The following is a 72089-nucleotide window of genomic DNA, read 5'->3' as shown; positions in this document are numbered from 1 at the left end:
ACCCACTCTACGCCATTACGATACAAGTGCCCCCACTGAAGTGCACACAGACGCCAGTGGCGTTGGTCTGGAAGCCATACTCGCGCAACGAAAGCCCGGTATTCCAGAGTACGTCGTCGCATATGCAAGCCGCGCATTCACGAAAGCGGAAATGAACTACTCCGTAAGTGAAAAAGAATGCCTAGCAATCGTTCGGGCATTGAGCAAGTTTCGTCCTTACTTGTACGGACAGAGTTTCGGCGCTGTGACAAACCACCACGCACTTTGTTGGTTGGCGTCGCTAAAAGATCCTTCAGGTCGTCTACCACTCAGGACGAAAACACTCTGAGCGGACGCCCTCTCACGATCACCAGTGAGATCCAGCGCAGACCTGCATTCAGACGCCAACTTTCCCATCGCTCCCATTTCCGTCTCAAGCATGTCGTCTGAACAGTGGAAAGACCCAAGGATAAAATCTCTCCTCAACATTCTTTCCGACTCCTCATCGTCTGCGTACCTACGCGCTCTTCGCCGCCAAGCCACACACTTCGAGATAGGGGATGCGCAACTATATCGCAGAAACTACTATGCGGATGGCCATAAATGGCTCTTGGTTATACCACGCCACATGCGATCTGGTATCTGTGCGTATTTTCATGCCGACCCACAACATGCTCACGCTGGTGTGTTAAACACATATCACCGGACCCGCCAGCGTTACTACTGGCGTGGTATGTACACCTTTGTACAAAAATACATTCGGTCCTGTTCACTATGCCAACGACGAAAGACAGCGGCCCATTCACCCAGAATATTACAGCATCTACCGTGTCCGGCGCGCCCTTTCGACCGCGTTGGAATTGATTTATATGTTCCCCTTTCGTACACTGCCACTGGAAATCGATGGATCACTGTCGCAGTCGACCATCTGACAAGGTATGCTGAAAAAGCTCCACTACCTACGGCTGGTGCACGTGACGTAGCCAATTTCGTCTTGCGACGCTTTGTACTGCGTCATGGGGCCCCACGTGAATTGCTGAGTGATTGAGGGCGACTCTTTTTATCCGAAGTTGTACAACAACTTCTTCGGGCATGCCGCACGGTGCACCACGCCTTTACAGCCTACCACCCGCAGACCAACAGTCTAACTGAGCGCTTCAACCGAACGCTAGGAGACATGCTCGCCATGTATGTCAATTCCGAAAAATCGAACTGGGATGTTATTCTTCCATTTGTGACTTATTCGTACAACACCGCGACGCAGTCAACCACAGGCTTCTCACCTTTCTTTCTTTTATATGGGCGTGAGCCTTGCTCCATCATTGACACCGTTTTGCCGTATCGTGCCGACTTCTCAGAGTTCAACTTTCTCTCTGAAATTGTGCACCACGCTGAAGAGTGTCGTCAGTTAGCCCGAACATTCACCTCGGACAAGCAAGCACTCGAAAAAGACCGCCACGACCGCGTCTAGCAAGTCGAGACTTTTGCTGTGGGCTCGCTCGTCTGGCTCCGACTGCCCTTCCACTCCCCAGGCCTGTCCTCTAAGTTTGGCCCTAAGTTTAACGGTCCTTATCGCGTGGTCGAACGTCGATCTCATGTAACATGCGTGATCAAGCCGGTCATGCCATCTACAGACAGGCGACGCTTTGGTCGTGAGACTGTCCACGTGAGTCGTCTCAAGCCCTATCACGACCCACTCCTACTTTCCTCACCTTGACTTGCCAGGATGGCTCGTCTTCGTCACCGGGGTATTGTAAAGAGGAAGAAGATTATGTGCCGCAGTGGGTCACGCCTTTAGCGAGAGGAGCCAAGCGCGAGCGTTTGCCCCGAGTGCTGTGATTCCAGAGTCCGTTGCTGCTGCCCGCTTTCCGCATCAATAGACGTGCTGTGCAAGTACTACTTGTGCCAATAAACCCAGTTTCATTGTAAGTAAACCCTCTGTAAGTATCTCCCAAAGAGTGCTTCTTTCTCCCTGCAAGATGGGCTAAAGAGGTACGGTGGCAGCGGCCAGCTACCCACGATGAGACCCGTCGGACCCGAGCCGCAACAACTGGCAGCAGAGGTGGCATGCTATCAGACCCCAGTCCTAACAGGCGTCGTAAGCATGTTCCCTGCCTACGAGCCCCGAGCAACCCGAAGCCCAGAAGATCTCAACGCTGCGGTGACTTAACAGAAGTGTATATGTGAGAGTACGGTGCGCTGGTTGTGAGCTGAAGTCTTTGGTTAAAATTGCGGATGGCAGTCTAAGGTTCGCTGATGATGCGGTATGCTAGGGTTAATAGGTATACTAGAGTGAGCATTCCATAGACTTTGCTCAAACGCGTTTTCATGTAGACAAAAATAGTTTACAAGCTGAAGAAATTTCCCGGATGTCCTTTTGTCACCTGCACTTCTCTCGTTCATTGTTTTGTTCATGCTGGCCATCGTTTTTTAGGGCGATAACATTCTGCTCGACTAAACCCTGAGTAGGATGCGTGTGACGAATTCACTGGATTATTTCCCTGAACAGAAGAGAGATCTTCTGGCAGCTGTTGTCTGCCCGCTTTCGACAACTCTTTATCTTCCGCTGAATCGACGGTAAAGCACCGTCTACCTGAGTTGGAACGCAAAGGCGTCAGTTTATTCATGAAAGGTAAAAATAATCCTTTGCTTCGGCAGCAGTGCGAATGGCTGAAAAAAAGCTGAAGAACTACGATATAGGAAGTGGTTAGAGTAACTAAAGTTCGATTTGAACAGAGAATAATTGAAACATTAAGAATATTTTAAGGTTGTGGAGGGTATATGATACTCACGCATAAATGGCAGTAGCGTTAAAATAGCACAAACACAATGCCTTTCGCCGTCACGTTTATTGATATATCATGTAAAGAACAATGTAAATATATTGTCTCGGTCATATTACCCTCATGTCACACGCTCAATGCGTACCCTGTACACAGCAAATCACCCGAAGTTGAGACGGGCCTACTAATAGAGGAAGCCTATAATGCATAACCAAGTTCGTCGAATGGCCACACGCCTTCGGTGAACGCACTATCTAATTTACAAGTTGATCTTCAACTTTCTGGTGCAGTTAGGCTACAACTTTACAAAGTCGTTGGGGGCAAAACGCTGTGCGAAGAAATGTAGTCAAGACATTTTTTCTGTATTGTCCTCTACGTTTCACCACACCCTGTTTTTTTTGCAATATCTTCGAAGGACACGTAATTTAAGATAAAGCTGGACATTCATTTGCCAGGAACAATGTGTTAACCGGCTTACATGTATTCGCACGCAGTTCGTCGCAGCGCGTCGAAGATACGGCAGGCTCCATCACCGAAGCGTGTGGCTGCTGTTCAACGTTCACCTTGGGGACGTCAACAGCACCTGTGGCGCCGACGCTTTTGGAATTGTCAAATGGTTCTGCAAGTACTACAGAACGACTAGAAGCTGTGGTCCCTAATCTGGCTTCTTTTCGACTGTTTTGTGCGCGGACCTTGTTTAGGTGACTGCACTGTGTACACAACTGCAGCAATTTCTTTTGTTCCTTCATCTTTGATGCGGATCTATTTCGTAAGCCGATGCCAATGCACAGAGCTGATTATTCTGAATTTGATTTCGTGCAAGACGAAATACTCAATTGTGAACGTTGTTTTAATAAAGTGTTATTATTTATTGCATGGCCTATGTTTCCGTAGTGATACATTTTTGATGTCGCTGCTTTCCTAAACACTCTGCTGCTGCATGCGGCTGTATTCCTATTAATAAAAAAGCAGGTAACTGACCAATGTCAAAACAAGTAAAGAATGATGTATCAAGATCTGTACTGATTCCTTGTGTTTCAAGGCTGCCTTTAGCGGACCAGGTAGAATTCTATTGAGCTCGGGATAAGGCCGTGTTTTATTACAGCGTAGAAAAGCCGCAGAAGTATAAGTACAAGGTACTTTACTGCAGTGTTGCTCCAGTATTTCTATGTTACTCCACATTCTTATAGAAACACAGCCAACTCGTACTTAAGTATTCAAGTTCTCTAAAACACCCGAAGCATGCGGACATTGCTTCGCATTAGACAGCTAGTTGAAAGGCGACAACTAAAAAAAACGTTGACTATCACGGCTGCTGTATTTGATGGTCAAATACAAAAGCACATTGCGCTTGTAGCTGTGATGCTGAGACATAGGGGAGTATCAAGTAACTTGCGAATGTCTTCGAGGAGGAATTCTGTTTGTCAAGGCACACTAGCCATGATATTTGGGTATTCCAGCTCTTTTCAATCACTTTATTTATCTGTGGTTGCGTTTAGAATAAAACAAAGCACCTTTGAAACAAGTGTACAAAACGCACATGGTCCGCAAAAAGTTCCCTGGTCGCACTGTCATATGGATCTATTGCCATGCTCCTTACTTCAGTTTCCTTATCGCCACATTACACGTATACGTGCTTCCTTGCGCAACCACGCCTATTCACTAAAGAATTATCGAGATAATAGTAGAAACTTCTGATGTGCCAGCACCCACAACAGGAACATTATACATCCTTCTGGATCATACGTCGCAGGCTAGCGATATCGCTGGAATATTCGATGGCACATATATAAATGCCGAGGCGCCTCACCACGGCTGACTTGCCTCACCACCGCTCACGCTCAATTCGCTGCTAGCAGTGTCAATTTGTATCACAGTAATTTCACTTTTCATTCACAGGCCAAAAGTTGGGCCGAATGAACATTTTAATCTTCGAAATACAGTCTGTTCCCTTCGTTGACATCTCGACCCCGCAACATCTGTTGGAGGTGCTTCTTGATCCATGTACCGCCCACCCTACTCCAACCTTTAGCCATGACCATGTTGGGGAGATGACACAGACGCCAAATACGGCCAGTGACTAAGCCGTAGGCAACAAGGTCTACCAGCGGAGTACGCGGCTCTACCCGATAACACTCGCAAGCCCAACGTCACCACCACTACTGCGACAACTATGACAGTCCCTGTACATACGCCCGCGATGGTCGTTATGCAGTAGCCATGAGAGCCACCGACTTTCCACGGATAATCAACTGAAGGACCGGAGATCTGGCTGCAGACGTACGATGCAGTGGCCGCCTTGAACTGGTGTGACTTAGATGAAAAGCTGCGTCGCCTCTACTTCTACCAGGAAAACGTGACAAGCTCCTCCTTTGAGAATGAGGAGTCTGCACTTCAATCTTGGGATTTCTTGCGCGGTCCATTCCTGCAAACTTTCACGAGTGCTGCTTGAAAATAAAAAGGCCACTGCTTTGCTGGAGACTCGGTTGCAGCTGCCAAACAAAAACGTCATCACTTTCCCGGAAGAGTCGACGAAACTGTTAGGGCGCACCGACCCTGCCATGGTAGACGACAAGAAGCTCCGGTTCCTAATAGGGGGTGTGAAGGGGGCACTTGTTCGCAATCCGCCCAAGGCTATTGACAAATTCTGCACCAAGGCCACGAAAATTGAGAATGTAATTGATATTCGCTCAAGACAGCGCGGTCGTCGCTCTTCCACAACCAACTACGCCGAAACTTGTGCCCTCAGAACGGACGACCTGCTTGAGACCATTAGAGCGATCGTGTGAGAGTAGCTGCGCAGGCTGTTACCTTCGCCGCAGCCTATAGTAGATTCGCTCGCCCACATTGTCCGCCAGGAATCTCTTGTACTTTCCGCCCTAGCTTCACGCCGTGAGCTACGCTGCTGCAGCCCGATGCAACAGTCTCCCTCTACGCCCTCTTCAAGAAAACGCACCTTCACAGTTTCACCGCCAGACACAACCGCCACCAACGCCATACCATCTACCCGCCGGCCAGTGCAATGCTCTGAGCAAATCCGACGTGTGGCATGCGCTGACCACAGACCTCTTTGCTACAACTGCCTTGAAGAGGGCCGCACCAATTGCTGCTGCCAGTACCCACAGATAGGTCTACGCAGTTTTTACGTCCACGCACCTAGCCCACAGCGAATTGAACGCCCGCGCAACATCGCCGACTACCTCTCAGGAGCACAATCCACACAGATGGCTTTACCGTGCACCGTCGCCAGGCCGTTACGCTTCACTGCTTCAAAGGTGGTTTGCCAGCTCTGCTCACGGCCGATCTCTCAGCCTTTACTCGGAAAAATAAGGGATCAACCAATGGAGGTGTGGTTGCTGTACTATGAACTAACGATGATTTTCTGCCACCAATGACAATGACATCGCAACAAAATCGAAAACACCCGCCGCAGAAGAAAAGGAGACTTGACGTCCAAACGCCACAGCCAAGAAAAGACCTCACGAAGCTAGGATCAAACAGCAGAATAAACCGACATGGCCACGATCCGACTACACGACTCGACCGCTATGCGCGGCGATGAATCGGGAACCTTTCCAAAATATTCGACGGCCATCGCATCACTTCTCTCGTCGACACCGGAGCTGGTCAACTATTCCCTTGTAAGTGGCACTTTCGTGACGAAGTTGAAGGAAGTGAAGACTTCATGCCAAGACCCCAAAATGCGGACCACTGCAGGTCACATAATAACTTCTACTGGATTTTGCACAGCAAGTCATCATCAACACTCAGACTACACTGCGAGCTTTGTAACCTTACATTTCTCAAGGGAAGTCATACTTGGCACGGACTTTCTAAGTCAACACGGTGCTGCGGTCTCAGCCAATAACACTAACCTCAAAGAAACACGCTGCTGACCCCCACAACGCCAATGAATCACGCATTGAATGTGCTGAAACATGAAGTCACTATTCCGCCTTGCTCAAGCATCATCGTTTTCGTCGCAACTGAAACACCCACAGTTTTTGAAAGAGCCATTGAGGGCAACAGGCATTTGTTCTTTAGCCGCCATATTTGCGTTGCAACAGGGATAGCCGAGTTGAATAATGGGAAAGGGAAGGTAATGGTGACAAAATTCAGCCATAAATACGAGCACCTCAACAAAGGTAGGATGGCTGCCTACAACGACGAAATTATGGAAGCCACTAATGCTTTCGCTCTTGCCGATTCCGCAAATCTTATTCTGGGGAATCCGAGCTCCTCACAAAGCTTTCTACGTAATCCGAACCTTCCGAAGCATAAACAAAAACAGCTCAAGGCCCTTCTCCTGCAATAGAATGGCTGTTTTTTGACGTCGGCGAAAATTCAGCAGGCCCAATCACATAACTTGACATTATAACAAAGAAGAGTGCCGGACCATTTCGCCAGAGCCCGTACAGATTTTTGACGATGGCAACGTGAGGCCGTAATATGACAGGTCGACAAAATGCTACTTTACGACATCATCCATCTGTCTAAAAGTCCGTTGGCGTCACCCGTGGTGTTAATAAAGAAAAAGGACGAAACCCTACGTTACTGTGTCACCGATAGTTTTCTAAACAAAATCACAAAATTGATGTTTATTCTCTTCCACGGATAGACGACGTCCTAGATCGACTACATTATACGAATTATCTTTCGTCAATTGACATCAAGACTACTTATTAGCATTTGACGTGAAAGACCCAAATAAGATGTCGTTTAAAACTTCAGACACCCTCTTCTGGTTCCAGATCATTCCTTTCGTTCTTTATTTGGTACCTGTGACTTTTCATCGGGTTATGAATACAGTAATGGCAGGATTGAAGTGCCAGGCTTGTCTCGTATACTTGGACGAGGTCGTCGTGTTTTCCTCAAATTTCAACAAACACCTCCCGTGCCTCGAAGCCGTACTGCAAGCAATCAAGGCCTCCGGACTCGCCTTGAAACGAGAAAAATGCCGCTTCTCAAATGAGGAGCTCTTGTTCTTGGGTCACTTTATGAGCAGATCCAGACTTCGCCCCCATCCACTAGAAACGGCTTCCATCGCCGCCTTCCCACCACCCTCTGCCAAGAAGGTCATCCGTCGATTTCTTGACCTGTTTACCTATTACAGGTGGTTCGTCATAAACTTCGCCCACAATGTCGAGCGACTCACCAATCATACAAGGACTGACGTATATTACAAAAACAAAAACGACCCCTGCAAACGCCAGTGATATTTTGCAGTTCGCCGAATACGCTGAGGGGAAAACCCACGCCGATGCAAGCAGCCTGGGGCTCGGAGCCTTTCTAGTGCAGAAGATTGACGGACTTAAATAGGTCAAACATTATGCGAACAGGTCACTATCTGACGCAGAAACCATTTACTGCCGAGGAGAAAAGAAGTGTATTATCATCATCTGGACTACATCGAAGTTTAATCCTACCTCTACGGCAGGCCTTTCAAAGTTGTGAGAGACGACCACGCCTTGTATTGACTAGCTACCTTGAAATACCCTTTGGGTCAACTCGAACGGTGTAGCCTGAGAATTGAAAATTTGACGTGACCATCGTTCACAAGTCTGGAAGAAAACACTCCGATGCTGACTGCAAGTCTCGTGCCCCCGTCGACCCATGGCCACTCAAAGACCTAGATGATGACGGCTTCTTGGGAATGACAACTGCTGAGGACTTCACTGAACGTCAGCGAGCTGACCTCGAACTGAGGAGCCTTGTAGATTAGCCTTGAGGGTAACAACCCGACCATTCCAAGTTTTGAAGAGAGGACAGGAGTCCTTCTTTTTGCGAAACAATGTTCTCTCATGTTAACTTCCAGCGTTTTTAGAGCCACCGAGGCGTTGCAGAAAGGGAAATATTTACCTAACTCTCATGAAAATACAAGCCACACACGCGAAACGGCAAGAGCGTCACGTTGTCACGTTGACGTCTTCTTCCACAACGTCTACAAAAGCGCACGTGCATTTTTAACGGTCGGCCATCCTGCAACGCTTAACGTCTTCGGTAAAGCACTCTCAGCCAAGTTCATGAGATAATTTGTGCATGCAGTCATGTGGTCACGCTCCTTTTAACTGCTCACTTATTGACTCGATAGGAACAAAATGAAAAAAAATGCAAAAAAACAATCCCGAATAATGACGTCCTTAATCAAACATTGAATAAAAGCCGTATCTCCCGGGCATCTTTACTGGCTTGTCGATGCGGAAAGTCACAAATTAACCTCTTCACTACCAGCCTAAGAAGGAATAAAGAAAACCTTATTTTTTTACAAAGCTTTATTGAACACTTCAGTCTTAGTCTATAACAAAAAAAACAATAAAAAAATTCCCGTTTTTTGATGTAATTTTAGAATGTCCACACTTGTGGACATTGGTTGTGAACAATGTCAAAAGGGTGTCCACATACGGGGACATCAGTTGCCAGCGTTGTGGACCTTGACGAAGCAATTTTTGCCTTGCAGACATAGGAAAACATTGCATTTGGTGCACTTAACTCTGGTCTTCCCTTTGCAGTTTTCGTTTCTGCACCGCATTGCATTTTTTAGGCTGCAGAATTCGGGAAAGTGATCAAAGCGGTCACGCGGTGTGTCAAGGTTTGGCAGTTGGACAGGCCTTGAGTTGTCAGTCGCAGGCGGATCGCTCCTTTCCTTGCGGTTGTGCATGGGGTTTTCCCTTATTAGTGTCTCAGCGATGTCTTGCTTGAACTGCAGCTGGCTAAGCACTTCCTTTTTTGGTATGCCCATGGCCTGGGCGTCACGCTTATACAAGATCCATGCATTGCATACGGCAAGGTCCAGAAAGTGAGTGAAAAACCTCACCGTCCACTTTCTTGTTTTGATGTTTATCCCATAGTACGACACATATCGGTCGACCAAGTCTACACCACCCATGAACTTGTTGTAATGAGCAACAATAGCTGGCTGGGGAACAGGAACCTTCTTCTTTGCTTCTTTGCACCACCGCCTGCATGTGGCGACGGGGTCGCACCCAACGGCACTTGACATCAAAAGAACACTCTTATTATCTTTCCACTTCACAACGCACACTTCTCCATCATCTCGCACAAGGCAAGCGCTGTCACCCCGCTTCATTGCTTTGTCGCTTGGCAGGTTTGCAGCCGCGCCCTCTGTACGGTTTGCATTGGCTGTCCCAGTAAGAAACACTGTTCTTTCTAGAAGGTGGTCCATGATTCGCAGGCCTGTAAAATACCTGTCAGTGAAGATGTGTGCTCGGTCATCCGTTATGGTTGTTGCTAGCTTCTTGACCACTGCTCCCCCAAGGCCATACAATTTTGAGTCATCAGCGTCTACAGTATTCTTCCCGGTGTAAATAACGAAGTCAAGGACTAGACCGTCAGGGGAGGCTAAAACGAAATTCTTGAGACCGAGTGGATTCGGTTTCGAAGGGAGGTACTGCCTGAATCCACATCTTCCTGAAAATGGGATCATCTGTTCGTCGATCGACAATTCTTTTGAGCGGGGCAGTGCTCGGCAGGCGGCTTGGAAGCAATCTACTATTGGTCGAACAAGGTGAAGCTTGTCTTCCTCTTGGCGTGCTGTAGTTGCTGAAGTGTCGTCAAAATGCAGGTGATTACGCAGCTCGTAAAACCTGTTCCTTGTCATGTGGTTCGAACCGATGGTGTCTTTGTTCCTCGAGACCAGTAGAGCTGGACTTGGGGAAGGTGCATAATCCCCATCAGCAGGTGGATCCCAGCAAGCTTTCTTACTTCAAGTGTACTGGTTTGCACAGATCGGTGGTTTCGTTTCTGAACCGAATACAAATTTGTTTGCTCAGCAACTTACTTCCAAAAGTCCAAAGGAAAATATTTCTCCAAGTACTCGTGCGGTGTCAGAAACTCCCGGAAATCATCGTCTTGGTTGTCGTTGTCAGGACAGTCCCTCTTGCAAAATCTGTAACAGCTAAACGAATATTTAATTTTAACGAACCGACAAAAAAAATGTGAGAAACACTTACGCTTGCGAGGTCCAGGAACTTTTCTTCTTTTTTTTTCGTTGGTCGCTGGGCAATATCCGGTTCAGGTTCATCTGCAGACTCGCCTGAAGACTCTACATCACTTGCAAGTGGTGACGAGGCCCATTCTTCTTCGTCTTCCGAGTCCGAGAGGCCCGCATCACTTTATTCTAGCATGGCAACGATCTCTTCATTGGTCAGGAACCTAGCTGCTGTGCGCATACCCGGAAAGCAGTACCCCCTTTTAGAACTTATGTCCACAAACGTGGCCCATCGTATAGACGCTTATCGCAAGTCAATAGTTGTGAATACCGTAGTAATAATGCTTTATTGCGCTTCCGCTGCACGTATATTCAATATGTGAGCAGAAAATATTATGTAATGTTTACAAAATATAGAATAATAGCCAAAAACGTACCTCTCCTTCGCTGCGTGTCGCTGGAGCTGGGCGCCGCCATTTCGCCTGTTTGTCACGGCGCTTTTGGTCGACTACTGGCGCCTTCTGTCTCCTAATGTGAAAACTATGAAGATGGCTTTGAAAAGCGCCAAATTTGAATTCTTGAAAAGTGCTATTGGCGCAGTACATCGCCCAAATGTAAACGTCCACAAACGTGGCCGCCGGTAGCGAAGAGGTTAATGAGAGAATGAGAATCTGTGCAAACTGGTTTGACCAAATGTCCAAAGAGCCAAATAATAATCCTAAACTATTTGAGGAATTAAAACGAGCTCCAGAAACAACACCAAATTTCCGAACTGTAGTTATCACATATTCAACATTTGGTTTATTGGTATAACAGATTACCACATAATCTGCATAAACCAATTATCTAGCATCATTGCCTGGTTTCTTGAACCCTAGAATATGATTTTGTTGTAATATTCTTAAACACAGTTGTTCGAGATAAATGGCAAACCGAAGTAACGAAAACGAGCATCTTTGCTTTACACAACAGCCAATAAAACAGGTGTAGAGAGGTAAACATTAATAATTAAACGAGAGGAAGGATGATTATAACAAAGTAAGATTTCCTTCTGCACTATGGAGTCAACGTGTACATATTCAAGAAGAGAAAAAAGAAATGAATGGTTCGCACAATCAAAAGCTTTGGCAAAATCTACCTGTAGCATCGCAAGATGTTTTTGACAACTATAGCAGTACTGAAGAAGTGTACGCACGACGTGTATATTGCGCCCTCTTATTTCGAATGTCTGATGTCTGATGAGAACCAATTAGAATCCATATCGTGAATCGCAACTAGTTTGATAAATTTCGGCAAAACTTTTGTAATAAACACACGCCAGTGATATTGGTCTATAGCTTTCCACGATATTTTTTTTCGAGCTTTTTGGCATCTGGACAGTATGGCTTTTACATGCTTGTGTCAAACCAGCCTGACGTCAAACACCGCATACCGATCATCATATCAAGTACCGGCAAGTTGCAGCTGTTAAAATTGCGAAGAATTCTACAGAGAGCTGTACAGTAGCTGGCACAACCACGACATTAATATAAGAAGTAGCAGTATCCCAAATGGCATCCCACCAGTAATAATAGAAGAAGTCAAAAAAGCCTTGGAGGGAATGCGAAAAGGCAAAGCTGCTGGTGACGTCCAGGTAACATTAGATCAGCTTAAAGACGGACCACAGATTGTGCTAGAAAAACTAGCCACCCTGTTTACGAATTGTCTCCTGTCGGGAATAGTACCAGAATCTTGGAAGAATACTAATATTATCTTTACACATAGGAAATGAGACCACAAAAAGTTGAAGAATTACAGGCCGATCAGCTTGCTCTCCGTCGTATACAAACTATGTAAAAAGGTAATCGCTAACAGAATTAGAACAACATCAGAATTCAATCAACCAGAGGAACAAGCAAGATTTCGAACAAGCTACTGAACAATCGACCACATTCACGCTATCAATCAGGTAATAGAGAGCCGCTCAGAATACAAGCAACCACTGTACACGGCCTTCATTGATAACGAGATGGCGTTTGATTCAGTAGAAATATCAGCTGTCGTGCCGACAATGAGGAATCAAGGTGTCCACGAGACATATATAAACGTCCTACAAGAAATCTACAGGGGATGAGCTGCCACTATCATGATTCATAAAAAAAGCAACCAACTACTAATCAAGAAAGGTGTAAGGCAGGGGCATAACATCTCGCCAATGCTATTTCCCGCATACTTACAGGAGGTTTTCAGATGCCTGGAGCAGGAAAAGCTAGGGATAAGAGGTAATGAAGAGTAACCTGTGCTCTGCCGATGACATTACATTACTGAGTAACTCAGGGTGCGAGTTTCAACTCATGATTACGGTATTGCACAAGAAGAGCAGAAAGGTCGTAATCAGTGGTGCAACGTGCGACCCCATGTTGCAGGTTGTGACGCCCATTGTTTCCCAAATATGCCTGCCCGTAGGGCTCTGGATTAACCGATCATACTCTGCCAGCGTGCGAGCTTCTATTAGCTCTTAAAGCATGTTATGTAGCCCTACAGCCGAGAATTTCTCTTTCGACGTACTTATCAGTAGACCTATTGCTCGTTCATGTGCTTTTCTAATGATGCAATCGATTTTGCTATGTCGAGATAAATTATCAACAGCGAAAATTCTTAAGCCGTGGGCCTTGCACCCACGATGTATGTAGTAGTAGTCGTAGTAGTAGTAGGTAGCCACCAACGCTGTCGCATAAGAGGAGCTGCACGCGCATCCTTTTTAATTGAGAAGGAAACCCGCGAAAGTTAATTATAATTAAAAAGACAATTGTTTCTAATGAAATACCCTAGGGAGACTAGTATCGAAGATTTCTTCTTCAATAAAATTGCCTCGATTTGATACTTACAAAAAACTAGCAACAAAAAGACGCACTTTGAGCACTATTTGGCAAGAAAAGGTTGCCATGTTAAACTCGATGGGCGAAACCTCCTTGGTTTTAGCAACGACTAGCGAGGGTTGGGCCGCAGTGCCGTGAACTAGCGGCGATGAAAGGTGTGAACTAGACACGAAGCGCAGGCCGTAAGACAGTGCGTGCGTGCCACTCCTCCAGTCCGGCCGTGCCACCTCTCGTATAGCCTGGGTACTGTTCGCTGGATGGCGGTACTTTTATATAATTAAGATATGATGGAAAGATGCGAGATGGCGGTACTTGGAGTGTTCACTATATGGTTAGATGGACAGACGAACGGACTGATGGATGGACGGACGGACAGACAAACGGATGCAAGGACAAATGAATGAATGCACAGACGGACGCATGGATGGACGGATGCATGGGCAGATGGACGGACGCACACATGGACAGATGCGCGCACGGATGGATGGACGCACGGACGTAATTCAGGGGCAGACGCACGGATGGACTTATGGAAGGAGTGAAGGACGTACAGACGGATTGACGCACGAATGGACGTACGGACGGACGAACAGACGCGCAGACAGACGGACGCATAGAGAGATGGATGGTCACACAGGTGGACGCGTCGACAAACGGAAGCAAGAACGATTGGAAGGACGGTAGCGCGGAAAGACTAACGACTACTTCGCCCCACTCATCATCTCGCACTTTGTGGATATGCTGTGCTTTTTCAATACAGCATCTCAACAAAGACTATCGTATTTAGCAGAACGCACTCATTAAATATCAGACGCCACCACGTGGCAGCAGACGCACAGTTGTCATTTCACGCGCCGCAGTTCAAAAAAATAAGAAAACGCCAGGCCTGTGCGGAAGGCCCAACACAGTCACAGCGAAAGCTAGAAGAGCGGCCTATCAGAGCCTTTTAAAACACTGATTGGGTAACTGCTGCAAGCCCACTTGCTTGATACCCATTCGGGCATTAATAAATTTTGGGGGGTAGTAGGCCGGCATTTTCTATGCTATTTTTTATCATTCTTCTGAGAAGCGTGGTATTCGCTGAACACTTGTAGAGAATATTGTGCGGATATTTCACGAAGTGGCTGACGATGATGACGAATTATGACTGTCGTAGGTATGCGCCGCAGTTAATATGGGAACAAGAACAAGGTTTTGTAATGACTTGGAGCATTGGACGACCCACTCGTTACGCTGTTCGTATTGTGTGACGACGGGTTGTTCTTCAGCTGATTTAAAACGCTTTATAAGTCGTATTAACGCGATTGCTTTCCCGACATCAAGCCTGCATACGGCGACTTTGCCAATTTACAAGATGTTAATTTTAACGCGCACTGTAATAAATGCAACAAAAAATGGCATAGCTCAGTAGTAGAATACTGGACTGGCTCCCAGCTGACCCGGGTTCGAGCACCAATGTGTAACTGGTGCGAGGTTTTTTTTAATCTAATTTCGCGTGATGTGGTTACGGGCTGCGGCGGCGGTGGACAACTGCGCATGACACGAGTTGTGATCTCATACCAGATTTCGCTGTGAAAATGCCGCTCGCATCTTCTCACGGAGTGAACTCGAGTAAATGTTGTGAATGCTGCGTAACTATGTATGGTTTGAGAATGCCTAATTGTTATTTTCGTCTTTATTATTCTTATTGTTAGAATGAAGGAGAAGCGTTGCCTTGAACGACTGGGGGGACCCTGATGCGTGATCCAGTGCCTACATATAAGCACCGCGCACTGACCAGAGGGAGCTGCGTTGCTCACCCTGACCCATCTAAAAGCCTTTGACATTAACCGTTAAGGGCCCGGAGAAAATAGACAAGTACGCGCGTCACCCATGTATACCGGTCACAATCCGCCGACCATAGAGTTTCTCACAAACACATAAAGGGAAGTGTGGTGCCATTCTCCACGTGAACTTGTTAAAGGGCGATGTTGAAGCGCGGGGAATGACGGTATAATTATTTGCGAGGTTTTTGTTAGCTTGTGTTGAGCGAGGTTTCGGCTCAAAAGCGAATACGACTGCCTAAATAAAGCTTCTCTAAAACACAACAGTCATTAGCGGGTCTAATTCAAGCGTATTATATTCTAAAATGAAATTCCACCTACTTTGACGGCACGGCCAAACGGCGAAACAAAGAAACACACGACATAAAAGTGGCGGAGGGAACGCTCACTTTCTCGTCTGCCTGCCAAGTTTAGCGGCCGTTGGTTACTTCTAACGCTTCGTAAAATAGTACATGAACGCTGAAGGCTTTAGTGTTAGATACGAAACGTTTTTGTGCAACGGCAAAAATAAATAGCTTATTACTTGCTCGTTTAGTAAGAATTCAATCATTTTAACGTAAAGCCAGACGCATCTTTGAGGTATACAAATTCGAGGCAAGTTCGAAGCTCACTTATCCCGTCATTCCCTTGCATCCAGCAGTTCACTAGCGCCAGATTTTTTTCTAGGTATGATTGTGAGCAACTCTATGCCACCGACAAATGCAGGGCGTGAGACGCGCGCGTCGCGTTCCATTTTTACTGACGCCGTCTCAAGGTTTCTTTTTTTTTTTCATCCGCTAGGCGATGTGTTCTAGTGCTGCAGTCGTACTAGAAAACTCGACTGAACAGTGCCTATACGGGTTAGCCAGTGAACAGTTGTGCCGCTCGAGCAGTCGGTTTTTAATCGCAGACGCTGCAGATGTCAGCCTTGCAAATTGAGAGGGGGAGTGGAGCTAGCAGTTGGCACGAGACGCAAGCATGCGGCACGATATGCGATGTGCGATCACGCGCAGTGGGGGTGTGGACAATCTCGACACACGTCAAGCGACTTCGACTGACTAATAAATGCTCCGCATTTCAAAAAACGGAGCAGCGTCGGCTTCTGCATTGTTTACATTTCCAACGCGTTCCTCAAATGCAAACAAGTTATACTTGTCACAGTTGTTATACTCGGGGACAGCTTTCTGTGGCAATAAAGGGAAGGCTACGGAGCCAAAGCGGGCATATGCAACCACTGTAGAATAAATATAGTGCCACAAATGCGTCCGTGGTTTTGACATAATAATAATAAAAAAGAACAACGTTATTTTCTACTAGATACCGTTTTTAAAGAGACGCTGCAAAAACTATGGTAATAATATTATTGTTTTTTTCTGAAGAGTAATTTCGTGTTGTGCACGTCTGAAAACGTCACACGTTTTCCGCGCACCTCACTGTCAAAATGGCGTCTTCGTTTTTAGGTGGGCGCACGTCACCCTCCAGCTACTCTGACGACTCGTCGAAGGAGCTTGTGTCGAATTTCACTCACAAATGGCTGTTTAGGCAGACGTATCAAATTGTGTGCAGTGAGATTACTTGATCCTCACCGTCATTTCAAACGCGAGCCAAACCGGGCTACTTGGCGGAGGAGTACAGCAGCAGTAGCTCCGCTCACGTAGTTGTCCCTTCCTTGCCATTGAAAGTTGTCCCCGAGTTTATTTAACACTTGTGTGGTGTATACATATGCATTCTTTTCGAGCGTCCTTTGCGCTGTAGCAGCGTGCTGAAAGTATCAAGCTAGTTATGGTTCTTAGGTGATATTCCTACTTAGTGCTATCAGAATGACTGTATGGCCCTAGCGGCAAAACTTTGACATTTATATATGAAAGAAACAAAGAGGAAGTCTTCTTAGTTATATCACTATATTTAAAATAATTTTCATTCATTATTAGCCTTGTCTATGCTATTTAGGTACTTTATTGTTTAAATTTCTTTATTTATCATTTTTTTCTAAAGACACCGATATTATTTCAAATACGTTCGCTTCCTTACACTTTCTCGAAGTGCTACGCTGTAGATTGTCTTTTTTTTTTTGCACATCCTTCCCCTCTCTTTGTTATTGTCTACTTTTTACTTGTATGTTTATTTCTTTTGTTTTCCAAAAATTATACTGCTGCAAGTTTTGTGGCCAATCCTCTATCGTGGGTAGTGCCATTCCTTTGGCAATGATTATCATCATCAACGGCTTGCTCGAGGCTCGCGCGCTCGAGAAGCAAGAACGTATTCTTCGAACCAAGACGGCTAACTCCCGGCCTCCTCGGTTTTAGGGCTGTCAAGGTATGTAACGTTTTGAAATCACCAACTTCTTTGGTAAAGCTGCAGCAATTTTAGCTGCAAGCCACTTGCGGTGTTGAATACACGTCTTTCGTTGGCCTGCATTTAGCAGTATGGCTTCAGAAAAAGAAATGTGTCCCATAAGATTGACTGCTGCTATGTCTAGCCTAGTTGGAGTCTTGTGGCTCCCACTACAATCAGAGCAAATGTTCCCTTTGGGCACGCCCCTGGTTTCTCAACGCTGCCCTGCATTTCTGCAAACAGGAAGCTCACATGGCTCGTTTTGTGCGCTCCGAAGTCATCAGCGGATGCAATACGCCTCTTCTGTTTATGCTTCCCGTATACCAGTATCTATTGTGGGGCTTTTCTGTTTCGTGCTTTCGCTTCAGGTCGTCTAATATCCTTGTCGCCGTTTTGTACAATATCACTACAAAAGCACCGCTGCGTAGTTGATTGGCCACCATCTACAGAAAATATGCTAGACTGTTTGTATGTACTAAAACGCGGATAAAACTTAAACATGTATCCTGTAGCGTGTGCACTCTTCTGTCATTTACTGCATTATCAAATGCTACACTACTTATAAAGTGCAACTAACTATTAATAAAAAAGACAACTGAAGCGCAATACGACTAATCCATACTTACATTCTACGGTTTGATCGATTCAGCGTTTTGAAGATTAAATGCTTACGAATTCAACACACCGTATTTGTGTTGTGCAGGTGTCTGCCTCTAGTAGCATCGCAGTTTCTTTTGACGCCGCTAAAGAGCAAAAACGTGCACCACTGGGTCCCCTTACGCACTTGTGGTTCCAAAATAAAGTTCCTCAAAAGCTGAACCATGGGTAAGTGAGCTTGAATTTTACGCTCCATTGTCAATCAACAAAAAATTCGGAAGATCCCACTCACCTTGCCAATCGAGCTTATATTAGGCCTGCGGACGTAGGAAAGTGTATAGTAAGTTTTGTGTGCTAAACGTTACGAAACGGACCTAATTATACGTACTAATAAGGCACGCACTGTCGTACGTTGAACAGTCGCATATCTATATACAAATCATGGTTTAAAGTAATCGTTGTTTAGACACTGCTACGTAAATAAACTTAGGTGGATGGCGTCTAACTACAACTGACATTAACCAGCGTGATGGCTGTGTCATAGGAATACATGTGTAACTTCTATGAAACAGAATAGCTAGCACCGCAACCACAGTTGTTGTTTCGAGAACATTACACGTGCATGCGGACTGTTTCTGAAACATTTCTGAGACCTAGCGTTGTTCTGTGGTGGAATGCTTGCTTGCCACGCAGATTGCTCAGGTTCTATCCTGCATTCTCCAGGTCAAAGCTGCCGTGCCGTTTTTTCCTAATGGTTTCGCTTTTAAATTATCACTATATCCTTTCTCGCCGTAGGTATAATCTGTCAAACTCCAGTGAAACATTCCCGCTGGTGGTAGCATCACCAGTGGGAATGACCACACGCTGTATGATGGAGAGGGTTTGATGGGCCACACGCGTCTGACGGACAGGGTCTGATGACTTAGGTGACCAACTTGTCACACTCTTCATATTGTGACCAGTGATCGTATCCGACAAACCATCTTACCATCTCACACAGCTTGGTTTACTACAGGTTATGGGAGCGATGACGATATCACCGGTAGATAGACAGATAGATAGATAGATAGATAGATAGATAGATAGATAGATAGATAGATAGATAGATAGATAGATAGATAGATAGATAGATAGATAGATAGATAGATAGATAGATAGATAGATAGATAGATAGATAGATAGATAGATAGATAGATAGATAGATAGATAGATAGATAGATAGATAGATAGATAGATAGATAGATAGATAGATAGATAGATAGATAGATAGATAGATAGATAGATAGATAGATAGATAGATAGATAGATAGATAGATCAAGTGCCTGCTGTACGCAAAGAACTATTTTGCTTTAGAACCATTGTGCTATCTTTTAAGATGAAGGTGTTTCAATACGGCGCCCACCAAGGCCTTAATGACGTGTTTCTGTGGCAAAAATGACACAACAAAATATATGTGACCGAGAAAAAATTGAACAAAGAATTTATTCATTTGGAAAACTCTGGCTTCGAACGCACGATCCCATGATCTGAGACAATGGCTGTGTCGAGCGGTCTTTCTGAAGCGCCACCTATGCTCCCAGTGATGTTAACACTAGCATAATTTTTATAACGCTTTCTCCCTGGGTTGGGAGAAAGTGGTAGTGTCATCTTCGCTCGGTGAAACATAGTTTTTGGTAAATTTTCTTGCATAAAGCCTAAAATTTGGTTTTAACTCTAAACGATCAAGTTTCTGTCCGCTCCTCGACTAATAATGATGCAGTATTATCGTCCACGTTACATTTGTTTACAGCCTACCGGAGTACATGTTCTATCAGACAGATTGGTTTAGAAACATTCTTCATTCAACAACTTTGGCACCGACTGTCTATTCTCGTTACAATAACTGAGACCATCCCAAAATTTTATTCGTGTCGGTTACAAAGTGACACCTGATTACTAGCCAAGTGCGCCCACGCGTTGTTGTTCACGCATATGCATTTGTATCAAATGGCAAATCAAGTGCGATGACCACGAAAAATGCTCCCAGAAAGGTATCTGCTATTGGCGCTTTCTGTTTTCAGGAGATCCGTACGCCGCCAACTACATTCAGAATGGATACAACACGCCGGATCCAGCGTATGGGCAGCAAGAACATGCAGGTGAACTTCCGCGTTCTTTTCAATCAATGAATGTAGTGCTGTAGAGCTGCTGTAATAATGCATCGTAGCTTCATTGATCAGCCTCTTCTTATTTGCGAAAATGACACAAGCACTTCACAATTATAAATACTCCTAGTGAGTGCAAGTCTGTGTTAGCGATTCCATTTTTATGACATTTCTGCGCTCTATTTGCAAGAAAATGAGCATGAACACAAATGTAGTAGGCACTTCAGCATTCTTGTCAGATGATTTTTAAATTGATTCTGGAATAAATTGGGTAATACGGCTGCTTTGTGAATACAATACAATGTTTATCAAGAATTACTGTCACTTTGATTTGCGCGGGAATTTTTTTACCTCTTTGGAATTTTTCGCAATTAGCAGAAATATTTGACCTCATTTGAGTGGATTGTTGCATCATATTTTAAAGAAATATGGCGTGACGTTATCGAATATACTTAGATAATGATGTTTTACGAAGCCAGGCGGGCTACAATTGTAATTTATCTATGTAATTGTAGTTCCTTAATACACTATAATTTATTAGTTCAAGAAATTGCACTTGAAATAGGGCTCCAAAATCTTGGTCTAACAAGATGATTATTTCGCACTTTCCCGAACCGTCAACTAGAGAGCGTGTGGCGAAGGAATAACAGTCTTGCTTTGTGTCACTCAACTCGTTCAGATGTATGAACGTGTAAAATTTATTTCAGTTTACGATGTCATTTCTCTTGAGTATATCATTAGAGCGCAAGCAAAGCAGCCATATTTTAGGAGCTTGCTCCTTTTGCTAAGGAATTGCCTCTCGTCATTGCGCCGGTGTGTACGCTAGTGCTCATTGCTCTTGCTAGAGGCGCAGCTGTGCTCTTCGTTTCAATAGCGCTCACTAAAAAGCACACCGCCGCTCAGGCAACGCTCGCTCCATTCTCGGCGCGTGCTCTATCTAGTTTGGTAGGTCCACACCTATATTGAGCGCTCGCCCTCGGCGCGCTTCCTTTCTATTTTTGCCGGACATCACGTAGTGCGCGTCGATACCGCTGCCCACTATGAACACAGCAGAGGTCAAGGAAGCGGCGCGGAGGGCTCGGCGCGGGCTCACCGTCGGGACACTTCTCGAACTTTCCGCTACATCCTATAATTAATGATTCTCTGGATTTGTACTGTACTGATCACAAAGCTATTATACTAAAAGAAAAGCGTTCCTCCGAACTAATGTGACTCCGAGCTAATCACACCACAACAACCTTCGCGTTGCCCCGCCGCGGTGTTCTACACTCTTAGAAAAAAGGTTGGTACATCCATCAAGTATACTAGCCCATTACTTGAAACAGAATCCACTAACCAGCTAGTTAAAGCAGCTAGTAAAAGTAACTATAATGAAAGGCACTACCTTGTAGGCCTCGTAACCAACACTAGCCCAAGTACTAACAGGCTGGGTAAATGCAATAACTCGTTAAGTAGTTAAGATTACTACCTAGTTAGTAAGTGAATAGTGCTGACTCGGGTGGTTAGTTCATTACTAAATTGTTAGTAACCCCCGCAAATAGAGGTTTACGCGTACTTTGTTGAATGTTCGTGTGAGTGGCCATATCAATATGATTCAATTACAAAAGTATGAAAAAAACGAATCTACATGGCCCTCTCAAATTAATAATGTCTTTCAATTACGCCATGTAACTATACTGGGGTAAGTGCGCAGCACAGCGACATACTTATAGAAAATTGACGACATGGTCCTATGCGAATCGCATAAGTCCATATGGACTCATATTATAATATGATATGCTCATGTGAGTCCGTATGGGCATGTGATTTTCGTACTCTATGGACTCATATTATAATATCATATGCTCATCTGAGTCCGTATGGGCATATGATTTTCGTACTCACATGATTATGTGCTCATATGAGTATGAGAGCTCATATGAGCAGATGACGAGGACACGCATGCAAATGCATGCACAAGTAAATCTTCAAGACTTGGACATAGCAGAATTCTATGTAACAGCAGTTTAAAAACTATATATACCCCTGCTTTAGGACCGAACACTGCGTACTGGTTAGCAGTCACAGAATTTGTATAGTAATCGTTGTTTTTCATGCATCATCATGTCCCCTTACACTTGTTTATGTGTGCCGATACGTCACACGAAATTTCTATTCCAAGGTAGTCAATAAAATTAGGCCTTGCCTGAATTTTCCTTACGATGTCACTATTACGCCAAAATGTACTGCGGCATCTACGACCGATCTGGCAATGTTGGTGGCTTAGTAGTTGCTCAGTTAAAACCATAAGAAAGGTTCCCTCGTTAGCAACGTCTGAAATTATTAGGTGTACTAGCTGGTAGCTAATAAAAGTACGCCACGAGGGTAGTAAAATGCTCCGAAAACTAGTAAACACACGCCTTTACTAACTGCTTACTAACTTTTTTTCTAAGAGTGTACCACTGTGTAACGGTCACTGCGTCAGTGCTTCTATTGTCTAAAAAAAAACCACTGCCAGCAAATCTGACTGTCAATATTGAAATTGAAAATTTATTTCAGCGCTTTCAGAACACGCTCTGTCACTCAGTGCATGTGATCGAAATTGAAATAAGGAGAAAAAATTGATAGTTCACAGTTATTCTCACTTCTAGCACGCAGCATACAATGGACATATCACCTTGCTTTTTCTAAACGTAGACAGGCGTTATTACAATCCCAACAAGAGTGTGCAGCATCATGATTGTCTCTCTCGATGTGCACAGCTCTGTCACTGATAAGGCCTATGTCTGTACAGACGTTCAAGCGTACAGTAGGGGGGAGGCTCATCCCCGACGCGCTGTGCTCGCTGGCATGCCTTGAACCTGCTGTGCATGTCAAGGGTCATTCAAACTGAAAGCTGAAAAGCAGGTAGAAAAGGAGGCGGCGAGTGTGATCTCTCTCGGAGCAATTAGTTGCCGCCCGCCCAGGCTACCCGCTTTGCCAAAGCCATTCAGAAGCCACACGGCGTACGCATGATGGGGACGCGATGGAGATTCTGGTGAAGCTTTGACAGGAGCACTGGAATGTGATAGCGACACGTGCGCAAAAACGCAAGATGCCCCCCCTTCTCTGCCGCAAGCATACGCATTTGGTGCCTCGCCGCTCTTAAAAACTCACTTTGCCACTTTTTGGGGGCGAAGCTCCCTATGCCATGGGTCGTGCGTCCGCAGTATATGTAGTAGTAGTAGTAGTAGTAGTAGTAGTAGTAGTAGTAGTAGTAGTAGTAGTAGTAGTAGTAGTAGTAGTAGTAGTAGTGCATCGGTGTAGTACGTAGCCACTTCCACAGCCGGACTAGAGGAGTGGCACACGCGTGCTCATTTCCATTGAGGAGAAAACCCACGCACGCTAATATTAAATAAAAAAGATGGTTGTTTCTGAATAAATTACATACACAGATGGGTATCGGTGACATATTTTGCAATAAATTTAGCCTTGAATTTGATCCTTACTAAAAAAAACTATTATTAGAAGGACGCAGTTTGAGCACTACCTCGTTGCAACGTTAAACTCGCTGGGCGTAACCTCCTTGATTTTTGCAAGGTTTAGCGGGGGTTGGCGGCAGTGCCACGAATATGAACTAAAGGCGGTAAAAGGTGGGAAGCAGACAGGAAGTGCAGGCCGTAAGAAAGTGCGTGATGTTAACTCTCATTTAGTCCTTGGAATGTCTGGTACAGGAATGCGCAACAAGGTTTTGGCAGAAAGGTTGTGATGACGCATTTGACAAGATTGTCTCATGGTTTATGTCATGACGAGTGATAGTATTCGTGAAACCATCTTACCATACGACACTAGTTTTGGTTTACAACAAGTTAGTGGCGCGACGACAGTATCACTCATAGGCCGTTGGATAGATAGATAGATAGATAGATAGATAGATAGATAGATAGATAGATAGATAGATAGATAGATAGATAGATAGATAGATAGATAGATAGATAGATAGATAGATAGATAGATAGATAGATAGATAGATAGATAGATAGATAGATAGATAGATAGATAGATAGATAGATAGATAGATAGATAGATAGATAGATAGATAGATAGATAGATAGATAGATAGATAGATAGATAGATAGATAGATAGATAGATAGATAGATCAGCTCAAGTGCCTGCTGAACGCAAAGAACTATTTCGCCTTAAAGCCATGGTCTTGTCTTTTAAGGCGGAGGTGTTTCAAGACGGAGCTCACCAAGGCTTCAGTGACGTGTTTCTGTGGCAAAAATGACACAACAAAATAAATGAGACCGAGAAAAACCGTACAAAGACATTATTCACTTGAATAACGTGGGCGCCGAACGCGGGATTTCATGATCTAGAACAATGATGGTGTCGTGTACTCTTCGCGAAGCACCACACATGCTCACGAGTGTGGTCAACGCTCACATAATTTTTTTTCTAACGCTCTTTTCAAATTCACGGGAACCTTGGTGGGTTGAAAGCGCTGTTGTTATCTGGGATCGGTGAAATACTGCATGATGATGACATTGACAAACTCCGAAACTTAACGCAGCGTTTTTCTTTAGTTTTATTGCAGTGGGATTTAGGAAGTGCGTCCATGCATCATGCAAAGACTCCTAATCTGTTGTGTGGTATATGCGAAAGCACTGACGTGTGTCGCACTATTCCTGGGAGTTCACACCTTAGCGCTTATTTCCTGCAATTGAGACGTTTCAATTAGTACATAATGATTTCCAAGCTTTTCTGCTTGTTGATGCCATATTTTCATGAGATTAAGCGTGCACTGTTTCAACTGCGTATAAATCTGCTTAAACAGTAAAATCAAAATCTTTGATGTTAGTTGTCGGGAATGAGGCGTGCCACTCGGCCTGTGTACATCCATGACAACTGGCGATGTAGCTGCCGAAGACCAATAGAAGCCCTCCATGTATCAATGAAAAATAAATGATGTAGACGCACCGTCGACTGGTGAGAGAACGCGACGTTGCTCACACAGGCTTCTTTCTCTCAAATTCATAGGCGTTGGTCGTTGCAGGCATGCAGAAAAGGCGCGCACGCGCTTCCCATGTGTAGCCCTGCGACCAATGAGTTACCTATGCAAGGAGCAAGACGTGCGCACCAGTTTCCATTGCGTGCGACCCCGTTTTCATATCGCTTTTATGGGGAGTGAAGCTTCTTCAGGCGTAGGGCGTGCGTCTCCTGTATGTAGTAGCCACCTCCCATTTCCGTTTTTGGAATATCCGCTGGATGGCTGTACTTGTATATGATCAGTATATGATGAAAAGATGTGAGGTGGGCGTACTTGGAGCATTCACTAGATGGGCGGACAGGGTGGACACACATACAGACAGGTGGATATGCGGACAGACGGAACGACAAATAAACGGACGAACGGGTGGACGGACGGATGGATGAATACACGAAAGCACGGACGCACGAATGGACAGACATATAGACGGGCGGACAGACAGACAGACAGACAGACAGACAGACAGACAGACAGACAGACAGACAGATAATTCATGGTTTGCCGATGAAACCCTTCGAAGCTTCGCCCCACTCATCATCATTCAATCCATGGATGTGCTGTGATTTTTTTGTTCGCTTGGCTGTGTGTTGCAGTGTTGTACTCTAAATGCAGTACGACAGGAAACGTTGGACGCTATGTGCTGATGCTTTTAAGAAGGCACTGTTCAGTTAACGATTGCTATACCAATTCTTATGGTGCAGGAATAACCCATATTTCTTTATTTTCTTTTTTAACTGTATTTACACTACGTGCACGACTTCATCTTCAGTTGTTAACGTGGAGGGGGGAGGGCAAGGAAGGAGCATAATTTTTGGTAACTGCCTTGCAGAAAGCCTAAAATTTGCTTTAAACCCTACATGGTCATGTTTCTGTCCACTCCTCGCCTAATAATGATATAAATTTATTCTCCACGAAATTTTGTGCACAGCGTGCCGGCGTGCATGTAGATACATTAGTTCAGAAACTTATTTCAATCAATAACTTTGGTGAAAACTGCCTCGTTTCGTTACAATACCTGAGATCATCAATACCATTCGTTTGCGTCAGAGACAAAATCACACCTATTAGCAGTCAAGCACACGCACATATTGTGGCTATACACGCGTGTGCATATCATCCAAAATTGCAATCAACTGCAAATAACGCAAAAAGTGTTCCCTGAAAGATATCAGTTATTGATGCTTTCGGTTTTTCAGGTGATCCATACGCCGCCAACTACATTCAGAATGGATACAACACGCCGGATCCAGCGTATGCGAAGCAAGAACATGCAGGTGAACTTCCAGGTTTTTTTTTTTTAATAATGCAGGAAGTGCTGTAGAGCAGCCTTAAAAATTTATCTGAGCTTTCTTGCTCAGCCTCTTTCGATGCGCTACAGTCACAAAAGCACTTCACTAATATATTTAATCTTTAGCGAGCGGCAGTCACACTTTCGGATTCCATCTGTATGCCATTTCTCTGCCCTATCATCTAGAAAATGATCGTGAGCACAAGTTTAGCTCAACATTCTTGTTAGCAAATTTTTATAATTTTTGAAATATAGTTATACGGTTGCTTTGTGAAGACAATATAATGTTCAACAAGAAGCAGTGTAACCTCGAATCGCGCGTAACATTTTTTTTAGAAATATTTAGATACATTTGGAAATTCTGGCAACTATCAAATTTTTTTACCCTAATTAAGTGGGTTTATGAATTCATTTTGCAAAGAAATATGTTGTGACGTTACCTAATAAAGTTAGACGATTGTGTTGTATGCAACTCGGCTACAATTGTAATTTATTATCATTATTGAAGTTTCATAAAATCGACGAAATTGTAATTTTTTTAAGATTTGCACTTAATTAAAAAGGGGGCTCCAGAATCTCTGTCTAACAAGACAAAACTTCCGCACATTTTTAAACACATGACAAGAGAGCGTTTGGCGAAGGATTAACACCTTTGCTATGTGTTGCTCTACAGTTTTTTTATGTACAAACGAGTAAAAGTTTATTTTTATTTACGATGTCATTTTTGTTGACAATGCCATTAGAGTTCGAACAACGCTGCCCTCCTTTTCTTCGACGATATTTTACGCTCAGCACTTCGAGTCAAATTCTTTAAGTTTTTTTGAGGAGTGTTATTTGCTGTTGGCTCTTTACCATCACTAATTATTTTTCCAGAATGAGGAACAAATATTACTGATCTCACCAAAATATTTTAGCGTTACTTTTATGAGTTAGGACAAATAATGTTTGAAATGCGAAGCGATTCTTAGATAACTCGGTGAGTTTGAGCGTATCTATCTATCTATCTATCTATCTATCTATCTATCTATCTATCTATCTATCTATCTATCTATCTATCTATCTATCTATCTATCTATCTGGCCACCAACAACTTTTAGCTCTCCTGGCCATTTGGATAATGGGATCTATACCGAATTTGGTATCACATAACGTCAGATGTATGGCGAGCGTAAGTGACTGGTCACAACACAAAATTATGGCATGAATGTCGTGAATGTCATGTTTTAGATGTCATGGTCTTGCTGCTCCTGCGGTGGTTTCGTTCACAAGACATATCACAGAACTCGTATGGTGTGACATGACTGCATGGCGAACATAACTGGCAGGTCCTCTCGTGGAAATCAGGACGTGCGTGTCACGTAAGAACATGACTACATGCCACGCTCATGATGCACTCGCTGTCCTTTCACTGGTTTCACATACGCCAAATTTGGTATTACGTGATGCGGACGTATAACGAAGGTGATTGACTTGTCTAAACAGGATAATAATGACATGCATGTTATGTGAAACATGACTACATGCTACGCTCATTGTGTGCTCGCGGCAATTTAGAAAGCTCCACATAAACCAAATTGGGTATTACATGACCTGAACGGACGACAAACACAAAAGCCAGGCGCAAACACGATAATCATAACATGGAGGTCTTGGACGACAAATTTTACGACCGCTTCGTAACGTAGTGGTGAATTTAATGTGACAGTTCGAGCTTCCTTATTCATGCTTTGCTTATCGCCGATTCCCATTTACATGAGATCGACCTTTTTTTTTTTTACTTTAAGTGGTTATGAAAGAAGGGAAAAATTCGAAGGGCTCATTTCGCTGTGTTAGATACAAAATGATGAAAACGAAAAATATTGCCAGGGAATGTATAGGGGATGTTATTACTGGTAAATAAATATGTTATCCTGAAGAAAGAAAAGTGCAAAGAAAGATAACGCGTTGAGCCTAGGGGCCGAACCAGCGACATTGGAATTCAACGAAACAAACGGGTTATTTGAAGATTGCAAGTTTAGTGGATGTCCACGGCTTTTAGTTCATTTTTATTTTTTCACGCTTACATTACGTTTACCCAAATAACATCCCTAATCATTCCTTGGCCATTTCCCCTGTTATCAGAAATTATTTAATGGGGTATTATTTAGCGAGGCACTTAGCTAGGTGTCCTCAGCTGATTATTTTACGCATGAAGTTTGTCAAATTTACCATTTCCATGAACGTTTCATTATTCTTATTTTGATGGATAAATCTGCCGTGTGATTGAGGCTATCAATTCTCATTAGTTTTGAAACACCCAGTTTACGACAAAAACAAGACATTTTTGAAGAACGATACAAAGAGCGCAGCAAATCGTAATATGATCATTTTATTATAACCTGAAACCAACTGTACATTGAGTTTCGACCAGTCCGGGTTCCAGAGCTTACTTAAAATGGTGCACCAGCGCTTAATTTCATAGTTTCATTCAAAATGGTGTCATGAAGCTTCTTTCAATGAAAAATCACAATAATCAAACATAAGTTCCTACTTCGAGTGGCTTTAGAAGACGTTAATGTGCTTTAGACGCAACAACCAAGAATGAAGTGTCAGGGCGCGAAAAACTATTACGTGCGCCAAGAACCACTCCGTGAATTCGCCCAAGATTTGATTGTTATGTAGGGTTTAACGTCCCAAAACCACCGTATGATTATGAGAGACGCCGTAGTAGAGGGCTCCGGAAATTCGGACCACCTGGGGTTCTTTACAGTGCACCCAAATCTGAGCACACGGGCCTACAACATTTCCGCCTCCATTGGAAATGCAGCCGCTGCAGCCGGGATTTGACTCCGCAACCTGCGGGTCAGCAGCCATGTACCTTAGCCACTAGACCACCGCGGCAGGGCTCGTCTGAGACAAGTCAAATGCCAAAGGCATCCGGTGTGGCCGCCTTATCATCGTCATAGCATTCATCATCAGAACTTGATATTTTGTGGCAGTGGTTGCGTGTTGTGATGATACGATGGCTTCAGGAATTGATTTATAGCTCAGCCCTGTATAGTGGCTTCCCACCGTTGAACCAGTCACGCATTACGTATTTTACATGGTGAGACGCATGAAAAAATTTCAAGCTTCTGCCACGCAGGTTTGCATTAGTTAACATGACTAACCATCATGGTAGCTCTACAGTATTGTTGTACGTACACATCAGTTTCGAGCGACGGCTTGGCTCTGTCGTAAAGTGTTTGATTGCCGCTCCGGGTACTCTGATTCGGTTCTCTCAAGAACTACACTGTTTATTACTCAGAAAGGAAACGCTCGTTTTTACAGTTCACGACTTGTTATCAAAGCCAGCGCCTGATAAAACTCTTAAGGTTTTCGTTTAACGAAAAATTACGGTTCTTCGAGCCACTCTGCAACCCGAAAGTTTAGCGCCACAGTTATCCAGTCTACGTTGTAGCCGCGTCAGTGCTACCACTGCGATCACTCGCTGCATCGGTGCTTTTAAAGCCGAAAAAGGAAACGCTGCTACTGAACCCGACTGTCCATATTAAAATTGTAAATTTATTTTTATATTTTGAGAACACGCTCAATTACTGAGTGCATGGGAATAAAATTAAATTATAAAAAATAATTTTTCACATTTATTCTCACTTCTTGCGCGAAATATACAATTGACATAATACCTTGCTTTTTTATTTCTATAAAGATTTAGTGTGCCACATTATCATTGTCTCTGTTAAAGTGTATAGCTCTTTCGCCTATAAGGCATTTGCCTGCACGCACGTTCCAGCGAACAGTAGGGAGAGGCTTATTCGTGGACGCACTGTGCTCGTTGACATGTCACCTTGTCATTCTGTCACCTTGTCAGTTCGGCTTTCGCGATCAAATCAAATACCTTCAAATGAACTTTTATCATTTCTTAATAAGACGTACAAAAAAAGTTTACAGAAGGAGGTCCCGTAGTATACACATATATGGGACCTCCTATGAAATGTAAACAAAAGTATTCGATTTGCAACAACAGTGCGAAAATAAGAGAGGACATGGTTCAGAAAACAAATACAGATACAGTAAATGGCAATGCTCTCATGAACTATATGCAATCAGAAATCTTAACAGTAATATAAATTTAAAATAGCACGACATGGACAGAAAGAAAACAAGAGACTAAAAAGAGAATGACATGGCGATGGAGAAACCGGCTAGGCAGAAGAGTGAGTGTCGCATAACAAAAACACATAAATTTTGCCACAAATGACAAAATTTATGTGTTTTTTTGAATTTCTATTAGAAATGGCAACGTATTCAAGACTGATATTCAGGCTGATGATCACTTTTCTAATGACCTGAAACCCATTATTTCACTCGTCAACTACAGAATCATTGCCGAAGGTTTATTTCCAGGATCGGTATTTATCGACCTCACAAAAACGTTCGACAATTTAAATCACATCTTCTTTTTGCTAAACTTGAAGTGATCGGTGTATCTCATCCGACTTGAGTGCTACTAGAAAAGTACCTGCGTAGCCACGTTCAGCTTGTGTATGTTTCTAATGTATCTTTTAAAGAAATATCTGCTAACAATTCAGTCCCGGAAGGATCCATTTTGAGGGCGCTCTTTTTTATAATAGTTATCTTCCTAACTGTCTATCTTCTACTAATGCAATGATGTATGCTGATGACACTTTCAATACTTAAAGCTGACAAAAGCATTTCACTTTTTCTTGACAAGCTACGCACTGCCATCAAAATGTTTCAAGTTTGTGCAGTACAAACTTGTTAACTATTTATGCAACCAAGACTAAATTTGTAATATTTTCTTTGCATCAAAAATATTCAGCATCCTTTCCTGCTTCAAGTTCTGGCTTGCACTCTATTTTTTCCAGTTGTTGCTCATCTGTATTCGAAATTATTCTTTACCAATACTTGAAATACATAGATCATATTCTTCACATCAAAATGTAAATACCATACGGAATCCACACTCTAATCAAAACATGACCATATATTACACGTGCCTTATTTGTTCATGCTTATAACATTGAAGGCATAATGTGCTGGGCTAGCAACTATAACACTCATTTGGATTCTCTTCAAGTAATATATAACCGATTCATAAGAGTCAGTACTAACAGTTCACGTTTTTCTAAAGGTAAATGCCTACTTCATTATAACATCCTAGCCGTTGCAGAGCTCCTCAACCACAACTTAGATATCCTATTCTATAAATACATAACCAATCTCATCTACTGACGTGTTTACCCAAAGTAATACAAGATTCGCACGTAACAAAAGCATTCTTTTGCCTAAGGCACATACTACTTATGGTAAACAAACTGCTGAGTTTTCATCAAATTCATTATAGAGTACATTACCACCTTCTATAAAAAATGCAAGAAACATGCATTTTTAAGGTAGAACCTAAATCACATAATATGCAATCTTAGAAATACTGTTCCTTTCCATAGATTCATTTCGTTTGAATTTTTACATCTCATGTATATAGCTTTTTTGTATACTTTTTAGCTCTCCTGCTTAGAATTATTATTCCCTTCAATTTGTTATATTGCGTATACTTTGTTTCTGTTTTCTATATTTCTGTATAGTTCTGTTGCAAACGTGTTTAGTTCATACTTTCGACTGTTACTTTGTTGCATCAAACACTGTTTTACCGCAATCTGCCCCTAACAGGAGGTCTTAATACAATCTTTGACTTGGGACTTTCGTTTGTATACTTAAGACATGTAACATTTTTTGTATTTGTATCAATAAAAATCTAAGAAAAAGATTTTATAATGAATACTATTCCTGGGTAGTTTGCGTTCATAGTCGTCTTCACTAGTGCACTTTTATTTCGTTAGGTCCAGCAAACATTCATGGGTTATGTATGAATGCACAAAAAAAGACAAATACTAATCCTTAAAGTGTGCTAAAAATGTTTACTTTTATTTACAGAAGACCCACATGCTTTCGGGTCGGGTGACCTCCTCGCTCAAGAGGCTCCTATGGCTCAAGTTGCAAGTAAACGTCCTTTCTCAAGTTAATCGCCTCACTTACTGGTATATCTGTTAAAGCTACCCTGATTGTGACGTTTCATATGGCCTTACTAAAGTGCGTTAGCATAAATGTGCATTTTATTGACCGTAGTGCTTTTCTACGACATAATAGTCTCTCTAAAAGAAGAAGTGCTGCTCTAGAGAGACAATTTCATTGCTGGGCGAAAAAAAGTAGGGCCTCAACTTTACCGGTGTTTGCGCAAGCACATCGAGACATATAAGAGCCACTTACGGTCAAGCCCAATTAAACACTTGACAACCCTCAGATCTCTGTGATCTCGTAGAAGAGAACTTATGGAACGCGATCATGGCACAGCTTGTGATCGCATGAACAGCTAACAAAAGCGAAATTGCATTCTGAAGCTATCCCGGCTGCGGCGGCTGCATTTCCGATGAAGGCGGAAATGTTGTAGGCCCGTGTGCTCAGATTTAGGTGCACGTTAAAGAACCCCAAGTGGTCGAAATTTCCGGATCCCTCCACTACGGCGTCTCTCATAATCATTAGGTGGTTTTGGGACGTTAAACCCCACATATCAATCAATCAGTCATTCTAAAGCAAGTCAACTGAGGGATCGCTAACCTGTTTTTTTTTTCTTTTTTTTATTTTATTGCAAAAGACCTTCACTATTTTTCTCCAAGTTTGATTGCAATACTTGTATTCTATACTCGTGGGACTAAAAGAAGGCACGCATTCGGCCTCGATGTGATGAAGTGATAACTAGGCCGATTGGTATTATTGCTTAGAGTAGTGCCTCCTTAACAGCACTCATACCTAATAGTGTTCAAACAGTTGTAAACAATAAACAAACTGTAGTTTATAGTCGAGTATACGTTATTCAATTTGGCACTTTCTAGTGTACCTGGTCTTTGACCTACTCCGCAATGTATTTTGTCTGGTATACGTGTGTTTGGTGGGCAACGGGGGGTAGGGGCCTTTTTCGGACATTTCAGTCCTTTGGTCCAGGTTTCTAATTTTTCAGATGAAATCTAATTCACTTCACTTCAACATGACGGTTGTTTGTCCGTATACTTTTTAACGTTACCGCCTCACAGGGATAACGCATTGTGTTTACTCTTTCAACGTAACACATGCTACCGCAAATTTTCAGCTTCCCATGCGTGAAGGATTACTTACATAGGTAGATAGATGTACACGTTAACGTTTGGGAATTGGCTAAATTGTGGTAACAGTACCAAACTGTGTTTCATTTATATAAAACCCAACCACCGCTGCAGCGAAATGGCAATAGAGGCTGAAACGTGTAGGCTTCCCGGTACACGCAAAGTTGTGTAGGAATGCCGGGACGGCGGTGTCTAAACCCTATGACACTACACAGAGTAGTCATATAGCCATGTTTCTTTTTGCACAGCATCCTCAAGAGAAAAAGTTGACGTTCTAAAGTGTACTTAATCGTAACTACGCGGCTGTAAAGAATTTGTAGCAGACGTAGAATGTACCACGTTTCTGTGATAATGTCATGCTTGCCAGGTTCATATCAACCTCGTGAGATGGCGCCATCTATACTGCCTTTTGAGGGATTGAGATTTTTCGAGTTAACGGATTATTAATGTAAAGCTACTTCTATGGTCCGACCCGCCGAGGTGGTCTTGAATAAGGTGCTTGACTGCTGGCCCGCAGATCATGGCATCAACCACCGGCCTCGGTGAACGCATTTTCATGAGAGACCAAAATGCAAGAGACCTGTGAGAAGCAAGTTAACGAACCCCAAGTGCTCAAAATTTCCAGAGCCCTTCAACTCGGCGTCTATCATAATCATATCTTGGTTTGAGGACGTTAAATCCTAAAAGTTATCATTACTTATTACTTTAGTGACCCAGCGCAAACGACAAAAAAGTTGCTACTTGGGCTGGTTGGAATTGCATTTTTTAGAGAAATATACTTTCTTAGTTCACAGGGAATGTTTTAGAAAGAAGAAAGATAGAACAGAGCGCACACTTACACCCGTTTTAATGCACAGATGGCGGAAATATTTATACGCAGTCAAGAGGGCGAAGATATTACACAGAAAAAAAAAAGAAGAATAAAAAGTTCTGGCACATGCGCCACCATTTGTTCTTTTTTTCTGAGTGTCATCTCCTGACCCTCTTGACTGTCTATATACATTTCCGCCATCTGCACATTAAAAATATTCTGAGTGTTCGTCTGTTCTGTCTGTTTTTTTTTTTTGTGAAACGTTGCCTGCCTACTAAGAAAGTATATTTCTTTAAAAAACGACGTAAACGACGTAGCTGTCATTGACGCTCCTACCTCGGCTTATTTCGACTCGGCCGGCGGCTGGAGTCTCCGCAAAGTGAATATTCCGAGGAACCGCGAACGAGGTCAACTGACGGGATAAGGCCTGAACCTAACACGCGTCTGGTCAATAACTTACGTTCAACGAAAGCAAATCCGCGCTCCGTAAAGGTGCGGGCATGCACGGATTTTATCAGGTACCCTCGCAACACGGTAATGTAAAAAGTATGTGGAGAAACTAATAACTATATCTGGGTAAACACGTCATAAAATCAGGTATAATTATGAAGGACTTCTTAGTAGAGCGCCGCGTTAATTTTGACCATCTGTTTTTCTCTAACGCGCGCTGACATGCAGAGTTCCATGCGCCCCTACCATTTGGCATCCGCCGACATGCGAATGTGGTGACCGTGATTAAACACCCGACAGGCTAAAAACCCTTCTGAATAAGTGTGCAATTTTGTTTGATTCTGTGGCAGATATGTTTTACATAATCACATGCATGCTATTTGAGTTCGTATCTCATAATATATTATGCGCAAGTAGTAGCAATTTTTCTCATTACTTCTGAGCGCGACGAAGAATACTCAACAACTGAAACTCAAAACAAGTTACGCCAGACATGTTAGGGCGCCATCTATAAGCAATTACGGTGGGAACGTGGGTGCTTTAAGCCTTCTGTTTGTCACTTGTACACAAGCATGTCAGAGATATGGTTCTCGTGAATTGTGATTCATTCAACTTCTGGGCAACAAAACTTCCTCGAAATAGAACAGAACATGGCGACAGAATGAACTGCACTACCATGCAGTTTATTTATGATTACATACAATCTCGTCCTTTTGCAATGCAAATCCTTACTAATCATTTTTCATTAAGCTTTGTTAAGCCCGCGTATTGCAGGTAAATGTCATGATTCCATTACCGAGCCGTATAAACGAGAGGACTATATTTACATCGTTATATGAATTCTCTTAGAAGTTCCAGCAAACCTGTAATTTGGGATCTCGCCTCTGCCTCTGCTATGCCGTAATATATTACGCCTCTGCTACGCCATAATATATTTATGTACGGCGACCATAAATATATTACACTCTATGGAACCGTTATCTCAGATAGCGAGTTCAAAGCAAGGAAATTTAAGCTTCGGAGTGTCGTTTTAAATTGACCGCCAATAGAATTCGCGTTTTGTCACGTAGCGTTTAATTTTGTGGCAGTACAGATATATTTTGAAACATAAACCTACCTCAAATTTTAAAATCAGGCGTACGTGACCACAGATTTGTTCAAACGTTAACATAACACATGATTTTGTGGTTGCAACGTATTTGTTTTTCATAAAATATCAAAATCAAGGCTTTCTTTTTTTCTACTACAAATATCTCAACCTTTTTCTGCCAGTCATTTTCATTAGTCCATCTCCTAAAAACGCAACTGAATTTTTAGCCCATTTATGTGTTATTTACGTAGATAACAAGCTGTATTGCTGTTTTGGTATTGTGAGTTATAGCTGTGCTTGAAAAAAAACCAGCTTTATCGCTTTTCTCTTTCACCTTCAACAAACTCCTACTTTTGTTTCAGCTCCTTATTCGCCCGAGTAAGTTGAACCCTGCACCAGTTATATGCTTTTTGTTGATACAATACGCTTTCGCACGCATAACAATAATGTCTCATCGATTGTTTATTGATTTGATATTTCTGCTAAAAAAACTGATCCTACTTCACTCGCCCCGTAAACCAAAAAGCTTTTTTCTCTGTGGGCCATAAAAGACGCGCAGGCAGAGAACTGCTTCGTCACCTATGTTGAAGTAGGACCACTAAAACAATCGCAGCCGGCCAACGCAGTACCGTGCCACCAAAAAGGCTAAGCTTCCAGCGACCCTGGAATGCCAAGTCAATATAATCTTATCCATTCGCACAGGACTGCTGCAGCGCCAGAGCCATCTGGAGTGAACAACTCAATATGTATTTTATTGCTCACGCACAGCTTCCTAAAGTACACAGGAAGACGGTGTTAAAGTGTTAGCTCTATACGCACCCGACTTGTCCATCCCTAGAGCTCCGGTGGCGTGACCACGCTTGCAATCAATTGGTCAATGTGGGCCTAAATTAATCGTACCAAACTTTAAATCGCACGTTAAGATAAAGAAACAATATTAAAAATGGTGCGAATAAAAGGAATTGTGAAGTATTGATGGTGGTGGTGGTAAAAATGTTTACTTGAAAAAAAAATTGCCCGCAGCTTCCCTCGGGGGAACACTGAGGAGGATGCGGAGCATATAATTGGTTAACGGGGTGTTAAAGTGCGAATTACTTGAGTCGATGGCTAAATTGGTTAACGTGGTTGTGAAATGGGGTGTTAAATTACGACTTACTTGGGTCGCTGGCTAAATTGGTTAACGTGGTTGTAGGAGGGGTGTTAAATGAGTGAACACGTACGACACGTAGGCGAAGGGGTTGGACGACGACTTGGTTGCGGTTCCGCCAACACTTTGGCCGGCGCTGGTCGAAGAGACGTCGATCATTGCGACCTCAGACGTCGACGCGCCGTACAAACCAACCGACGAGCGGCAACTGAGCGAGCGAGCGCCGACCTTGAGTATATATACAGCGCGACGGCGCATGCACTGTCAGCTGTCGAATGTTCGAGAAGGGGGAGAAGCGCAACGGCGCATGCGCGCGCGTCAACTGCCGATGTTCTCGAAGCGCAACGGCGCATGCGCGCGCGTCAGCTGCCGATGTTCTCGAAGCGTGACGGCGCATGCGCGCTACATTATACAGCTAGCGAATGCTCGTGAAGAGGAGAAGCGCACGCGGTGTGTAGAGGAGGAAGGGTGCACAGATGGTGGAGGAGTGAAGCGCGCGCGGTGTGTAGAGGAGAAAGGGATGCACAGATGGTGGAAGAAGGAGGAGGAAGCTTGCGGACGGCGCCGCACTACAAGCCTCGAGTATTAGATGCTCCGCATCTAAAAAAAGGAAAAAAAATTGGCCCCGTATCTACATATAATCTACAGATGTCGTCGAAAGACGCTAGTCATGTGTGTGGAGAGTGTGAACAAAACATTGATTTGATGTTCTGCGCAAGGAAATCGGTGAATGGTATTCCGGAGGCGCTCATTAGAGTGCCTCGAACGTACAGTGGAGGCGAACGAGCGCATCAAGCCACGTCACACATGGAACATGAGCGCCATCTGGCAGTTTTATTTAGAAAATAGAGCGTGTGGCCCGCGCACTTGTCTTGGAGGTGATAAGGTGCAGAACGCAAGGCGACGGGTAGGTGCCGTGTCGTCTTAGAAAAGCGTTGGAAACACTCCCTTCTTCGTGCAAGCGTTGCATGGTCAGCGCAGTGTGATAAACGCTACGGTCCTTAGAATTACTTATGTATGCCTTTTCTAGTAAAACACGAACATGCAGAATATATACGTGTGGTTATGGTGCCTCAGATATGCGCAATGATTCCTTTTTAATTGACAATTGCACACGTATGAACGCTGATGCTTGAGCAACATTGGTGGGCGCTGTGGATGGGGTCGGCTGTTCGGGGTATCGGGTGGTGCTGTTTACAGTACCCGGTTCGCGGTGATGGTGGACAAGGATACAAATGTACAGACAAATGTACAGACACATTTACAGACAGACAAACAGACAGACAGACAGACAGACAGACAGACAGACAGACAGACCAAACTTTTTGCGTCGAAAGAAACAAGGGAGGCATGCAGCAACCGCCTCATAAGAGGACGGCACCCACAACTAGTAGGTGGGGATTCCTTGTACGGGACCCCTTCGGCGTCGGCTGCTGCGTGGACTCGTCGAACCAAGGCTTTTTGTGCCTGAAATCTTGAACAACCAAGCAGGGTTGCCTGGCACTACTCCCAGGTAGGTTTGGGGATAGGGGGCACAGTGGGGTTGCGAGGGCGGGCCCACACCATGTGGTAGATGTCCGAAGACTTCTCCCCACAGTGTGTGCAGCTATCGAAAAATGGGGAATAGAAATGCTTGAGAGCTGCCGGGCACAACATAGTGTTCGCGAAGAGTCGGCGTAAAATCTGCAAAAACATGGACTGAAATACGCGTTGTGCGAGTGTGGCTGCCATCGCCTTCGCAAGCGTGCGCTTGCGCCACAAACCAGCCCTTCTTTACCACCTTCGTCACTAAATCTGAAAAGGAGACAATATGAGAGACTTCACTGCAGATGGTAAGCATCTAGACTACCACCACAAGCGAGAAGTTGATAAATCGAAACGAAAGGTAGAGCGCAACTGACGCACTGAGTTTGCGAATATCCCGAACAAGATTCTAGTCCTACTGGCGAAGCCGCATATGCTTGTCTCAAGCATTAACGTCATCGAAAGTTTGTTGAAAAGAGATGTTGGAACTCGAAGAACGGAAATAACTGAGTGCCCGTGGCATGCACTTCCTCCGGTTTCAAAGCAGTGTTGCTACAGTAAGCGCAAGATTCAAACTAACGGTCACTTCGTTTTCTTTTATTTTCAACGCTCTTATGTAGTCACACTACGCGCGACTTTATTACTCGTATGTTTATGTGTCGTGACGTCACACGCCGGATTTTGTGCGTACTGTTTTGAACGCAATCAGCAATTTGTAGGCAGGTAAAAGAACATCTGGATGGCTTCGTTAAAAACATGTTACTAAGTGGCAGTCTTAAGATGTAGCAGACACTACGCTAATAAGATCTTATACTTCTTCATCACTGCAGTGATTCGAAAGGACCCGCTGCTGGTGGTGCGTGCCTTAGCTGCCTGTTCTACCTCGGCATAATCTCTCTTATTTTCTTCCTGTTGACAGCGGCGGCAAGTAGGGGTGAGTTCAGCGACATACCAGCGCGCGCGCGCGCGCGCGCGTGTGTGTGTGTGTGTGTGTGCGTGTGTGTGTGCGTGCGTGCGAGGCAGGGTGAAGGCAATGCACTTGCGAAAACACATCGTTTTCCTCATGCCCTATGACCGCATTCTTGCCGCTGTTTTATAACTATGCTCAAAGCAGAGATGTGTCCTACAACAGTGATTGTGATACTACAAAATATTTCGGACCAGCTAAATAGGTATTTATCAAAACGTGGACGAACGTTCTTTGCAGATTGAGAATTGGCCTAGATCTTTCATGGGTGTTCTGAGTAAGCTAAGGCAGATGTTTGGAAAACGTAAGGCGATAACCTGATGTGTCTCGTGAGCAATCGGAAATTCGGCGTCGCCAAAGCAGTATTACATGCACCACGACTACGCCACATGCCGTCATCAGGGATGTGCCAAGGCGTCACCTATGCAAATGCCTTACAACGTTCTTCTGCATTTCGTCAGAACATAGGCCGAGTTGTTAGCCCTTCAGAGCATTGGCTTTCACTTTTGCTCTCTTAAGCATTGTGTCTGGAAATGTCACTGCTTTGTTCGCTGTCCCCTTGTAAACTGCAAGCGTGTGCACTTTACAATGGCCTATTCTGTGCTCCGTCCACCATTCCGCTCAAGCGCTGAATGTTAGCGGAGCAGAACGCATGTCTTCAGTTTTAGCCAAGCGTCGTTTGGTCAACTAGGGCACCTTCATGTGCGCGCGTCCCCGTGTTTTAGGATGGTGACAACTTCGGTCATGGTTGCTTACAACTGCCAAAAAACAGCTGCCATACTTGACGGGCCGCCATGTTCATTCTGAGCGGTCGCTCATTTGCAATGAAGGCAGCGTGGGTTTCAACGAGAGGGGGTGTTTTTTTTTTATATTGCGAAGCATTTTTAGCGACCTTCGGCTATATTGAGCGTATCTATCTGTCTATCTTTCTAGCCGCCTACGACTTTTAGCTCTCCTGGTCGTTTCGATAACGGTATCGTTGCGAAACTTGGTATGGCACATTATGACTATATGACGAGCATATATAACTAGACATAACATGAAAATAATCATATGTATGTCATGGATGTCTTGATTTATATTTCATGGGCTTACTGCTCTTGCGGTGGGTTTCATTCACATGACATGTTGCGAAACTTGTAAGGTATGACATGATTGCATGACGCAAACAAGCGGCAGATTCTCACATGAAAATTGTGACATGCGTGTCATGTAACAACATGACTACTTGCCACGCTCATGATGTGCTCGCGGCCATTTTTCTAGTTTCGCATATATCAAACTTGGTATAATGGTACGTGAATGGATGGTGAACGTATGCGACTGATGAACATGATAATCATGAGATGCGTGCATGTAAAAACACGAGTACATGCCACGCTCATGATGCGCTTGCAGCCGTTTTGCTAGCTTCACATGCACAAAAGTGAATGTTACGCGACATGAGCGCCTGACATAGGTAAATGGCACTTCCAAACATCATAATCACGACATGCGTGTCATGTAACAACATGACTGCATGCCACACTAATGCGCTCGCGGCCATTCCGATACCTTCCAATATGCCAAATTTGGTATTACGTAACGCCAATGAATGACGAAGGTATGTGACTGGTGCAAATATGATAATCATGAGAGGCATGTCAAGTGAGAACATGACTACATGTCACAGTGAAGGCACCAATACTTTTCGATGTGACGTGGTGCGCGTGCTCGCCGGCGTTCATTTCGTCGCGTCACGCTGGCGTTGCCACGCCAGGCGTCGGTCCTGCCATACACTTGCAGGCGCGCGTTGCGCTACGTTGCTTTGACGCATGCGCGTTTCAGCACGTCCAGTGCCACTTCGTCATGAAAAGAGGGAAACGCCGTGTTGTCTGGGCAACGCTTCGGCACGAAATGCAGCATGTCTCATTTCGCGCCGGCTGCCGTCGGGCCCCGCCGACGGACGCTGGTCGCGCCTGGCTTGATAAGGTCCCTAGATGAGACAAGGTAGCGTCACTCATTGTTCTCGAACCGTTTTCCTCACTCTCTCGATTACTCCTCTTTTTCTCTGCCATCCGCGTCTGTAATTGGTGCATTACTTGCTCGTGATATTGCAAATGGCTGGTGGTGTTATTTATTATTACGCAAAAGGTTCAAAACGAGTACGCATGCGCATATGGCTCCAGCCGGATTCTCGCCGTGACCAGAAGACAAAATCGTAGCCAGAACATAAACTAAAGAGGAGGAGCATTTCGATGTGCACTAAGTCGACCAAGATTGTTTCGCCATGCTCGTTCAATGCAACATCTGCGTTTTTCAGCAATGCTGCGTTGCCGTAAACAACAGAAAATGGTTTCGCTCTCTTCAACTTACCTCGTGCTTTCCGAGATGAAGCGCACCATGAAGTGCAACTATGAACCATTTCACGCGAATGTTTCCGTGCAACTCCGTCAACGTATGTCGACGCGGATCTGCAAAGCGAGTTCACTTGTCGGTTTTTATTGAAACGCCAGGCGCGCGTCTAATGCGTGTCTAGTGCATGCCAGTTGGTACAAATACATGTAGGTATGCACGTATACAGAGCAGCTGTAGGTTGTAATCAACGCACCTTCAGAAATATTTCACTCTTGACCAGTTCCCGCTTGAGCCGAAACGCGCTGCTTCGAGACACCTCACCAGCAGAACTCTCACTTTTCAGGAAGTTCCCAGCACCGCATTAGAATCACTTGGCATCACGATTGTCCAAATGGGCACATTTAAAAAAAAAACGTCATTGCAGTGCTGCTGGACGAGTGTTCGTGCCAGTCTGGTCGTAGTTTTTTTTTTCTTGCGTGTGCACAAGCCGGTTGTAATCAATCGTCACAACGTCACGTCCTGTGGCCACTTACAGGATCCAGCAAGAAGCACGTTCACAGTGTCACAACACGAACAAAACACAATCGGAGAAGTGGACTAGTTAGAACTGGACGAAATACCGCGGCCGTGGAACTAAAATGTACTACGCGAGACGCCATGGCTGGTGGTGTAAAGTATAGAACTGCACAACGTTGCCGGTTGAGTAACGCACATCCCGCTCGCTCTTGTGTTGTGCCGTTTATGTTCATAAAGGTAACTGTTTATTCTACGTATTATTTCGTTCCATTTTGTTTCATTTAGATCTATTCGCCGTAGCAACATAACCCAAACATACGCTTTTGGATCAAAGTTTTGAACCTTCTAGGGGGCGCTTCAGGCAAATAAGCGAGGAGGAAAAGGGAGGGTGTCGCTACCTTGGAAACTTGTTTCATCTAGGGACCTTACTGGCTTGAGACTAAGCAGCGCTCGTGTTTTGCTGACGTTGCGTCGCTGTGCCCAGCGTGCGCACGTGTCAGCGCTACATTGGAGTATACTAGGCATTTCATGATGCGCTCGCGGCCATTTTGCTAGCTCCAAATATACCAACATTTGTGTTACGTGGCGTCGATGGATGACGAAATATATAACTGGTGCAAACTTGATAATATTGGCACGCGTGTCATGTAAGAACCTGACAACATACCACGCTCGTTAGCGTGATCGTGGCCGTTTCGCTAGCCCAACGTGTACTAAGTTTAGTATCGTGTGACGCGAATAGATGATGATGGCAAACGACGCATCCAAACATGATAATCATAACACGGTAGTCATGTACGGAATCATTTACCTCCACCTCGTAACGTTGGGCTGATTTTAAAGTGACATACCAACATTTCTTATTCATGCTTTGCATATCATCGATTCCCACTGTACGTGGGATCTGCCAATTTTATTCTCCAATGAATGGCATGAAAAGTAAAAGTGCGAAAATCAAGAGCTCCTGATTTTTTTTCTTTTTCTGTAAAAGTGAAACTTGACCACCCTAATGAAGTATGTATTTACACAAAAATTACAATAATTTGCTGAAACTCATGCAAAATGGGATACTACTTCCTTTCTCTCCTGAAGTGTGGTATTTAGTGTCTCGCAACACAACACATCACCTTTAAAATGCCAGATGGGAGTTACTCATAGAGTTTACAGAACGTCATATTGTACGGGTCTTGAATACTTCTTTAGAATACGGGCTAACGTACCATGCGTGAACGTCGCGAAGTCCTAATAGCGAAACTAAAAATGAAATATACTTCATTCTGTATCCCCCCCCCCCCCCGGGCATTGTACGGGATGTAAAGGTACTTGGCAAGACCAGATGCAATGTTCATAGATTAGTAAGAGCTCGTATTCACCTAGAATAAAAAAACAAGGATAAAAACTCATTTAACCATATGGTGTAGTAGCGCAATTTTCACGGGGACGAAGAGGACAAGAACACACGACACTCGCTACACTCGCAACTAATTTTATTTCAGAAGCAGCACATCATATATAACCCATAACCCTAGCGACACAGAAAAGAACTACGAACATTGAATCATTGCCAACAGAAGCTTTTGTGCAGACTCAAGCGATAGTACACGGCAGTTACGCTTACACTTTAAGATGACATAACTAAAAACAGCCCTGGGTAACATCAAATAAAAAAACAAAAAAATTTTGCGGGAATTCACACGTGTTTGAAACAAAATTTTGAAACGACAAAAAGGAGAGTATGACACATGCAAACACTGATCTCAATTAAGTCCTTCGAGGTAGCTGGCTTCTCGGTCACTTAACGAAACCGATGACTGACTAATGCATCCTTCTTTTCTTTTTTTAATGTGGAAGGCTTCGACAATTTCTCTGGTTAGTTGGTTTCCATGACGGAAGACTACGGTCGTGTCACTGAACATTGGTGAGCAGCCACACTGGGAACAGTGTCTCTTTATGTGAGAATGAATGTCAGTTCTTAACGATCGCTTGTGTACTAAAAGTCGGGTGTTCAAACATCGACCCGTCTGGCCGATGTATACCTTTCCACACGTTAGCGGCAAGCAATACACGACTGATAGGCAACACTTAACAAACTTTGTTGTGTGATTTACCGTACAACTACCAGCATTAGTTTTTACTGCTATGAAAACTTTACGGTCTAGTTTGGAACATATTTTACTAAGCTTGTTGGGTGCCGAAGAAACTAGTTCTAGGCCATAGCGATTACCTACGTTTTTTAAGTTATGGGCAATCTTGTGCGCATATAGAACTGACACTATGTTCTTCCTGTTATCATTACTTGTCATTTTTTATGAGCATTGCGCATCTTGTGCGCATATGGGACTGACACTATGTTCTTCCTGTTATCATTACTTGTCATTTTTTTATGAGCATTGCGCCTAACGTTGTTGTAACCTCGCGTCCATAAAGGAGACTGAAGGGTGTCTTCCGAGTGGTCTCCTGACGAGCCGTGTTGTACGTGAACGTGACGTAGGGCAAAATGACGTCCCAGTTCTTGCGCTCTACATCTACTTACATGCTTATCATGTCAACCAGGGTCTTGTTGAGGCGTTCGGTGAGCCCGTTAGTCTGGGGATGATACGCCGTTGTCTTCCTGTGAGCTGTACTATTTAGTCGAAAAATGGTGTCCAAAGCTCGGCTATGAATGTAATACCTCCATCGGTGATGACTTTTGCGGGAGCATTGTGTCTTAAGACGATGGCTTTGATGAAAAATTGCGCCGCTTCAGCTGCCGTTGCTCGTGGCAGAGCGCCTGTCTCTGCGTATTGGGTCAGGTAATCCGTGGTGACGATTATGCACCTGTTTCCAGTGGCAGACTTTGGTAAGGGGCCCAGCTGGTTTGATGGATGATGGCTTGCGGCGCTGGCAATCTAGACATGCCTGCGCGTAAGTTTTGACAACTTCGGCAAGTTTTGGCCAATAATAGCTCTGCCTTATCTTCGCCAATGTTCTAGCGTAACTCAAGTGACCAGCGGTAGGTTCGTCGTGGCAGGCTTGCGGTACCTCACGACGAAGTGAAGAAGAAACAATGAGCAAGTAGCTGCTGCCAGTGGGTGAAAAGTTCCTCTTATAAAGAACGTCATTTCGCAAGCAGTACGATGGCCGCCCTCTCCCAAATAACTTCGGCACGCTATTCGTTCGCCTTTGTAGGTAATTTATGAGTGGTAGCAGTTCAGCATCGTCACGCCGCTGTTGAGAAAAAGTGGCAGTGTCCACAACTCCTTGAAAGGCCGTGTCGTCATCATCGTTGTCCGGGGATGCCATCTTAACAGGAGACCGAGAAAAACAGTCGGCATTGGTGTGTCGTTTTCCCGTCTAGTAGCCAACAGTGAAGTCAAATTCTTGGAGCCAAGGACTAAATCTTGCAAGACGGTCAGACGGATCTTTCAAGTTGACTAACCAACAGAGAGAGTGGGGATCGCTGATAACGGTGAATGGGCGGCCGTACAAAAGAGGACGATACTTCTGGACTGCCCATACCATTGCAAGACATTATTTTTCCGTCGTAGTGTAATTAGCTTCCACTCGAAACAGAGTTCTGCTGGCGTAGGCGATCGCGTTTTCGTTGTTGTCCTTCGACTGTACGAGCACTGCTCCAAGACCCACATTACTAGCGTCTGTATAAAGTATTGCTGGCACGCCTTCATCGAATTGGGCCAGCACAGAGAGTGTTTGCTTGCGCTGACGAAGCTCGTGAAACGCCTGCTGTTGGTCTTCGCCCCATGTGAAGGGGGTATCTTCTCCAGTAAGCTGTGTCAATGGCCATGCGATGTGCGCAAAATTAGCAATAATCCGCCGGTAATAGGCACAGAGTCTTAAAAAACGTCGCACTAATTTTTTGTCTGATGGCGTCAAAGAAACGTTGCACAAATTTTTTGTCTGATGGCGTCGGGAAGTTCGCCATGGCGGCAATTTTATCTGGGTCTGATCGGAGCCCTTTTTTGCTCACGACGTGACCGAGAAATTGAAGTTCGTGGAAGCCGACGTGGCACTTTTCAGGGTTTAGAGTAAGACCGGCCAAGCGTATTGATTCAAAAACTGCTTCGAGTTTTTGTAAGTGTTCCTCGAAAGTCGCCGAAAAAACAATCACGTCGTCGAGGTACACCAAGCCGGTTTGCCACTTAAGTCCCGACAGAACCGTGTTCATGAGACGCTGGAATGTTGCTGGCGCCGAACACAAACCGAAAGGAAGTACCTGAAGTTCATAATGTTCATTGGGTGTAACAAAGGCGGTCTTCTCACGATCTCTCTCATCCACTTCAATTTGCCAGTAGCTGCTTTTCAAGACCATAGACGAAAAGTAGCGTGCGTTTCGTATTCTATCCAATAAATCATCAATACGCGGCAAAGGGTAGACGTCCTTCTTTGTGATCCGATTGAGCTTACGGTAGGCGACGCAGAAACGCAAGCTGCCATCCTTCTTTCTCACGAGTACTACAGGTGATGCCCAAGGACTGTTATATGGCCAAATAACACTATCTTCTAGCATCGTTTTCACCTGTTTTTGAATTGCCTCACGCTCCTTTGGGGCGACTCGATAAGGATTTTGCCGGATGGGTCTGGCATCGGAATCCGTGATGATGTGGTGTTCCATCAGTGTCGTTTGACCAACTCTTGATGTGGATGAGAAGCAGCCGTGGAACTTGTTGATCAGCGTGAGAAGGCGGTCTCGCTCAATGGGAGATAGCATTGGACCAACGTCAACAGGTGTCGGTGCAGTGATAGTAGATGCTGCTGCTTCCTCCACTAAATGACAATCTTCTCTTTGCGAGAGTTCGTTGAAATAGACAATAGCCGGGCCTTTAACTATGTGTCGGCATTCTCTGCTGATATTTGTCAATAAGAGTTCAGCGCATCCCTCAATAACAGTGATGCCAGCCCTGGCCTGGAAACAGAAATGCCTCTAGTGAATGCGAGCTCCTTGATGTGTTCAGCGATGCCAGTACTGTTTTGTAACTTGTCACAGTGCACGGATACGAGGGAACAACTTCGTGGTGGCAGTATGACGTCGTCATCGGCAATACGGAAGCGAGGTGGCTGGTGTTTCTGATCTGTGGCAGTCTCCGAGCTTATAGTGAACATTACGCTTCTGTCACGTATGTCAATCACAACCCCGTATTCGTGCAAGAAATCCATTTCCATTATGAGCTGTTCACAGCACTCGTGAAGAATGACGAGGGTGGCGACAAAGGGGGAACCACCGATGAAGAGTCGGGCCGTGCACTTTCCAACCGGTGTCATCAACTGACCTCCTGCAGTTCTTATATTGGGTCCCTGCCATTGCATCTTCACCTTCTTTAGTCTGTCGGCTAGCTGCCGGCTTATAGAAAAGTGGGAGCCGGTGTCCACAAGAGCCGTCAGTTGGTGGCCGTCTATGTGAACGACGAGGTCAGCGCTGATAACGTTGGTTACGTCGGCAGTTGTTCCATTTGTCGGATTAGTCGTTGCTGTCAGTGTCTTCGGTATCGGTGGCTTCGGGCTTTCATATGCCTGCAATGGGGGCTGTTCGGAAGCTCGATTAGTGGCAACCCCACACCCCGAGGTCGCTGCGTCTAGTTTCCCCGTCACGGGCTAGGGGACCTGCTCCTGGTGACGTCGACCAAACTGCGGTGAATAGGTGAAGTGCCCCGCACCGGAGATGGAGATTGTGACCCGGGCCTCAGTGGATTCTGCGGCGGTGTGTTCATAGGAGTGTCGCTGTTCGTGCGTCGATCGTCGTACGTAGCGTAATCATGGTAGCGAGAAAATGTCGAGTACTGAACGTCGTGATAACGGCAAACTCTGTAAACGTGCTTGGCTTCGCCACAATGAAAGCATACCGGTCAACGCTCAGCGGTACGCCACAAATCGGTTTTGCAACGCTGATAGGTAAACGGGGACTCACTATTGAACCACGTTGTGGGCTTCACATTTTGGCTAAGCGGCATTCGCCTTGTCGGAGAGATCGGTGCGGTTGGGAAAGTCCTCGGCGCTGAGAGCGGCTGTGTTTGCAGGGTTGGTGGTGGTCCAGTAATTTGAGTCCGCTGTGCCGAAGGCGCGACGACGGGGCGTCGGACTGCATCAGCATAAGTAAAATGTCGTCGCACTTCATTATAGCCGGATAAAGAGAGAGCCTGACGGACCTCATTTCTGACAACATCAGCGACAAAAGACAATGCCGGTGTTGGTTCAGTTGCTGGAAATAAACCTAGCTGCCGAAGCTCCTCGCTCAAAATATCCCGGAGGTCCTCCCGCAGTGGCCTGTCGTTGTCGCAGAGGCTCGCCGCAGTGGTAACAATGGCTACTCGCTCCAACGCTGACCGGGTTCTGCTGGCGGTACTGTTGCTGTATGGCCCGTTCAATAGCTGTGGCTTCTTTCGTGAACTCAACTACTGTGGTTGGTGGATTTCTCACTAGCCCAGCAAACAGTTGCTCCTTCACGCCTCGCATTAGATGCCGCAGCTTCCTGTCTTCCGGCATCTCGGGACCGGCCCGGCCGAAAAGACGGGTCATGTCCTCGGCGAACATAGCGATTTGAATTTGAGCTTCTAAGAAACGTTGCACATTCTCCTTTCTATCAAGACTAGTAAAGGTGTCAATCAGCTGGTTGCGGAAATCGTCCCACGTAGCCATGCTTCTTTCCCTGTTGAGAGAGAGAGAACACAACTTTATTGTCTTCCCTGTTGATGTAACATGTCTGGGCGTTGTCTTTCAGGTAGAAGTACACATTCAAGAGCTTGTCTTCTGGGGAGGCTCACTGGTCGTACTTCGCTCAGCGTTCAAACTGGTCCAGCCAATCTTGTGCGTCTTCATAGGTCTCACCATGAAAGCAGTCAGGAATGATGGGATTCTGAAGTGTCCAGTGCGATTGAGCTGCATAGCCATGGTGGCTAAAGGAGGCAAGCGATTGCTATCAGTTTCTGGCAAGAAATTGAGCTCTGGAGTCAGGCCTCGCAGATGGCGGCTGAAACGGTGGAATTGTGTGTCGACGGGTGGTAGCGATTCTGGGCTCGAATGTCGGGTTCGCGAAGGGGTGCCAAGCATGAAGACGTACCCCGCACCTCCACCAGTGTGACGACGCGTGATTTACGAGCACGCAAAGTGCCTCAAACAAATACGCTTTATCATCGATCACAGGAAACAGACTGCAGCAACTTCGTCTTTTGCCCTCGGCCAAGCACACTCGTGCTGCTTCGTTGTCCTCACCACTGGCACACACTCGCGGTAATATATATATATATATATATATATATATATATATATATATATATATATAATTTATGTTTATATATATATATATATATATATATATATATATATATATATATATATATATATATATATATATATATATATATATATATATATATATATATATATATATATATATATATATATATATATATATACAGGTTTGTGTGTGTGTGGGTTTGGAGTGCACGCCTGTTAAGCGAACGCTAAAACACTCGCCACAGCAAACCAACGACATATGCATCCCCCTTTTCATCTTCTCGACGGGTACGCAGACGAGGACCACGATGGCGGCGGCGGTGGGGGTGGTGGCCGCTACACGGATGCCACGAAGGAGCCGACGTATCAGCTCGTAATCAGTGGCAAGCAACCCCTGCCATCAATGGCCATCACACGGGCATCGACTGTACCGGCAACGACTTCATCGCCACCGCGACCCGCCCCCACAACTCCTACGTCCACGCGTCTGCCAGTAACAACCCAGCCAACCACAGGTGGGTTCCTTGACAAGGAAAGGCATTCACTACTGGGAGGGCGTTCTGCCGATCTAAAATAGTTTTATCCTGCAATATTTCTTGTCAAGAATGCGAGTGGTTGTTCTGACAATGGTAACTAAGCTCGCATGCTAGACTTCTCACAGCACTTCTTAAAGCATGGGCGCTGAGGGATTCACGAAAACGTACTAACACTTTCAAGCAATATGCAAGTGTTCTGCGACGGTTATAAGAAAGCATTGTATGGCCAAATATTCTAAATTGCGTCGGTCAGCTCAGTAACAAATGATCATCGTTAAGTAAACAACTTGTTCAGTAGTAAACTTTGAAAATTGTATTTGCTCCAACGTTTTTTTTGTAATAATAACATCACTCGCATTGGTGGATTATAGTACCTGACGCTTAGGAACACTTCAGAGGAAATTACCAGATGACTACTCGGGTAGTCCCGAATGCGAAGCCTCATTTCCCAAATGGCGATGAATCCCCGCTCCCTGGTTGACTTAAACTCATAGTTAGCTGTGTTGACAGAACGGCTACCCCAATATTTTGCAGAAATTTTCCATTGCCACAAATTTAGAACTCACCCTCGAAAGACGCCTTATAGATACACGTGTATGAAAGCTATCGACACAACCCACTGCACTTAATTGTTCTTGCAAAGCTGCTACAAAATTTTTCGTCTAACCACTGCGGTAGCTCGTTGTGACCTTCCAAGGAAATGTTCGACCAACAATGGACGCCAACGTACCTATTCCCATGCTTTGGCATCTCGTATTTTGTAACAAGAAGCAACTTGCTCTTACAAGAAATCATTTCTTAGCGAGTGGCATCACACAAATGCAATTTGTATAGACCACTGAGATTGAGAATGTTGGTTCTGTGGCTTCATTACTACATTTTCCTGCCAGTAGCTTCAGACAGCCTGTAGAGCATCTGATGCAAACAATCAGCAGAATGTAGTCACAGAGTGAGAAACTGTAGCGATGCCTTATTTTCAGAATTCCAACGGCACATAGGACAAAAAAATTGAAGAATCATAAGAAGTCACTGACAAGTACATTACCACGTCAGTAAAGTTCTTTTTTTTTTGAAGGTGAAAGGGGAGGTGAATAGCCCACTGCCCTCCCCCAAGGCTGCAACAGCGATCAAAACAGTTTTTTTTTTCTAAGAGGTAGAACGTTTCTGAAGGTTGATATAAATGTTCTGTCTTTTACTGCGAACGCGACAGCGTATGCAATCATTTAAAAAATCAAAGTTATTGAATAGATTATGTACTCAAAGACGTCTAAATCGTAAATTTAATCAACGACAAAAGCCCTATAAGTGAGACGTCGAACCAAATTTAGTGCTATTCAGGACTGCAGAGGCGCGTATTCAAGCATTAAACTGTTCAATTGATATGGTGGTTTTGGGACGTTAAACCCCACAAATCAAATCAACTGTTCAACTGAGTGCACCCAATGGCATCATCCTTCTACAGTCGAAATACATATATCAATGACGAAGCCAGGATTGGCTGGGAAAGTTTCCTTGAAAAGTTTAAAACTTGCACATCCACATATGCAAACGCACACACGACTAAGCATAAAGTACACCTCGAGCCCTCCCTCCCCCACCCAATCACCTATAAAAATTTGACTACGCTACTCGTAAATAAAACAGCAGTGGCTCAGAATACGCCAGCTGAAGGCGTATCTTCAGAAAAAGAACGCATGTTTGGGGTAAGTACAAGAAGAAGAAGTACAAGAAGGGGACGGTGAATGGAAATAGGGCATGCGTACTTCAGTTGACTGCAAGCAGCTTGTCCATCAATAGCGCTAGAGCTGCGGAATGGAAGGTGCATAGAAAAATATACTCCTAGTAATAGTTCTAGCATTACCATCTTTGAAGCCGAGAATACACGAGAGGTTTGATTACGTGACGGGTTAGTGCTAAGATGTAGTCAGGAACTAGCTGACGGCCGTGCTCGCCTCAACTACAACTGTCTGCAACTTAAAGCTAAGGCTTTATTGTGCACGCCATAGTATGGCTTGCCCACGCTGTCATTCTCTGTCGACACAATGTAGCACACTCCTTTTTTATTTTAAAAAAACAAAGAACATCAACTCGCTAAGAGATTTAGAAGCCTACGTTCACAGGCTTGCTTAAAGAGCTTTAGTGAAAGCAATACTACTCAAGTGAATTTGAACGTGATCCCCTCTGAGAAAGTAATTAGGCTTAAGAAGTGAAATCACGTTTCTGTCACGTTGATATTTACTAACTTTTGCTTTCCCCAAAACAACTCCTTACCCGTTTCGACTTGCTGTGCTAGTTAGAAAAAATGTAACAATGCATAACGTTTCAGGCAGCTGCAGCTGCTTGTTACCATTGGACTAATTTACGTATCATTACATTATATAGCTATATATTGTGATGTAAGGATTGGTGAAACAGCTTTGCGCACAAACGTTTGCGTATTGTTTTTGGCAGTCAGTAATGGCACAAGGTCGAGATAGCACACATTTTGGTGTTATAACAACAACGTAGTCAGTGGCAGACTTTGGCATCATGGGGTACGTCTAGCAATAAAAGTGCCATGTACTAGACGAGGCACGCACTATTCATGCCTCGCTTTGCGCGTTGTCGCAGGTGCGCCAACGTCTACCACGACAACTTCGAGAACCTCGACTACGACAACAACCGCAATGACGACTACGACCACCACAACTACGACGACAGCGAAGCCTACGCCTAGTACTTCCACGACTACGACAACCCCAACTACGACGACGACGAGCGGCACGACAACGAAGCCTACGCCTAGTACTTCCACGACATCTCCCTTCCCGGCAGGTAAGCCAGGAACCATTTTTGTGTCGAAAGAAACGGGCCCAGGCTTGTTGGCTGATAACTGATTGCGTTGAAAGGCGACCTGAACTAACGTTGTTTGTGCTCAATGGGAACAGAAACAGAAAAGTTATAGTGTTTTACAACAGTCGGTGTGCTCAGCGAAAGAAGTTTGCAACTGTTATGTCCTCTGACGGGGAATTGATTTTGTTTTCATTAGGTACATGTCGGTACCCGTGCGCTGAATTTCAGCTACTTGTGCCGGCCGGAGTAGGTAATCAATAATGTGCGGCCAGTTTGTTTAAAATATTTATTAATAGATAATATAGCATCTGCTTCAGGTGTAGGGACAACCCGCAAATAATCATAAACATGAACACATAAGACATAAAACGGGAAAACGAGGCCACTCACGCACGCATCAAGCCACTAATTGTTTTTTTTTTCACAACAGTCCTACGATGCTTTTTACGCAGTTGTAGTGGCTGTCATCACTACAGGTCCTCCGGGTGTGCTTTTCACAATTCTTACACATTTACTTTCCAGGGTTGCGAGGCAACTACAGTTTGCCAGATTTCTTTGAACTTCCACCGGAACTTCGATACTGGTTCACGATGACGGCTTCCATAATATTAGTATTGTGTTCTAATGGCTTCCCTAATACCTGTAACGCCCATACACGCCGGCATTAGAGAAGAACGCACAAGAAACAGCACCATATCTTGTGTTTTCCTTCGTACAAGCCAATTTGCGATATTAGCTGTCGCGTCGAGAATATTAACGATTGGTGTCTGGTCGTGTTGACGGGCGAATGAAAGTGTGTAATGCAAACATGTATGAACAAATTAATACAAGTGTGATTTGAGGATACAGAGGAAAGTGTTCTTCTATTTAGTCTTTTTAGATTGTTATTAGCTCGTTCAGATATCGGTATACGTTACAGCATTCATAATTTGCGCCGCGGCTAGCGAGAGAGCCAAAATATCTTTGTTAAGACGAACTAATTACCATATTTAAGGGCGTGTGAAGATTTAGAACTTCAAATAACAAATTGAAGAGCGTTCGTTTTACTCGCTTAAGACATTCCAGTCCAGTATTGTATATTCGAAATAAAAAATATTTTAATAGCCTATTTACCAATTGGCACCAAGAGAAAAGCAATAAGTTAAAGATTGCTGACTGATTGAAGAAAAGCTCCTCGATGCTTAGGTCTTGAACAACCTATACAAACATATCCCACGCTTTTGAGCCTCTTTGGACGCTCTACTACTTGTAGGATAAAGGGCTGCGTTTTCTCACCCACTACCATCATCCCGCCAGTCATAATACGCTGATTCATACAGCTATGTTTTGTTCTGTTCTCAGTTGTATTGAAGAGAGCATGGCAAGGCGCCACCTTGAGAGACATAGTATTGTAATGATGCACAACCGTAAATGCCATAAATCTACTACGGCAACTGCTGTATTTCAGCCATAAAAAATGTTGACGTTTTAGGCTGAAATACGAGGCGCAAGGTTGACAAAGAGAAAAAAAGACGAGACAGAAAGAGCGCCAACTCACAACTAAGTTTATTCTCATGAATCATTCACAATATATAGGCTCTTGTAGGACATGTGCCAACCATTTCATTCACCGCACGTGCAAGCATGAACATTTTGATGATAACCGACAATTTCAATCATAATATCCGGGTATCAGCAACAAACAGATATGCTTATTGTAAAGATGTCAAAAAAATCAAACACACCCAAGCCTGCGCAAAAAAAACGAGGGAAAAAGCAGCAAAAAAGGACTGACAGACACTTCGTAGCACCCATTTAAAGTACATCTAGATCCAACAGTTGGAATTCACTGTTATGCAACACAACTGAAGGCACGCTGACGCACGAGTCACCTTTCTTCATTATGTGAAAGGCTTCGAGTAACTCCCGCGCCAGCGTATCCCGGCTCCTTACAAGTACTCGCGTGCGATCGAACTGCGGCGTGCAGCCACACGAAGCACAGTGAAAGGGCAAATGAGACCCTGTTCGATTCTTAATTAATGAGGAATGCTCCCTTAGACGGTCATTGCTGCAGCGCCCTGTCTGGCCTTTATAGACCTTGCCACAGCTCAGGGGAATTTCATAAACAGTGCCCACAGCTCAATGCAGGAACAGCTTTACGTGCTTATTATCGCACACCACCTTGGCACCTGTTGAAGAAATGCGGGCACAGAGCCTTGAAAGTTTTTTGAAGCAGAGAAAACCACTGGCATACGGTGCCTATTCGCAACCTAGGCCAGACAGGGCGCTGCACAAATGACCGTCTAAGGGAGCATTCCTCATCAATTAGGAATGGAACAGGGTCTCATTTGCCCTTTCACTGTGCTTCGTGTAGCTGCACGCCGCCATTCGATCACACGTGAGTACTTGGAAGGAGCCGAGGTGTGCTGGCGCGGGAGTTACTCGAAGCCTTTCACATAAAGAAGAAAGGTGACTCGTGCGTCAGCGTGCCTTCAGTTGTGTTGCATAACAGTGAATTCCAACTGTTGGATCTAGATGTACTTTAGATGAATGCTACGAAGTGTCTGTCAGTCCTTTTTTTGCTGCTTTTTTGTCGTTTTTTTGCGCAGGCTTAGGTGTGCTTGGTTTTTTCGATGTCTTAACTTGAAGCATATCTGTTGCTGATTCCCAGATATTATGATTGCAATTGTCGGTTATTACATCCTCAAAATGTTCATGCTTGCACGTGCGGTAAATGAAATGGTTGGCACATGTCCTCTAAGAACCTATATATTGTGAATGCTTCATGAAAACAAACTTAGTTGTAAGTTGGCGCTCTTTCTGTCTCGTCTTTTCTTCACTTTGTCAACCTTGCGCCAAGTATTTCAGCCTATTATGTACCAACTAGCCAAACATAACGTAGTGTTGAAATTTTTGTTGCTGCTTTATGATATCATTATAATTTACGGAGAACGGGTATTTTTTCGGTAAGTATAATGGAGATGATCTGTAGTGGAAGTTTGTGATTATTTGTTTTCAAATGAAGTGCTGCGCAAATCATGGGTTACCTTGAATATGGTCGCCTAACTTTTAGGGGTGAAGCTCCTTATGGCGTGGCTTGTGCGTCCCTCGTAGAGCGTAACCACCAGTGGCACATACCCGAAAATGTTATACCTATAACATTTGACCTCCAAGGTGGTGCTGGTGAGAGATTTCATCTGTGCGTTGTTTAACAATGAAAAACAGTACTCAATGTACATGCCAATGGCTGCTAATGGGGAACAAGAGACAGGAGCATTCGGCTTTTAGTCAACGCGCACGCTGCGATTCCCATTAGCAGCCATTGGCATGTACATTGAGCACTATCGGACAAGAAAGGGTTGCTACATTATACTCGCTGGGTGTAACCTCCTTAGTTTTAGAAAGGTTTAGCGAGCGTTGAGCCGCAGGGCCATGAATACAATGAACTAGTATATACCATGAATAAATTCGAGGTGGTTAAAGGGGGGAAGCAGATACGAAGCGCAAGCCGTAAGAAAGTAAAAGCCGAATTCTCCGCCTCTCATTTCCCATTAGCAGCCATTGGCATGTACATTGAGCACTATCTGACAGGAAAAGGTTGCTACGTTATACTCGCTGGGCGTAACTTCCTTGGTTTTAGAAAGGTTTAGCGAGCGTTCGGCCGCAGTGCCATTAATACAGTGAACTAGTAAATACCACGATTGATTGATATGTGGGGTTTAACGTCTCAAAACCACTATATGATTATGAGAGACGCCGTAGTGGAGGACTCCGGAAATTTTGACCACCTGGGGTTCTTTAACGTGCACCCAAATCTGAGCACACGGGCCTACAACATTTCCGCCTCCACCGGAAATGCAGCCGCCGCAGCCGGAATTCGATCCCGCGACCTGCGGGTCAGCAGCCGAGTACCTTAGCCACTAGCCCACTGCGACGTGGCGGTATATACCATGAACTCAAGGTGGTTGAAGGTGGGAAGTAGACCCGAAGCGCAAGCCGTAAGAAAGTGTGCGTGTGCCACCTCTCGTTTTGTCCTTGGAATGTCCACTGAATGGCGGTGCTTCTATATGGGGAATATATGATCAAAAGATGCGAGATGGTGGGACTTGGAGTGTTGAATAGATGGACGAACGGACACACAGACAGATGCATGGATGAACGCATGAACAGACGCAGGGGCGAATGCATGAACGAACGCAAGGACGGGCGCATGAACAGGCGCGTGGACTGTCACACAGACGGACGCATGGACGGACGAATGCTTCGCCCCACTCTCCATCATTCACTCCGTGGATATGCTGCCATTTTTTTCGAGTGCTCTTTGATTAGTACTAAGTTTTGTGTCATCAATAACGAGCAGGTACTCAATTCTGTTTTCAAGTCTGCTATTCGTAGACCCCTAAACACTAACAACCAATAAATAGCTAACAACAATATTTTCAATAGAAAAACGCAAACATCCCCGTGGTGTACCCGCTCGCTGATGATAATAGAGCTTTAAAAGTACACTAGTGCACGAGAAAAAACTATATCAAAACGGCTTAACGAGAAGGTATTTCTTTCGATAAGGAAACCTAATGTTCGTAGGAAGCGCTATGTATCATAAATAAAACATGAGGTGTTAAATGATATCAGAAATTTAGACAAGTTTGCGACAAATAATAACAGAAGGAGAAGCTCAGACAAACGGGATATAAGTGCAAGATGCGATTCCACAAGGCCACCGCTATACTCTCTACCAGTTTATATTGAACATGGCGGGATTGATATACATATACATCAGTGTACTACGTGTAAGATTGGCTTTCTCTCATAGACAGCTGCAAGATTTTACGTTATCACTCATAAAATCATGCCTTAGAGTTGATCCGTTATTGTGATCATTAGCTCAAAGAATTTCACTTTCCTTTGCTAATATAGAATTCTTCGTCAATTCAGGTGAAGTAAACAGGTGGGCGAGTTGGAAACAGGGCTGGGCAGAAATACACAAAATGTATTCTAGAATACAGATATCTAAATGCATGAGCTGGAAATTTCAAATACAGATAATTAGATACATTTGTCAATTACGTAACGGGATGTTTTGGAGATACATTTGCGAATCGGTGAAGAAGTGTCCCCGAACACGTTTGCACAGATACAGATCTTTGAATTGTAAAAAAGAACCGAGACATTCTGACAAGTAAAATGGTTCATTTAGACGCCGCAGGAGCCTTGGCTTGGCCAGCGAGAATATCAACAACATCCTGCACGAGCCTCTCGTGCTTAGAGCTTCTTAAGTGACTTCGGAGCTTTGCGTGACCCACTACTTCTCTAGTACACATTTCCCTCTCTATGAAGACGGCGTCAACTATGTGTTCAAGGTGTCGTATACAAGTGGTTCGCGATACGGTTTCATACGATCCACGTGAACAATTTCGTGGGCCCGGTGACGCAAGTCCACAGTAGGCGTGAGGGCACCCCTCACGCCTACTGTGGACCTGCGTCACCGGGGCCACGAAATTGTTCACATAAATAAGGTAGTTGACAGCAGAAGTTTGCTCTATATGATGTGATAGGGTTCATGGAACGTGCTGATGAACTTCGAAGAGGTACCTGAGACAGAAGTGGGAGCCACCCAGAGCCAAGCTAGAGGATAGGGTGAAAGCTGGTTGCGAGGCCTTCCGTCGGTCGAGGCGAAATTTTCATAGCCCTTTATCCTGTGTTGTAAAGGTGTGACCTATTTCTCGACATTCTTTCGCATATCGAGCAGCTTCGGAAACTGGTGTGCCCTCAGTTAAGTAGGGTCGGCTGAGAAGAATCGTGTCTGTTGCAGATGATGGCTCTCTACCGAAGAGTAAGCACTCCCTCTCTTTACCTAAGTTGCCTTGTTGAAAGTGTACGTTACGTAGGAAAGAATAGGGTCTCAGTTGGTGAGGCGACATACACAGAACGCATGCCGCCCAGAATGCAGTTGCAGCGCTCGGTGAAGCCGTTTGTTTGCAGCTGATATGTGGTAGCACAGCTGTGAATAACAAGATATTTCAGCGAGAAGTTCTTCAAAAACATCCGCGAGAAAGACGCAGTCTCGCTCGCACAGCAGTTCACGAGGAGTGTCGTGACGCACAAAAAAAGCTTTGGAGCAAGAAAGACGCAACTTCACATTCCGTCGGGACTGTCAGAGTGGCCGTTTCGGCAAACCTCGTCAGGTGGTCAATCACCACAATATCTCTGTGATTCGTAGCTGATGTGTATGCCAGAGTGCCGCAAAGGTCTATTCCAAACTGGTCGAAGGGTTCTATTACGCACGGTAACGGCTGCATTGGGGCAGTACAATGGCAAGGATCGAGGTTCTACCGTTGGTACTCGGCACAAGATCCAATGTACTTTTCATGAATGTGTACATGCCGCGTCGATAAAATCGAAGACGTAGCCTGGCGTACGTTTTAAACCAATCAGCATTTGTGCACTGCGGGTCGGTATGCAAGCCGCACATACTCTAGCACGGAGTTGCTTGGGTATGACAAGTAGCCATTTGCTCTGGCAGGTTGGTAGTGGGGGCGATAAAGGATTTCATTACGAATGGTGAAGTCAGAGGCTTGTCGGCGTAGCACTCGAGATGGCGGGTGGGCGAGTGCATGAGAGAGCAATGCGCTTCTCCAAAGTGATGATGGTAAAGCTTGATGGTGAAAATAAATTGTCTTGAATGGAGGCTCTCGCAATATCAAAAGACAGAAGTGAACACGAAAGAGCATCGGGATCGGTGTGCTTCTGGCCTAAAGGTTAGAGTCAAGCGAAGTCTTCAATCGTCCTAATGTCTACAAACTTCGCCGAAACAGCATCTTCAGCACGATCTCATCTGCCTGGTGAAAATTCAATCAACTACAAAGAAAACGTAATCGACTTGTACAATCGCGTTGATGCGACCATGCCGATTATGAAAAGCCCTGGTACTGTCGCCCAAGTTACCGAACTATTCCATAGCTATGGCGAGATTCACCGGCAATGGCTCATCACCCGCTCTCCTGTCCCACCTCAGGAATTGCTGTCCCGCCTAACTCCTTCGCAACATCCCCGCCTGCTATCGCATATGAAAGAAATTGTGCCCGAAAAAGTTACCCGCACCTCTTGTTCATCTTCATCTTACAGGAGCGTAGTACGCCGCTTAGTCCTAGATTACGGCACATTAAATAAGACCAAGTGTCTGGGGCCCTTTAACCTCAGCTAGCGCCACCAGCACGACCACGATCCTACACGTTCCGAGCACCACCTCCGTTGCCTGCTCCTGTTTAGGCATACCAGCTGCCACGACGTCCAGTTCATCGAGTCCCCAATTTCTGGCGCACAGCCGCCAACCAGCCCATCATCTTTCTTATTGATATTTTATTGTGTGTTATATTGTTATTTAGTGGTTGAAAGAGAAGCGTTGCCTTCAACGAGTGGTGGACCACTGATCTTTGGTTGTGCCCCACTACTCGTTGAAGTATATGGTATATTCTAAGCACTATAGTTTAAGGTACTGTTGTTTCCACCCCATTCTTCCATCCCATGTACTCGAGTCAAGGAAAGTGTCAAGTCAAACGAAAGCCAAGTAAAGACGGCCTTCACTGAATTTGAAACACACGATCCAGTGCATTTACACATATAGACATTTTCACGGAAGGCTCCCTGGACGCCGTCATAGTCCTCTGGGCTGTTGTTAGTGCACATGACCCCCCAAGAAATGCACTTTCGAGGCGGTAACGTGGGCTTTTGTACTCTCGTGCAACAACTCAGAAAGAAGGAAAGCCTCCTCCGCGTGAAAAAAGGTCCATAAGGGGTGGCCAGTGAACGGTTGTGAAGCACGAGCAATCGGTTTTACTAGCAAGCGCTGCCTGCGTCGGCCTTACGAGGCAAGAGAGTGGGCAGAAGCGGCAGTTGGCACGAAACGCCAGCATGCGGCACGAGACGCGAGACGTGAGTGAGGAACTCGAATAAATGCTTAGCAGACGGGGGTGGGGGGGGGGGGGGTATCGTGTGACTGTTGCGGTTTGGAAATATTTTATTGATATTTCGTCTTTATTCTTATTTAATGAATCAAAAAGAAGCGTTATCTTGAATGAGTGGTGGGATGCTGATGTTGGGTTGTGCCCCACTACTGGTTGAAGGTACTGCTGTTTCCGTCGCATCTACTCGAGTCAAGCTAAGCGTCGAGTCAAGCGAGATTCAAGTAAGGATTGAATTGGATTGAATTGGATAAACTTTTATTTGGTCCTTCAAAACAAATGTCACTGTGTTGCGGGCAGCTCTCACGTGGTGACTGAGATGTCGAGCTCCTCAGCCGCCTCGCGTGCTTGGTGGACAGCCAAGAGCTGATCTCCCAAAGACGTGCTGCAGGTTGCCGCCTCCCATCTGGCAGAAATGATGTTCGATAAATCAGCGAATTTGGCGCACCACCAGAGCATATGTTCTAATGAAGCTATTTCCCCAAAACGTGGGCAAAGATTACTTGGGTATAAGGCAGAGTACATGATGTCGAACATTTTCAAAGTAGGGTACATCCGCGTTTGCAAAAGCCTTAATTTAAGTGCTTGGAACCGAGCTAGATTTTGTGAGGTGGAGGGAAATCCTTCTAGACAGGTAGAAATGTTTAGTGAGCTTGTTACATGTTGTAAGAATTTTCTGGTTATCCCCTTCACCGGTAGGGCGCATCCCCGGGGAGGCACGGTTAGAGAGGTCTCGCGCAACCTCGTGTGCTGCTTCATTGAGATTGGGAGGGGAGTCGCTGATTTGTCCAAGGTGAGCTGGGAACCAACTCAGAAGATGATGCGTTATGTTCTGGTCATGTAGTATTCTCAGCGTTTGTTATGAGACCATCCCCTTTGCGAAGGTTCGTAGTGCTGCCATGGAATCACTGCAGACGACTTCAATGTTATCCATCTTCAGTGTTAATGCGATGGCCACCTGTTCTCAAGTAAGGATGCCCTTGACTGCATTCAAAACGGGCGAGGGAATGCTTGTGCAGTGCGAGCAGTCTGATTGTACTAGCAGACGCTGCCAGCGTCAGCCTTTCGAGGTGAGAGCGAGCTTGATGCACGAGATGCGGACGCGAGCATGCGCAGCTGGGGTGTACACGACACCGCGAACGCCGTATTTACGAATAGGTGCGACTATAAAATGCTCCATTTAAAACTACAGCTCGAATGCACTTCACCGCAACGTACACCTCACATTGCGCTAGACATTGCAGTATGGGCGTCAACGCCGGAAGCAGCTGGTTGGTGGGAGAAGCTTGCTTGCTTGCTTGTTCCTTGATGAATGGCTCCCACCTACCGTGGTTGATGGGTCATTAAACCGGCGATCAATATAAAGGACATTTTTATTTTTAAAAGGGATGAGCTTGAAATCTATCGCCACAGAAATAAGAAAATTTCAAAATGATCAACGCTCGCCTAAAGTCTTCTGACAGTAAGCGAGTGGTAATTGTCGCCATCACCGTTACAGTCAGCCACTCTTTCTGACGAAGATGATATGGCCTTCCTTGATATGTTCGACACGTCCACCATTGCCCAACAACAACGGGGCGACCCGGAGTTGCTTGATTTCATTAAATACGTGGATGGACGTTCTTGAAGTTAAGTGAAGCAGCACTAGCTGAGATGAACGAGAGCCGATGAACCAGTGTGTCGTCCGATCTCCAAAGACACGGCTACCTGCAATGATGACACCTTCGTTCGCGATGTTGGTTGCCGCACAGTCAGGAATCCTGAACGTACTAACATCTTTTGTTATCTTCTTGTTAGGTTTATTGGGTATTGCAATGGATTTATCCTATCCCTCCGTGTGTAAAGTTTATCCAGAAATAAAGAAAAAAAGCATAGAATATCCACGGAGTGAATGATGATGAGTGGGGCGAAGCGTCCATCAGCCCGTCCGTGCTTCCGTCTGTTTGTTCTTGCTTCCGTCCGTCCACCGACCATCCATGCGTCCATCCGTGTGTCCGTTCATCTGTCCATGCAACCGTCCGTCCGTACGTCCACACGTCCTTCCATCTGTCCGTCCGTTTTCTAGTCTGTCTGTCTGTCTGTCTGTCTGTCTGTCTGTCTGTCTGTCTGTCTGTCTGTCTGTCTGTCTGTCTGTCTGTCTGTCTGTCTTTCTGTCCGTCCGTCTGTCTGTCTGTCTGTCTGTCCATCCGGCCATCCGTGCATCAATCTGGTGAACTCTCCAAGTACCGCCATATCTCATCTCGCATTCCAGTGGCTACGTAAGACAATGACGAAGGCTGGACAGACCCACGCCTTCAGGAGCTTCGCCCCTAAAAAAATTGGCAGCATATCCACGGAGTGAATGATGGAGAGTGGGGCGAAGCATTCGTTTGTCCATTCGTTCTTGCTTCCGTCCGTCCATGCGTTCGTCTGTGTGGCCGTCCATACGTCCATCCGCCCGTCCGTGCGTGCGTCTGTTCGTGCGTCTGTTCGTGCCTCCACTCTGGGTTCTTCCATGCATCCACGCCTGCGTCCGTTCATGCGTCTATCCATGCATCTGTCTGTTTGTCCGTTCGTCCGTCTATTAAACGCTCCAAGTACCACCATCTCAGATCTTTTCATCATATATAAGCGTAAAGTAAAGCGCCTCAGAAAAACTTTGAAGGCAAAAACTACTCCACAAATTCGGAACAAGTTGAGTCAAGCAATTACTAAGATGAAATCCCAAATAAAAATGTCCAAAGCAAACTATTTTACAAGTACGCTACCCAACTTTTTGAAAACGTCTCCCCAGAAGTTCTGGAACTACCTTAATCCCAAAAACCGTATTAGGCCCGCGGCCCCGGAAGAAAGCAAAGATAAAGCAAACTCGCTAAATAACTATTTCCAATCTGTTTTCACGATTGATGATGGAAATGTGCCTGATGTTAACATTTGCAACACCCGACATATTGAACCACTTGTTGTGACAGAGTCCGGAGTGCTTAATTTGTTGTTAAAATTAGATACTAAGAAGAGTGCCGGTCCCGATAATTTGCCAAATAAATTTCTTAGGCGATATGCTGAATGCGTAGCCAGATACTTGTGTATACTTTTCAATAAGTCCCTATCAACCTGTTCCCTCCCCCAAGAGTGGAAAATCGCAAAAGTTGCTGCTGTTCATAAATCTGGTAGTGAAGCTGACCCTTCAAATTTCAGACCCATCTCACTAACCAACACAACTTGCAAACTACTGGAGCACATTATTCTTAAACATCTAACGTTGTACCTTGACCAGAATCACATCTTATCGCCACAACAACACGGTTTTCGCAAAGGACTATCTACAGTTACCCAACTGGTTGAACTAATTCACGACATCTCCCTCAATGTAGACTGTACAAAACAAACCGATTTAATTCTATTAGATTTCTCAAAGGCGTTTGATCGGGTGCCACACAAAAAACTTATAAAAAAATTAGAAGCAACGATAGGTGCAGGCCCACTTACTGGCTGGATCGACAATTATCTGAGTAACCGAACACAGTATGTGCAAGTCAATCGCGAAAGTTCTTCCATAGCCAACGTTACGTCAGGTGTACCGCAGGGCAGTGTTTTGGCCCCCATTTTATTTTTGATCTTCATTAATGATTTACCTGCTGGCATTGGTGTTAATGTGAGGCTTTTCGCTGATGATTGTATACTTTACCAGGAAATAAACGCCCCAGAAGATCATGTAAAACTGAACAATGCCTTGCAGTTCATATCTAAGTGGTGTGCTCTTTGGCAAATGACCCTGAATGTTAAAAAATCTGCTCTCTTGAGGATAACAAGAAAAAATCAAGTATCTGAATTTGTTTACGTTATAAATAACTCTCCACATCCGGTAGTGACTGAACACAAATATATAAGTTTAACTTTAACGCAAGATTTTAGATGGGATATCCACGTTAGTCATGTCACATCAGCTGCATTAAAACGGCTGTTTTTTCTTCTTAGAAGTCTCGCTTCCGCGCCACCTGAAACGAAACTTCTAGCCTACAAAGCATTCGTCAGACCTGTCTTAGAATATGCAAACGTCGCGTGGTTTCCCTTTACAAACAATCTCATAAATGCCCTAGAACGAATACAACAAAAAGCGATAAGATTGGTCTGTAACAAGTACAGAATAACTGACTCACTCTCAGAACTTTTAAAAAAAAGCAGGTCTCTTAACAATAAAAAACCTCGCTAAACTGCCACGTCAGTAATTCCTATATCAGTTAGTTCATCAACAGCTAAACATTGACAGTTCAAAGTACATGTCATTTAAAGAAACAAGGCCAACACGACAAAAGCATTCTCAGACACTGAATGAATATCAGTGCCGGACGGACTGTCTGAAATATTTTTTTTTCCACTAGCGATTCGCGAGTGGAATAACTTGCCAATCAGTATAACAAACAGTCAATCATTGCAAACTTTTTCATCTTTGCTTGAATGTTATTTATTGTCTTCAGAACTGACGAACCCTGTTTTTTTTTCTTGTCCACTGTTTGAAGTGCTCACTTTTCTTTTTTCAGTACTAGTTGGAATTGATGTCCTATGCTACTGAATGTATTTTAGTGGTACAGATGTAGTCATCAAATGTATTTCTGTCGGCTTTGTCTTACTCGTTATTATAATATTTCAGTGAGTACCCTCTGTATAATCTTGCCCTTTCACAATGTATGTGCCCTTCCTGCAATAATCTCTATTGGGATTGGCAGTATATGTAAATAATAATAATAATATTCCCTATATAGAAGCACCGCCATCCAGCGGAGATTGGAAGGACTAAACGAGAGGTGGCACACGCACACTTTCTTACGGCTTACGCTTCGGGTCTATTTCCCACCTTTAACCACCTCGAGTTCATGGTATATGTGTTTAGAAAAAGTTTATTCTACTTTCGGCATCCTTATTCATACGAGCACACACCGAAGGTAACGAGCATCGTCAACTGCAAACCTATATCGCGATATGGTTTTGATTATAAAACCATTGCTTTAAAAAACACCTGGCGTCTATCGTTAAGCAGCTGGCGTCTTTTCGTTTTGCTTTAGAAACATCTGGCGTATTTCGTTGGTTTTTTTCATCAATCAACGGCGTTTTGAACATTAATCACGGAGGTAAACAATGGCTGCTACTGGGAATGGGAGACAGCAGAAGTCGGCTTTTAGCTAACACTTACACTTCTACTTCTACTAACGTTTCCTACTGGAACATGCCAATGGCTGCTAATGGGGAATGAGAGACAGAAGAATTTGGCTTTTAGTTAACGCAAACGCTGCGATTTTTTTATTGTTCAACAACGCACAGGAGAAATCTCCCACCGGCACCCCCTTGGAGGTCAAAGCGTAAGACATGTTACGTACTACGAGGAACGAACTGGTGCCGCTTTAAGAAGCTTCGCCCCTACAAAGAGCGACGTGGCCCAGTTGTTTAACGCAGCGTGTGAGGAGCGAAAAGTTGCTTGTTCGAATTTTCAGTAGGGTGACTTGAAACATTGTATTCCTATATATTTTTCATTGTGCCTTTTAAATGCGAAGCATTTCTTAGCGAACTTCGGTGACTTTGAGTGTATCTATCTATCTATCTATCTATCTATCTATCTATCTATCTATCTATCTATCTATCTATCTATCTATCTATCTAGCCACCTACGTCTTTTAGCTCTCTTGAATGTTTTGATAATGGTATCAATACCAACTTCGCTATGGCATAACATGGCAGTATGAAGAAGATATTTGACAAAACATAACATGAAAGTCATGACATGTTTGCCATGAATGTCATGATTTACAATTGCCTTGTATGTGCTTGAATTCTTATACATTTTTAGTTGACTTATGTTGCCTTCCTGATTTGCGCATCTGACACTTGTTTCTTTATATTGTCTTTTTTTTCTTGTGTGTTATAAATGTTGTACCCACCCCCTCTGTAATGCCTACGGGCCCTGAGGATATTCTAATAAATAAATAAATAGATAGTCCTGCAGCACTTGCTGTGCTTTCGTTCCCATGGCAGGTTGCAAAACTGGTGTGGTATGACATGGTCGCATGGCAAACACAAGCGACAGACCCTAACATGAAAATCATGACATGCATGTCATGTAACAACATGACTACAAGCCACGCTCATGATGCGCTTGCGACCGTTTCGCTAGCGTCACATATATCAATATTGGTATTACGATACGTGAATGGATGACGAAGGTATATGACTGGTGCAAACACGATAATCATCAAATGCGCGTCATGTAACAACATGACTACTTGCCAAGCTCATCGTGTACTGGCTGCCGCTTCGCTAGCTTCACTATACCAAATTTGGTATTAAGGGACACATGATTGGAACAAGAAGATATGATACTGGTGCAAACATGATAAAAATTAGATGCGTGTCATGTAACAACATGACTACATGCTACGCTCATGATGCGTTCGCGGCCGTTTCGCAAGCTTCACATGTACGAAACTCGATATTACGCCATGCGAACGAACGACATAGCTAAATGTGATTTGAAAAATGATAATCACAACATGTGTGCCATGTAACAGCATGACTACATGCCACTCTTCATGCACACGCGGCTGTTTCGCTAGCTTCACATATGCCAAATTTGGTATTTGCGTGACGTAGATGGATAACAAAGGTATGTGACTGGTGCAAATATGATAACAATCAGATGCGTGTGATGTCAAAACCCGACTACATGCCACAGTCAAGGCGTCAATACATTTCGACGTGACACGGTGCGCGTGCTCGCTGGCGTTCATTTCGTCGCGTCACGCCGGCGTTGCCACGCAGGGCACCGGTCCTGCCATAGAGTTTCTTTATATACACTAGAGGGAGCTCTGGCGCTAGTGTCTACTGCAGCTGCAACACACGGCGCTTCAGCGAGCATGGGAATGATGGGTAGTACACACATTTGTCTATTATTCGTACTTGTGGCCTGCTTCTGGCTCCGTATGTGTTCGTGTGGCTTGGAGCGGTTTTTTCACGAAAACGTAAATTAGCGAATGTTCAGCTTTTGCGCTTCACAACCTTATTATTCTAGGCTTACCATTTCGAATTAAGTCGCTAAGTTCAAAAGAGTTTGTTCTTTCAAAACAAAACCGTAACCAGCAATAAACGAAGCCGCAAGTACGATTCGGCGCCCACAAGTATAAAGACTAGGCAAATGTGTGTACTACCCATCATTCCCATGGTCACTGGACGATCGCAGAGCCGGAGTGCCCTCTAGTTAATTTTTCGAAACTCTATGGGTCCTGCCTCTAGCGGTGTTCCAGACGCCAAACACTCGCAGGCACGTGCCACGCTGCATTGCTTTGACGCATGCGCGTTTCAGCACGTCCGGCGTCCCTCGGTCACGAAAAGAGGGAGACGCAGTGTTGTCTGGGTACGCATCGGCGCGAAATGCAGCAAGTCGCATTTCGCGCCGTTTGCCGTCGGGCCGCGCCTGCGGACGCTGGTCGCGCCGGTCGCGCCTGGCGTCAGACTACAGAGTGATCGCGTTTTGCTTACGCAGCGTCGCTGTGCCCAGCGCACACGTGGGTCAACGCCACATTGGAGTATAGTGGGTCCTTCATGATGTACTCGCGGCCATTTTGCTAGCTCCACATATAGCAAATTTGGTGTTCCGGGATGCCAATGGATGACGAAATATATGACTGGTGCAAACATGATAATCCTGACACGCGTGTCATGTAGGAACATGACAACATACCACGCTCATAGCATGCTCGCGGTCGTTTCAGTAGCTCCCTATATACTAAATTAGGTATCACGTGACGTGAATAGATGAAGAAGGTAAACGAAACATCAAAACATGATAATCATGACACGGAAGTCATGTACGGCATCATTTACGTCCACGTCGTAACGTTGCGCTGATTTCAAAGTGACATATCAACATTTCTCATTCGTGCTTCGCATATCATCCATTCCCGCTGTACGTGGGATCTGTCAATTTTTTTGTATATACCTACATACATATACATAACCAAGACAAGACGATGACAGCAAAAAAATCAGCTGAGAGTGTGCATTTATTTTCGCATTATTACAATCGGAGTCTGGCATTGAATAAAACGTGACCAGCGCTTCGTGGAACGCCCACGGAAATTCATCGACATGGTCTGCTATTTGACCCAGTGGTGCCAGCATTCCAAACCGGCTACGGCGTCTCGACTGACCATCTGATGGCTCCGCCCTCCCGGGCTGTAAAAGATGGACGTGCAATAAAGTGCGCCTCTTGTTTCGGGTTTAAGCTCTTATCAGTTCTGTTCCTTCTTCTCCGACACGGTGGGAGTAACGCGACATACAGCTTACCGTAAAAACGACTGAACGGTAAGCTACAGCATCTGTACACCATAAGCATAGTACTGCTGCCGACTGAGTCAAAGCTTGATTAACCTCCCTGCCTTTCCTATTTGGTACCATTCACGATGGTCCTGTAGTTATTGTGCTCGACTTCTCACCTTAAGGAACCAAGTCTCTAAGATGGTGCCCAGAACGTTTGAAGCGCGTGTGCTTACATGTGAGTGCACGCGTGCACATTACGACGTACTCAAACTTACTGGAGCCCTCAGCTACGGCTTCTCTTACAATAATAATGTGGGTTCGGGACGTAAAACCGAAACATTGATTATTCGCTTTTGCTTCATCTCTGTCTCATAATAGCGCACTTCGAGGTTCCATGCTGAACAATGCTTTTAATCGAAGTTGACACACCGGACACTTTATTCAAAGCGCGTATGCCGAGGACAGTTGTGAGCAAAAATAACTAACAAAAGCTTCAACAAATGGGTCGCTAGATTTTTCCGTGCAGAATAGCATGTTTTGCGAGTAAGTGGAAATGTTAGTTAATTACGTGGGCAGCCGCCTTTGAGCGATACACGCTGAGATGCAATAGATGCACTAGAAAGGTCAAGAAATCTGTCTCGACATCTCGTGCGGGAAATTCGGCGAAAATTCGGCGAAAATTTCAGAAAGTTTCGGCGTCAGGTGTTTTTTTCTAGCTGAGGAAACTCGGCGAGGTGTGCGCTGTGTTTCAGTGCTAAATATTTGGTGGGTAATATTAAGTGAACGATTAAAGCTTTATGTAGTTTTGGAGATTTAAAAGCCGTTGTGGAATACCATTTTATATTTTGCGGTACGTTGTACATGGCTAGAACCCAAAAGGTTTCTAATATTACCGTTCATTTACGTCAGGGAGAATTTTTCAAAATAACAATTTTTGGCAAAACAAAGGTATTCAAATGAAATGAGTATGCGGATCAGTAAGCTCGAAGAAAGAATTTCATATCAATAAATGAAAAACAAGTGTAATTAGTGAACCACGTGGCACACTTTACGAGTGTGGGATTTCATGTTTGGAGGAACCAATAGGAGGTTCAAATATTGTATCAAGGAAAGACGTTGCACATGGTACGCTGATTCGCTTACTTTTTAAACAGTTGGTTTGTTAATAGAGTGGTGCCCCTTGCCAATCTTACCCTCTTTTTTGTCGTGCATTTCTGTGAAGTTTTACATGAAATGTTACATGGTAGCTTCTATAGTTGATAACTATTCTCGAATTATATACCACCCTTGAACTCACCTTGAATCTCGCGGAATTTAAAACTTGAACATCGCAACGGTAAATGCTTCAGAAGTAACATATTCAACCGGCTGATAAACATTGCAATTTCATTGCAGTCAAGGAGCTTCTATGCACCGTGGGCCACACCGCCGTCGCTAACAACATGTACCCGAATGATGACCTTTGTCAATACCTCTACTACACCGACGTTGTCATCGTGGATGGGAAGATTCGACCCTCGTCAGAGCGCAACAGCTGGAAGCTGTTTCAAATAAAGGCAAGATCGTATACAAAGGTCCAATCTGGGATTGCTTTCGACCACTGGTGAGAGAACGAAAACCTCAGCCTGTGCATTCATTCAGTGCCTCTTCAGTTAGTGAATCTTCTTCAACGCATGGATTTCGCTGGACGTACTGATCATCAGAAAGATGTTTTTGTGTGCATTTCTGACTGTTCCAACTTCTAGATTGACCGTGACAACATTAGGTGTGAAAACAGTTGTGATGGTGTTACACGGTAGCGTAAGATTTTAACCATGTCATCACTATTAAAAACGTCGTATATCTTTGACACTATATCGCCTTCTGAAACATGTAATTATACCTTTCAAACAAACTTGTAGTACTAAAGTTTTCTTTTCTAACTCTATTGACACGCCTGACCTTTAGGACTCCATTTACAGCAGTTATCTACCTCATATTTCAAGTGCGAGAAGTTCAGTACCTTTAGAGCCATTCACTATTGTAATATTTTGCAAAACATGATGCGAACACCCATACAGTGTCATCACAATATGCCGCCAAGTCAGTAAAAGAACATGGCCAAGAAAATGTTTTTATGACAAAGCCGCTGATCAATGTGCATAAAAAGAAGTACTACTTAGTTATTGCTATCAGAAGGCGTCACAAGAAATAAACAGAAAAACGTTTACGCTTCAGTTCAGTCACAAACCTCCGAAAAAATTTTGAAGCTGCTGTCCAAAGTCATTATTACAGTTTTAACTTGCAAGGTCTTAAGACAATAAAAAAGTCTTAAGACAATAAAAATACAAGTAAAATGTGCGAAAGTATGCACGTTGCGCCGTCATAACGGCAAATGGTTAGTGCGGTACAAATTCGACCAGGCAGACACACAGTGAGGACACTATCTTGTGAGTCATACCTCCGCGATCACTACATTTCTAAACTGACGCAAATTATCGTACGAAGGCTGAAATAGATTGTTTGGTTGACTCTTTTTCT

General features: G+C 44.4%; 1 protein-coding gene across 1 annotated transcript; it reads left to right on the top strand.

Annotated features, from left to right (window-relative positions):
• The first annotated feature begins 18525 nt into the window (after positions 1 to 18525).
• LOC142803137 (uncharacterized) lies at positions 18526 to 71382 on the top strand. The gene is made up of 5 exons (XM_075888239.1): positions 18526 to 18529; positions 20363 to 20440; positions 50269 to 50487; positions 53119 to 53322; positions 70965 to 71382. Exons 1-5 carry the CDS (start codon positions 18526 to 18528, stop codon positions 71174 to 71176), a joined length of 717 nt encoding a protein of 238 aa, XP_075744354.1. The 3' UTR covers positions 71177 to 71382.
• Positions 71383 to 72089: the final 707 nt, after the last annotated feature.

Source organism: Rhipicephalus microplus, chromosome 3 (assembly GCF_043290135.1).
Source record: "Rhipicephalus microplus isolate Deutch F79 chromosome 3, USDA_Rmic, whole genome shotgun sequence".
NCBI classification, from domain to species: domain Eukaryota; kingdom Metazoa; phylum Arthropoda; class Arachnida; order Ixodida; family Ixodidae; genus Rhipicephalus; species Rhipicephalus microplus.
Note: the sequence above shows the minus strand (reverse complement) of the source record. Positions and strands in the feature narration are given on the sequence as shown.

Excerpts from the sequence above, each read along its gene's own strand:
- LOC142803137 (XM_075888239.1), top strand. Across the intron at positions 50,488-53,118 it reads AACAACCCAGCCAACCACAG|GTGCGCCAACGTCTACCACG; the intron begins GTGGGTTCCTTG and ends GCGTTGTCGCAG. Across the intron at positions 53,323-70,964 it reads GACATCTCCCTTCCCGGCAG|TCAAGGAGCTTCTATGCACC; the intron begins GTAAGCCAGGAA and ends ATTTCATTGCAG.